This window comes from Quercus suber, unplaced genomic scaffold, assembly GCF_002906115.3.
Source record: "Quercus suber isolate HL8 unplaced genomic scaffold, Cork oak 2.0 scaffold_15, whole genome shotgun sequence".
Taxonomy (NCBI): Eukaryota; Viridiplantae; Streptophyta; class Magnoliopsida; order Fagales; family Fagaceae; genus Quercus; species Quercus suber.
In genome coordinates, this window is record NW_027069480.1 from 1,255,888 (window position 1) to 1,312,277 (window position 56,390).

Genomic DNA, 56,390 nt, shown 5'->3' on the forward strand with positions numbered 1-56,390 from the left:
ACCTAGTATTTACCCAGGACTACAAAAACCGAAGAAAAGCCAATGAGTGCTGGCTAAAATGGCCTTCTTATTGCACAAGAATGGGTGGAAGGCGAGGTATGGTTTCAAAACTACTTGTGCCCCATGTGCAAGTTCTAACATAGCAATAAAAAGAAATTCCATTTCGGTGCTCTAACACACGTGCCAAAATGTTAGACACAAATGCACCAGCATTTAGTTAATAGGTAATCTTAACAGCTGATGACAGTACAAAGTTGTGATTTGTTAGTGCAAGGCTGCTCCACTTTCAACATGCCTTACAAAGTTGTGATTTGTTAGTGCAAGTTCTTATCATTTTTTTTATTGGTAAGCTATGGATCCAATGGATGTTGAACCCCACAACCTACACTTCACCTAGCACTTGTAGTAGTAATATTGGGGTTTCTTCATATGAAATTCATCACTTTAATTCCAATTTCGATTGCAAGAATAATACACACAGATAATATTGATTACTCTCCAGAACTTCGACTTGGCATGGACCTCATTTGTAGCCCAAAGTTTCATCCGATAAATCTTTGGATGCTCATCGGTTTCAGGAGGCAGACCTCTCCCCACCACCTGGTACCGATGAAACTGTAACCAACCAAACCAATGTCATTCAAAACCCCACCACAAACTCACCATCATAAAACATCATACCTAAGATCCATATTCAAGACCAAAACACATAACACAAACCATCACTCAACTGACCGAAATACAATTATGTGGGCAAGCAAATAATTGACTTAAGATCTAGTCAGAACCAAACCCATGAAGCAAGCTAAAAAATTAACCATTTGGTAGATGCATGAAAACCCATTTGAGTTTTTTACTTTTTTTTTGTCTTTTATGGTGTCATTGTGTGTGCTGGAACAAGTAGAAGAGACTTATATAATGGTGAAGCCTGATGCGGTGCAAGTGGACCCGTAAGCTTTACTTTAATTTGTTTGTAATTCTTAACAAACCTATTTTTTCTGAGATAGCATAGGGGAAAATTCTAAGACTACATTGTTCGTGACCTTGAAAGACAAAAAACTCTAATAAATATGGGCATTGAACCCAATTGCTTGGTTGAACCCAATTTATATTTTCTTGAGAATCATTTGGCTTTCTGAGATTAGGTTTCAATGGATAAAAGTTGCAACAGAATGAATGGTACAAAAGACAATGAGCTATATGCTGAATTCAAAAACAGCAGCATGAAAATAGTAAATACGAAGAGAAAAAAAGCAAAAAAAAAAAAAAAAAAAATATTGGACAAACCTTTAAATGGATTTCTTGGAGTCACAAATGAGGAGTTTTTGTACAATCAATTAACTACAAATACTAATTAAATCTTTCAGCAGAGATCTCGGAGTCACAAATAAGAGAGTAAGTGAACAAAAGTCCATAATCAAAGAGTCTGTGAATTCAGAGCTATGTGTGATCATACAAGTACTACATGAGGTAACAATAGATTTAGGATTAAGTTAGTAGACATATTGCCTTGAGAACTATTTAGGTTAAATCCTACCTAAGTTTCTTTTACTATGAAACAGATAGTTTCATTGGTCTTCCCAGGACTCCATACTGTTGTGTTCTATTATTTCCACTAGATTTACTGTTTTATTTATTACTTTATTGGTGATATATTTTTAATTTGTAGCAATTAATCTAGAAATTCATCTAGATTCCTAATTGGTTAATTATTTGAAATTGATTAATTCCGCTGTAAAATCAACCAAGGGAAACCCTAACAATTTATATAATGAGAAAAATCAAGGCATAAATGTACTTTTAGTCCCTACATTTTGACGTTTTTTCATTTTAGTCCCTACATTTTATTTTTTCCACTTTTAGTCCCTAAAACTAATTAACGCGTTCCATTTTAGTCCTTTCCATCAGTCAACCGACGGAAATAGCTGAGGTGGCAGCCAGAGCAATTAAAATATTATAAAAATACCACATCACCCATGACACATCAGCATATAAATTTAAAAAATTAATTTATTAATTTTAACAAAATTTAAAAACATAAAAACAAAATTTAAAACATAAAAATAAGTCAGAAAATCAAACCAAGAACACAAACTCAAAATTAAACCCATTGAATCAAATTAAACCCAAAACATCTGTCAATCAACCCACAACCCAGAAAATCAATTACCTCTTCTCTCACTCTTCTTTCTTCTTTATTCTTTCTTGGACTCTCTCTCTCGATTTTTTGGTAGTGGATTGGAGGGGCTGTGGATCAGTGGTGGGTCTTGTGATTTGGGTGTAGTGGGTTAAGATTTTGGCCGGTCGTGGGTTTGCTCGCCGTGGGTCAGTCGTGGGTTTACTCGCCGTGGATCAGTGGTGCTCGTCGTTTGCTTGTCGTGGGTCAGTCGTGGGTTTGCTAGCCGTGGGTCAGTCGTGGGTTTGCTCGCCGTGGATCAGTGGTGCTCGTCGTTTGCTCGTCGTGGGTCAATCGTGGGTTTGCTAGCCGTGGGTTAGTCGTGGGTTTGCTCGCCGTGGATCAGTGGTGCTCGTCGTGGGTTTGCTCGCCGTGGATCAGTGGTGCTCATCGTTTGCTCGCCGTGGGTCAAGCGTGGGTTTGCTCGCCGTGGGTGTGTTGTGGGTTTGCTTGCCGTGGGTCTGGGTTTGCTCGCCGTGGGTCTGTCGTGGGTTTGCTCGTCATGGGTATGGGTTTTGTTTGCTGTGGGTTAGCTCGCCGTCGCCATTAGCCCCAACTCCACTTGCCTTGCTTCTTGTGTTGAGTATGAAGTTCATGGAATTTTGATGCTGGGATCTAAAAAAAAAAAATAGGAAAATTGGGTTTGATTTGTGTTTCAGCTTGGTGAGTTTTCTTTCTGGGTGTCATTTATTGATTCAGTTGTTAGATTCGCAGTGTAATTATTTTGTGCTCTATTGGGATTCTCTAAAGAATCAAGCATAATGTGCGAAATGTTTAATTTTTGTTGGAATGTTGGTATGCTCGTATAGATCTATGTTGTGGGCTGATGATGGATGTTCTTGTGTTTAATTTGATTCAATGTTCTTGGGTTTAATTTGATTCAATGGGTTTAATTTTGAATTTGTGTTCTTGGTTTGATTTTCTGACTTATTTTTATGTTTTAAATTTTGTTTTTATGTTTTTAAATTTTGTTAAAATTAATAAATTAATTTTTTAAATTTATATGCTGATGTGTCATGGGTGATGTGGCATTTTTATAATATTTTAATTGCTCCGGCTGCCACCTCAGCTATTTCCGTCGGTTGACTGACGGTATTTTTATGTTTTAAATTTTGTTTTTATGTTTTTAAATTTTGTTAAAATTAATAAATTAATTTTTTAAATTTATATGCTGATGTGTCATGGGTGATGTGGCATTTTTATAATATTTTAATTTCTCCGGCTGCCACCTCAGCTATTTCCGTCGGTTGACTGACGGAAAGGACTAAAATGGAACGCGTTAATTGGTTTTAGGGACTAAAAGTGGAAAAAATAAAATGTAGGGACTAAAATGGAAAAACGTCAAAATGTAGGGACTAAAAGTGCATTTACGCCAAAAAAAAAAAACAGAACGACTGGCTTTGGTGAAAAGAATGGAAGAAGAAGACGAAGAAGCAATGAAGAAGAAGAAGAAGAAAGGGGTTAAGGTCGGTGCGTTTTGCACTTTTTTTTTTTCTTTTTTTTTTTAAAATTTCGGCCTAAACCGACCATATCGGCGGTTTCGGCCCGAGTCGGCCCTATTTGAGCCGCGTCGGCGCGAGTCGGCTTCGCCACGTGGCAGGACGCTGCCCGACGCGGCACGGACTCGCGGTCAGCGGCGTCCCTGCCGCGTCCCCGTGTCCAGCCAAGTCCGACTTCGACATCGCGTCGATGCTTCACAGAGTACCTTCATCTTGTTCCATGGCATCAACGTCATCCTCACATCCCTCTAAAGGTGCAGAATGCTTTTGAGTCGAAACCACATTTAAAGCATTTCTTATAGCTTTAGCATATGCAGCATAACCAACACTTGCAACAGAATCCAGTATAGCGGATGGTGTATCTGCAAGAATCAACAGTTATAATTATATCATTAGCATTATCATGTTCAACATATTCTCAAAATAGAGCTTTAAGGGAAGAAGAAGAACAAAAATCACCCTAGTCCTTACCATCTTCCTCAATCATTCAGTGAAACAGTGATTTGGGTTCAAACATATTTTTCAATACAGGTTTATTTGCCTCATTTTCAACAAGATTAGCTTCATCCCATCTTCCACGTCCCCTAACCATAACAAAATTGATAAGCGTACGTAATTTGTTCTCATTAATAAAAAAATACAAAAGTGAAATCTAACACTAAAAGTTTATAAGTTTTTACATTGCACTCAAAGCCCAACTCTGTGTTGATATGCTCAACCAATAGAAGATCTAATTTACTTTCTTCTGAGTACCTATGTTTTGAAAGGTCTACAGGGTCAGCCACTAGTAACCGAGATCGCACCCTAGCACTTGCGAGATCGCGCCACCTGAAGCATCGATGAGATCGCACCGGTCTTTCTCCCTCTCTCTCTGAAGCACCGGTCTTCCTCCCTCTCTCTCTGTGTGACTGAATTTTTGAGTTTAATGAATGTTCTGGGCGAAAATGGGTAACTATTTTTTTTTTCTTAACTATTTAGTTAGTTGTTAAGGTTTTGAAACTATATTTTTTACTAGCATCTCGATTTTAAGAGACTCGATTTAAGGTCTATAAATCGAGTTTTTGAGACTCGATTTTCATGATATGTTCACGTCTGATGTGGCATACCAAACACTTGAAAATGTGGGAAACTTATAAGAAAATAACATTTTTAGAATGTAACCAAACACTTCAAAATATTTTCTAAAATAATTTTCATAATGCAACCAAACATTTGAAAATATTTTCTTTTCCTAAAAATATTTTACACTGAAAAAATATTTTACACTGAAACAAACGCAGCCTTAGTTCAACAACTTGGTATCACAGCTTCCTCTAACTCAACAAATGCGTCCAATAATAATGTCTCTCTCTTTATTGTATCATGTGTGTGTACAGAATGTGCAATGATGCTAGTACTGTGGTCCATTTCTACCCTTTTAATAAATGACAAATTCTAATCTAATGCTTCCATCTCCATATTTGAAAAGTTCATCCTAAGCATCAGTATGAATAAAGTAAAAAATTCATGTGCAACCATTAGATGAATATCGATTTAGCAGCCTCCAGAAATGAATTCAGCAACAGTCACAAATCGTAATCATTTAAAATACTATCATAATTGATGCATAAATGCATAATCACAGCTAGTCAAACTGCCAATACGGATTCTTCTACAATACAAAGACCATTAAAATAAAAAAGACAAATATATTATTAAAGTATTATATACATTGACATATTGATGGTATCTTAAAATGATGCTAACAAATTTTCATATTTCCCAGTTTCCACCATTAGTCCCACTTTCATTGGGATAACCAAATAAAAAATCATATTTGCTAAACAATAGTAGTTCTATTTTTTCTAAAATCATATCAGCCCCCTCCAAACCAGAATGTGTATATATATATTTAAAATAGAAATGTGAAACTACCTTTTGACCCAAAGGACACAGTCATAATTTGGTTATAACTAATACAAGAAACTACCTACATCATATCAACTGATGCACATGTTTTTGATACATTTAGGTTCATTTAAAAATTATTTATTATCTCACAGGTTTAACAGCATGAATCAACTAGAATCTAAGGGAAAAACAGAAGTATGACACCTTATAAGAAAAATTATTCTGCCTAAGGAGAATAAATGATTGAGGCCAAGATTTCTACTTATTATCACTTGTCTGACATGATGAACAGTAGCTTTCAGCTAATTGGCTTCCCTTACTCTTTCAATAGACTGAAATTCCCCTCCAAACATTCTTCATACATAACCAATGGAAGATTACCGCAAACCCTAAGATTCTACACCAAACAAAAATGACCATCACCAAAAATATCCATCCACAAAGAAGAATTCAAGTGAATGACATTAAAATTACAGAAACCTGACCAGTTGAGAAAAGCTTAACAACCATCAACTATGGTGATCTCCTAATATCAGGGCCAGCAAAAAAAGGGAAAAGATTGAGTGCTGCACCAACCTGACTAAGGTCTTAAAAAACATAGTTTCTTTACCATTTTATAAACACTATAACCAGACAGACATTTGAAGTCAAATTGAATAACATGAAAAAAAAAATCCTGAAAAATTATAAAAACATGATATACTAATTGGATGTACTGACAAAACTCTATCATCACATACAATTATGGACTCTGCCAATCCAAGGCTGAATAATTTAGACAGTGCATACCTCCTCAATGCTGCCATCCTCAACATTAAGAGACTTGAAAATAAAATCATCAAGTAGCTTCTAAATCATCAATATAAAGAGGCCCTGGTGGGGGGGAAAAACCAATTTTATCAGTAAAAGAACTGAAATAACAGTTCAATTTTGAAATCCATAACAATGGGGATTAAATGTTCCTCACCTACATCTTAAACGAAATAAACAGAAATTAAATTCAAAATAAAGTACAGGAGTTAAAAAAAAAAAAAAAAAATGAACGATAAAATTACTGAGATCGTAAAGCCCAATCAAATACCAAACCCCGCATCAATCTTAGATTTCTCGAGGAAGTTCACATCATAGAATCCTTATCAATCCCTACTTTTCTTTGCAAAATCAAGTACTCAACTGAATTGATTAAACAATAAAAAAGAATCCAAACTAGTGAACAAGACCCAATCAAACCTCAATTAATTCCTATACCGAAAAGCAAATTAACTATAAAAAATTATATAATAAAAAAATCCATTTTCACTACAAATCTTACTACATTATTTAGATTTAAAAAACCAATTAGTTAATAAACAAAATTAAACCTCTAATTTCCCATGCCAAAAAGAAAACCAATTTTGTTAATTTTGACCAAATTTCCCAATCATATCGTATTCTAATCACAAATTAGCTAATTCCAACCACAGAAAGCCAATCAATAAGTAAAAAACGACATTTTTTAACCCAAGAAAAAGGGGACCAGGAGACAATATCATAGCCGAGTTTATGTACCAAACTAATATGCAGAGTGAGAGATGCGAAAGATAATAGATATATGAATTCAATATACTAATAAATCACAAACCCAATAACTTTTCATATTGTTCTGGGTTGATAAGCAGGCAAAGCCAAGAAACCAAAACTATTTTCAGTAATCACTGATGCAACTTATGTTAATAATTTTACGGATCTTAAGCTTAATAAGATGTGTAGAAGTAACAAAAATTAGGAAACACTGAATTAAGAGGAAATTACCTGTGCAAGAATCCATGACCGTGGCAAAAAGCAAAACCTTTTTGCCCCATCACTCTTCGGATCTCCTCTCTCAAGTTGAGCGGCCTCTCCAGGTTTCCTCTTTCATTTCTCTGTCTTCCTCTCTTTTTTTCTTTTAACAAAATAACGCCTCCGTTGCTGATCTCTCTCTCTCTCTCTCTCTCTCTCTCTCTGTGATTTCCAAATCTAAGATTTAAAACAGAGTCTGGCTTATGTGAGGGATTCCAATTTATAACTATATGGGGAAATCAGGGCAGGGGCGTGGCCTGGAAAATTTGCCTGTTGCTCAACTCAACGGTAACATTGTTTCAAATTCGAAATGGGAGAGTTGGACTTGGATCTGCTCAACAGTATGGACCTATGCTCATTTTAATTGGGCCCATTATTATTAAAATTTTAAAACTAAAATAAATGATAATTTTTCTAGCTCACTAAAAAAAAATTATTAGTATATATATTTTAAAAAATCAATAGTGTTTGACATGAAATCAAAGTTCATTTTTGTTTCCCATAAAAAATAAATAAATAAGTTGAATTTTGTGATGTGTTTTTCTTTCCAGATTTTGATGATATTCATCGTGACAAAAAAAAAAGGTGATAATTTAGGAAGAGGAGGATATTATGAGTGTAAATTACATGTTTATTGTTTTTCATGTTGTTGACTTATTTAGCTAAAGAGAATTTTTTTCTTCAAAAAAAAGAAAAAGAAAAGAGAGTTAGCTTAAGCCTATTGTGGGCGTAAATACGTGTTTTTTATTTACTTTGTTATATTTGCTAATTAAGTAGCTTTTACATTATGTATGAAGTTTAGAGTTTAGATTCTCTACCCATTTATTTTGATATCATTGAGCTGAATTATTATATTTTAATTATTATCAATTTCATTTTCACATGCCTATATTGAATTGAATATTCTATTATATCATGATACGTGCTTTTTATAAAAAATTTAGAGTTAAAACTTATATAATCTGTCATTAAGGGTACGTTTGGTACACTGAATGTAAATTACATTAGGAATAGTCATCTTTATTACTAGGAATAGAAGACATTGTAATGGAATAATTATTACTATTCATAAGTTTGGTTGTTACATATGGAAAACTTGTAAAAGAATATGTATAAGGAAACTTTACATTTTTGGAAATATATTAATTTTAAAACATATTATATACACTAAGGAATAGCTATTACATCCATTTTAAAGAGGAATAACTATTCTTCAATTTAAAGAATAGTTATTCCAATGTAATAATTAATCCATGTAATAAAGATGCAACCAAATGACCGAATTGATATTACACATGAATAACTATTCAATTACAGGAGCTATTGCAATATACCAAACGTACCATTATAATTCCACATGCATAGAATGCATAACTTGTTTGTTATTACTTTAAACAAAGAAGAGTATAGAGCTTATCAAGTTAATCTTCCTATTTCAGTCTATGGTTTTTCAAGACCTACCGAGCTTGATAAGTTTTCGTTCAATGGTTTAACGACTGTTAGTTTCCTTATCTATATATCTAACGTAATAATGATGTTTTATTTTTTAAGTGATTTGACAACTTTCTTGTTATTAAAAAATCACGCATAAGTGCAAAATCTTTTGACTCCTTATCTATCTTAAAGAAGGTTGAAAATCTTTTGAACAACCTGCTTCAAATGAAAAATTAAATCCCAAACCATTTGACTCCTAATCTATCTGTAACATCACCTTCTTTTCTTTACCTTTATCTTTACAATATCATCACCATTGGCCACAATAAAATTGGATATTCGTATGAGTGAATAGCTTATTGTAAAAAAAAAAAAAAAAAAGAAAGAAAAAGACCATAATTCTCAATATCCTAAAAATAGGAGCATAAATCTTATGGAATGGATTACGTGTACAACCATCTAATCTATTATCATTAATCAATTACATATGAACAAATCAATATCCATGTACTAAATAACTAATCAACAAATCATGGAATTAATAAGAAAATTGAATAAAAATATATATTTTTTAGAAAACAAATATAATTTTATTTTAAAAAGAAATTCTTCCTCCTTTATTTTGTATTTGAAAATTGATAATTACGATAATTATTATAATAGATATCTATTTTGATTGTGCCTATATATGAAATATTAGGCATAAAATTTGATAATTATGTTAATTATTAAAAGTTATTTTTTATGATTGTGTTTTTTAAAAAATTATTATTATAATAATAATGTTAATTAATAAAAGATATTTATCATAATATTAGTAGATATTTATTATGAAAATTATTAATATATTATATTTATTATGATTGTGTATGTATTTGAAACTATAAAGAAAATATGAGAGTTATTTTCACGAAGAAGTTTCGTAAGCCTAGTACATGCCAAGCCCTATTTATTCTTCGGTCCAATTCATTTATTTTATTTTATTATTTTTTGCATGAGCCAAGCACATGTGTCTAATGGGAGATTTAAGGGAGTGTTGTTTGGATGGTGCAATTAGACTTTTTACATGAGCCCATAACATATATCATGCTATATAGGCTGGGGAAGCTTGCATGAACTAGTACTCATGGAGTATGTCACATGTACAAAGTTTTCGAAAGAGACTTGTAGCTCTCGTTGTATGTGACTAAAACCTTCAAACGAACCATTTTTAGTCCCTAAGAATAGCTAAATTCGTGGCTGACTTTGGGCTACATACTATCAATTAGGGTAGCTTCCCAAGGAGTTGAATTGGCAAGCGAAGAGCAACCAATCACATTTGGTCAAGCCTTTTCATCATTTATGCAAAAAGCAACCCATTATTTTACCCAAGCAAACAAAAATATGAAGTTTTCTACTTATTTAACATGGGCGTTAATAGCTTCACTTCTTATTTATAGACCAGTCATTAAGAGCTCTCAAAACTTGATATGAAGTCCTCCTATAAGATCTAAATGAACCAGCCATGTTTTATCAAGTACAAAAGCCTTCACTTTAGAGTGAAAGCCTATATAACAGCAACATAGGAGACAGATTATTAGGGGTGAAAATACACTAATTATGAATGAAAGTGGTATGTAATACATGCCTATTTGATTAAGTTATCCCAATTGTGACTAAGCAAGCCTGTTTTTTATTCAGCAAAAAAAAAAAAAAAAAAAGAAAAAAAAGAAAAAGAAAAAAGAAAATCAAGCATGTTTTCATGCGTTTAATGACTTATTAGGATTTGTAATAAGGGAAATACGCCTATACCTAGTTTATCTTTCGTCTTTGTTGTAAGAATTAGAAGAATTCTTGATGCTTTTGTGAGTTCAATATTTTTATTTTGGCATCCATATAAAAAAAAAAAAAAAAAAAGAAAAAAAAGAAAAAGAAAAAAGAAAATCAAGCATGTTTTCATGCGTTTAATGACTTATTAGGATTTGTAATAAGGGAAATACGCCTATACCTAGTTTATCTTTCGTCTTTGTTGTAAGAATTAGAAGAATTCTTGATGCTTTTGTGAGTTCAATATTTTTATTTTGGCATCCATAATCAAATATTTTTATTTTGGCATCCATACAATTTAATTTAATTTCAAAATAAATGTGGCATCCATTATTTGGCATGCGTAATGACCATCCATGGACTATAACAGTTTTACATTTTTAATAAAGTATACTTCTATATATATATATATATATTGAGAGAGTTTCAACCCATAGCATCCGCTTCTGATGATAACTCTTTGTTATCAGACCAAGACACCAGTCGGTTTTTTGTGTATACTTCTATACTTAAAAATTTTAAAGTATACACATTTATTAAAATTTCAATAACTTATCATTCCGAATAACTTTTCAATTAATGCTTTAACAAACCTTTTTGTAAAGAAATGGCAGCTATACAATTTGATGAAAAGCAATATGACCGCAATTGTATAACATATTTTAAAATCTGTTTGTCATATGTATGATTATGCTGTGCTTTGTGAGATGTTTAACAATCTTCGATCTCATAATTTTTTGTATTATATTTTCCATCTATTAGCATTAATAAATATAAACTTATATGCAATAATTAAAGATAACATAGAAGTCTTCAAAATCAAGCTCATCTACGAGGTGTTAACAGCCTTATTAACTATAAAGTCTTCGCAAAATTTAAGAAGAATGAAACTCAAAATTCCTATGAGGAAAGATTAAACATTTTTTTAATCTTTCAACCAAAAATTTTATATTGAACAACTAGGAAGAAAGAAAAATAGATTTAAAAGTTTTCACCATATTAAAAAGAAAATTCTTATTCCATCAGCTGCAACGCATAGGTTATATGCCTAGTTTGATTCAATAATTGCATTAATAGATATGTGGATTCGATCAGTTGATTATAAATTATAATTCATAACCTTTGTGGTTCTTCCTTGTCATTTTATTCCTTTCGGGGCAACAGGGGACAAGATCCTACAATTACAATAGATAATTTTTTAGGTTAGAACCCTTCTTATGCAACATTGCATGGTTGTAATTTTTGGGTCGTTCTACAGTATGCAGATTTTTTGAGATAGTTCCACTCTGATAGCTCTTGATGATAGTTTTTTATCATTAGAGTAAGATACTAATTAGTTTTTTATGTAGGCGGGGATTGAACTTGTTTGTCTGTTTAGACTACTTAATAACAGATTGTTTAACCTAATGAATTAGCCAAGTAGTTATTTAGGTTTAATTATGAGATCTAGGTTAAATAGTAATAAATCATGTTATGCAGTGCGGAAAACTAAATAAGACAACGATATGATTACCCAAGAAAACTAATGAAACCAATAGTTTCAAGGTAAAAACCTAGGGAGGATTTGGCTTAGCTATCCTTAAGATAAACAAATCCACTGGATAGAATTGAAGTTTACAAAAGATTTAACTCCTAAACCTAACGCTACCTCCAGTAGAACTTATTAACATGACCATGTGTAACTCCGACTCTATGGACTCTTCTCTCTTGAATTTGCAGAACATAAGCTCTCACTCAAAGGTTTCAGATCACCAGCCATTGTTGATCTTGTAATAGCAACTTGATTCCACCAGTTCTTGATTATAGATCTCTTGATTCGGCAAACGCTTATTGAGTTAAAAGGCACAAAACCTCTCAGATCTCACAGAGTAACTTACAAGACTTTCAAGAAATATTAAAACATAGTTAGGGCTATCCTTTTATACCAAGAAGATTTTCACTTAAAACCCTAAATGCTTTTGTAGTGTTTAGACTAAAATAGAATTTTGCCGAAAAGTCCTGACTGCAATTTTCTATCGGTTGAACCTTACTGAAATTAACTTCTCTTTTATATAGCTTGTAAGTTTTTGAATCCTAATTTCTACTGTCATAAACAATGTCTAATACATAATCTAGACATGTTTTGATCTCGATTTGCCAACATACATAAAAATAGAAATCTAAATATTCAATTCTAAACCATATAGAACCTAACAGATCCAGAGATCTCTTATACATCATCAGATACTTTACTAATTAAGTTAACTGGAATCGACAATATTTAGATTTTTTAAAGTACCGTAGTTGCAAAATTTTTGTCATCATATATAATAGGCACAAGCTGCACGACTGGTTACCTGTTTAATTAGTTATGCCTTTACTATTTGGATTAAAAATATATATATAAACCTTAGACTCAACAAGTCCACTTGACTCAACAACTCCACTTGACTAGCATATGAATTCATGAAAAACGAGGCCAACTCCTCCATGTATGAAACCAGAGCATATGACATATCAGCCTTATACAAATGTGTTGTTGGGTATGTTCAAAGCTTGAGCCCATAATATTTTGTTGTAAAGCCCAAGCCCATGCTCTAGAATTTTCCTTGGCTGGCATGGGAATTTTGGCAGCAAACAAAATCCTCAATCATTTCATATTTCCTTAGCAAACTAGTCAGCCGCACCTTCCCTTCTTTTGCAGGGAAAATACACAGCAACTTGCAGTATTAATGGGAAAGGAAAAATCCTTTGTTATTGTCTTTTCCCTTTTACTCTAATCATTTTTGGCTACTTCCTTTGAGATTAGTTGAAAACGATCAAAACAGATATTACTTTTATACTATTTCTCCTCTGTTTTTAACTAAAAATTTTCTCTTGGGCATTTGTGAAGAATTCGAAATTCTACTTGTGAGTGCACATTAACAAAGTTGCCGTTGTATCCTGGAGAGTGACTGCCCGAGCTATTTACACCAATGGCCTGAGCCATTTGCCCCGAGAGATTCATTATAGTAGGGGCGAAATTGGACAACAGTTTTAGTTTCGTGCCTCAGTGATAAGTTTTACTTAATTCTTAATTTTATATGCTTTTGCACTTGTCTATTTTGCTTGAAAGTTAATTTGAGCACTTCTTGTTTTACTAATATATTATTGATATTGCTTTATAATTTTGTTAATCAATTTGGGCAATTTTCCAAACTATATTTCCAACATGTGTGACCTGCGTTTTTAGAGGTCCGCTCACAGAAAGGACAAGGAGATATTTTTTCCGCCACAGTCAGCCTGACGCTCTCTCTCAAATAACACTTCAGTTGCCAGAATACAAAAGAAAAAAGGCCCCAATACAGATGTACTATTCTTGAATCCTAGCTCCATTCCTACATGATCGAAGACTTTTTTGATAATGGCGAGCAGAGCACGAAACCTTTTCCTTGTGTTTTCCTGTTTGCTACCTTTGTTGGGTCCATCTTATTCAAAGCTAGCTGATAAATTAGTCCATGGGAAAGAGCTCAAAGACGGGGATGAACTAGTTTCAGCTAATGAAAACTTTATAATACGGTTCTTCAAGCTTGCAGGAATAGCTTACCTAGGAATATGGTACAACAGAAACAATGAGAAGCCAGTTTGGGATGCTAATCGAAGCACTCCAATTGCTGACAAATGTAGTGTTCTTACTATAGATGATGATGGGAACTTGAGAATTTCATACATTGGGTATCAGTCTAAGATACTATGTTCAGTTCTAGGTGAAAGTAATACTAGTGCTATTCTAGTGGATGTTGGCAATTTTGTACTGTACGAAGGGAATTCAGAAGGGTCTGTGAAGCGAGATTTGCGGCCAAACACAACTGACACACATGTACCAGGACGTTCTTGGCCTACAACACCAAAGGGAAACCGTGATGTCCATGACTTAGGATCCTTTATCCTTAACAATAGAAATCAACTAGTCATCTTGTGGCGAGGTAACATCCATTGTAGTACTGGGCCTTGGTTCAATGGCCGTTCCAACTCATCATCATATGGTTTATCAAACCAAAATTATTTTAATTTTGGCTTCATTTCAAATGAGAATAAGACATACTTCAGTGACAACAATTGTTCCTGGGTTGACTTCGGTTATGCATTTGACACTCGCGCCAGCACAGGTGAGATTTGGCGCAGAGATACAAGTTCTAGAAGTAATCGTTTAGATGGTTTGCGAGAGTTATGCGTCCCTGAATCCAAAGGTAAGTCTACTTGTTAAAAAATGTATTTAACTGATGCATTACATGCTTATATGAAGATACAATGTTTATAACTGTATAAAATTTATTTGTCAATATTACAGCAAGCAGGTGGTGGATATGGCTAATCGTTGAGGAGGTTGGAAATATTATCACCCTGTTTTGCATCGTTATATTATGGAAAATATACAAAGCAAAAGGTAATCTCCTACTATATATTTTAAAGGTATTTTATTACTAAAGATCAATGAGTAACAATATTTCTCTAAATTTTACCCGAACAAATATAGTAACGGTATTTTCAAATTCTACTTTTCATGTATGTTAATTAGGGAAGAAAAAGATGAAACAAAATATGCTAGTACAAGAATTTGGACATGCAATGACTTCGACTGATTTGAAAATCTTTAGCTTTGAAAGCATCACAGCTGCTACAAACAATTTCTCAACTGAAAATAGGCTAGGAATGGGTGGTTTTGGACCAGTTTATAAGGTAAAATCATGAACCTCCTTTCTCTTTCTTTCCCTTTTTTTGGAACAAATTGAAATAAGATCTAGCCCTTGAGCTCAAGCCAAGGAATTGGTAAAATTTTGACAAGTAAATTGAGACCACATTAACATATAACTAATGGGAAATATTTTCAGGGAAAATTGGTCAATGAGCAAGAAATTTCCATAAAAAGACTTTCCAGAAATTCTCGACAAGGTTTGATGGAACTCAAAAATGAAGTTATACTCATCGCCAAACTCCAGCACACTAATCTCGTGACACTTTTAGGGTATTGTATTCAAGAGGAAGAAAAAATATTAATCTATGAATACATGGCCAACAAAAGTTTAGATTTCTTCCTTTTTGGTATGCTCAAGGTTTAGCATAATTGCATATGTAATTATTGCTATTATCATTTTTATAAGATCATCGCTTATCAATTACTTATTTACTTATTACACTATTCTTTGAAACAGACTCTACAAAAAGGAGGTATTTAAATTGGAAGAAACGCATCAACATCATTGAAGGCATTGCTCAAGGGCTTGTTTATCTTCATAAATATTCAAGGCTTAAAGTAATTCACTGGGACTTAAAAGCAAGCAACATTTTACTTGATGATGAGATGAATCCAAAAATATCTAATTTTGGCCTAGCTATAAAATTTGGTTTAAAGGAATCAGAACAAAGGACAAATAGACCTATTGGAACATTGTAAGAATACATTTTAACCTAACATAATTTAGTTTAATTATGGGTGAGTTTAAATCTCTTTTTAGAAACATTAATCTCTTTTTTCATTTCTCATTTCAGCGGCTATATGGCTCCAGAATATGCTATGAATGGTATTATCTCAACAAAAGTTGATGTATTCAGTTATGGAGTCCTACTATTAGAAATTTTGACTGGCAAGAAGAATAACAACCTCTATCATTCGGATCACCCACTCAATCTTATAGGGCATGTAAGTAATCCAAAAAATAAAACTTTGTAAATTGTATGAAATCTGGTCTTACATGATAGTAAGCATTTTGTCTAACTGAACTTCTATTAGGCATGGCAAATGTGGAAGGAAGGTAGAGGTATAGAGCTAATTGACACAACATTGAATGAATCATGCTCTTCAAATGAAGCATTGAGATGCATTCATATTGGTCTCTTGTGTGTACAAGAAAATGCAGCAGATAGACCCGCCATGCAAGATGTTATTTGCGTGCTTTTCAATGAAAACATCCAACTACCTACCCCTAAACAACCAGCATTTTTCATGAAGACAGTCGTAGAGGAGCCAATGGTAGCCAAATTGAAGAAGGAAAGTTTTTCCATCAATGACGTCACAATTTCAGGGATGGATCCTAGATAAATGCACTAATCATTTACAAATGTATGCTCTCATCTGCGGATAGACATGGTAGCATTTTTTTTTTTTTTCTATATATTTCAAATGTATTAGGATTTTTATTAGGGGCTATATGTAATTAGAGATTTCTATGTCGGGAACACAAACACCTGTTGTCGTCACGTGTGCTTGATCTCCCCCGACCAAAATTGGGTATCAACAATAAGGTTATATTGTTTACAACACTAATTTCACTAATTAATTTTATCAAGAGCTAATATCATTAAATATTGATACCAACTATGAACCATTCACAAAGGGATAAATTGATTGCTAAAGTATCTATTATCTATTGTAAGAGGTTAATTATGCAATATTCCGTTGTGCATTTCATTATGTAAGGGGAAAAAGTGATAGGTTAATTGGGAAGGGAATAAAAAAAAGGAGAGGATGATTTCATATAGTTAAAATAAAATAAAACAATATATGTGGCAGTTGATTTATTATTGATCTCGATTTGACTAAAATTAAAGTTTTTCTGAGTTAAGTTCTTACACTTTTACTTTTTTGAATTTAAAAGAAACACTTTTACTTGGATTTTGATGGTCCACTATGTGCTCCCTTGTTCTTTCCTGTTACTATTTCAAAAGCGTCTACTTCATATATCGTCAAGATGAATTGACTGAAGACCCCACTTATGGGTCCACACGCTTTGTTACATGGGTACGAAAAACACTTTTACTTTTTTGAATTTAAAAGAACACTTCTACTTGGTTCACACAAAACCGACCTTATGCCACCCGAAGAACTTGCATGAGAGCTTGGTCTTCCATATTTGCAGTTAAACATGAATTGATCCCTTCCTCTACAGCAGCTTCCAAAAAAGACTTTCCTGTGACATGCAAAACAAAACAAAAAACTGATATTAATTTTAGTATTTTTTATGTAATTTTAAATTTTGAAATTTAGGGTTATCATTTTCATGATTTTAAATGCATTTATTAATGTTTTTCTACTCAAATTAGAGTCATGTTATATATGATCCGGAATCAATTATGATGATATGATCTCTTTTAACATCTTCTTCTAGTCAATCAAGTTCAATAGATTTCAGTTTAATAAAAATTCATGGACGTCTTTTCTCCTTTATTTGTCTGGTAAATTCCTAGGAACTCTCCTTGTGAATTTAAGGAATTTTTTTCTTGAGACACGTATTTTGTTTCTAGTGACTTTCTACCAGAATAAAAAATCTATCCACTATTTTACATGTTTGATATTCTTGATAATTTGCAAAAGAAATAGAAAATAAAAGAAAATAAAAAAATAATTTCATTCAAAAATCCTTATACCACACAATTATGGATTCTAAATAGAACAAAAATGTCTACCACATAGTAGTTCAAATAGTTATATTTTATTTCTATCACCTTAGTTAACCCTAGAGAGAGATTGGATGTGGGATCCTTAGGGATCTCAATCCACAGTAGTAGGATTGGTTAATACCTTTATGAGGCTATTGACTTGACTTAAAAACTCTTTCTAATTTTGTTCCTCCTTTTTTTTTTTTTTTTTTCCTCAATTGTCGATGCCTCATAGTAGTAGACCACCCACCACACGATGCTCACACCTTAGCTTAGCTCGGGTGCTGTAAAAGAGGGTTAGAAAAAGGGTAATCTCTATTCTCTGGTGTGTGACTGAATTGAGTCAATTTTAATATATTATTACCAAGGGTAGTAAAATTGTCACCAATCATTGGGAATTTTCTAAGGTGTGACTGGTCACCCGACTCTATTTGATTTTACTATCAGTCCTAGGCTAAGAAAAATGGTCATTTTTCCTAATTTAATACGGATGGTAAAAAATCTTGATTCTTAAGTTCGGAAGTCTAGTTACATGTGGAGAAGGTGTTAGGCATCCCACAACACTTGTCCGGAAACAATCCTTTGTTTTGGTAAAATCTCAATAGCATTAATTCAATTGATTTGAATTATGTAAAGTGAAACAAAAAGATTTTTTTAATATAATATTTAAAACTAATAGAATAACTGTATCACAAATAATCATTCAAAGTTAAAGCATATCTAAATATCACAAATAATCAATCACAATATGTCAAACAAAATAACCACAAAAGCTAATGTCTAATCCCAACAATCAATTTAAGGAAAATAGATAAAGGTAAAGGAAGTAAAGGACAACGGTGATGATGTGATAATAACAAAGAGTTCAAAGATGAAAGTAAATGATGATGGTGACTAAGGTTAAGAGTGATAGAGAGAAGTGAAGAATGAGGGCGGCAATACCTTGGCACCATAGTTACAAAAGGACAATGGTGATAAAGAAAATAAGTAAGGTGAGATTGGGTTGAGAGCTAGTGAAAGACAACCATGAGACTTGGGAAAATGCAATTAAGAAAGAAAATAAGTTTATATATCTAAGATTTTAAAAGGTATATTGGTAAAATGACATGCAGATCACCCACTCAATCCTATGGGACATGTAAGTAATCCTTGAGAGCGTACATGTAAGTAATCCAAACAATAAACCTTTCCTAAATTGTATGAAATAACCTGATCTTGATAGTTACATTGTGTCTAATTGAAATCCTATAAGATATGGCAAATGTGGAATGAAGGTAGATAAATAGAGCTATTTGACACAACATTGAACTAATCAAGTCCTCCAAATGAAGAATTAAGATGGATTCATGCTAGTCACTTGTTCGTACAGAACCATGTAGCAAACAGACCCACCATGCAAAGATGTTATTAACATGTTTTTTAACAAACCCATCAAACTACTTGCCCTAAAACAATAAGCATTTTTCATGAAAACAGTTGGAGAAGAGCCAATGGTAACCAAAAGGAAGATTGTGCTGTCAATTACGTAACAAAAGGAATATTCTTTACAAATGAATATTCTTTTTAGGAATAAAACAAAAGGAATAAATGCATACGTTAATTATAACGTATATTGCATGTTGTGTGAGTTATAATTTAGTGGTTAAAAAAATTAATCAATATTATATACAAATGCAATGAAGCATTTTTGGAAAATATACTTTATTGACTAGGGCGTGAATATTTCACACACACACACACACAAAAAAAAAAATGAAGTAGAAGAAGAAAATCAAAATTTTTTATTGTAATCTTTTTAAATAGTTACATGCTTTGGGGACTGAAGACTTGATCATTCTTTGATAGAAGGCTGCATAAATCATTTGATTGACCATGGAGCATTAGAACTCCAATGATCCACTTTTTTCCCTTGTCATTTCCTATTATTTCAAAAGCGTCTATCTCATTCTTTCAATAATCACCCGAAGAAATTTGGATCAACTTCCGTAACATCTTCTGTAATGGGTCCACACGCTTTGTTACACGGGTACGAAAAATTCTTTTACTTGGCTCAAGGACCATAGTCAATAAGAATAATTGACAGGTCTTCAGCCCCTAGACCATGTAATTTTGACTACCCAATTGACTAATAAGAATAATTGGAGGGGAGGCCCACAATTACCATCTATAAGTGTACTGTAATCGTAGAATTAAGGAGAACAAGAAAAATATATTCTATATCAACTATTATTCTACAATATTTCTTTACATTTGTTTTTTTATTGTTCATTACTTAAATTGAATAATTATAATTAATATGTGTATGCAATTTATAATTATTGCTTCTTATAATGAACTCAATACTAACAAACTTATATAATAATTATGCTATAATATATGTAAACATTCTTCAAAACCATCTTAAATAAAACACTACAACATTATCCGTGCATCACACAGACAACTTACTAATTCTAATAAATTAAAAAAAAAAACATGGATACAAGTATGTGTAGTCACAATTAGGTATACTGAGGCCAATATAGCCCTTCTCAATTAGGCACGTGTATACGTACTTTATTTCTTTCCTTCTCTTTTTTCTTTTTTTTTGAGTAAGTGTGCATACGTACTTCATTCATACATACTAGTGGATTTTAGTATTTATCTGGCTTCATCACATAAAGTGTAACAATATTTGTGGAACAATTTTCAGGCTTAATTTCAAAAACATTTGACTACTCTTCTACAATAGTGTTTATAAAATATGCACGTTAAGGTTATTTTGAGGTGGAGAGTTGAAGAGTTTTATTTGAAAACATAAAATCAACATTTAGTAAGATAGGTCTATCTGTTACTTGGTCGTGTATGCATATAAGAGACCAACATGAATGCATCTCAATACTTTTGATGAAGGATATGGCTCCTTTCATTTGAAAACATAGAAAAAACATCTAGCATGATAGGTTTGTTTGTTGCATGGTTTTATACTCATAAGAGGCCAACGTATAATGTTAGTGGTTAACCAACGTATATGGAAATTTGAATGAAAAAAAAAAATTATATATATATATATATATTTTAATGTTTATGTTTGCTAAGTTGAAAGCCATAAGAAACAAAACACGCCTATATATATATATATATATATAATCCACAATGAGAGTTCCTAGAATCCACCAGAAAAATAAAGGAAAAAGTCTCTAAATCTTTATTAAACTAAAAATATGTTTTTAATTTTTGTTTACAAATTTGAATGAAAATTTAAGGGCTCCAAAAAACTTGATTGGCGAGAAAAAGTTATTAAAAGAGATCATAATTGATACCATACCATAACAAGACTCTAATTTGAGTCATTTGACTAGAAAAGCATAAATACTCTTAAAATCATAGAAATAATAATCCTAAACATAAAATTTTGGAAATCAAATAAAAATAATTAAATTATAAATTATAAAAATTAAATTAAAAATTTTTTCATACATGATCAATATTAATTTCTGTGCTTTGCTGGTCATAAAAAAGTCTTTTTAGGGTAAGTTGCTGTAGAGGAAGGGATCAATTCATGTTTTAAGTGAAAACTAGTATGTAACCCGTGCTACCGCACGGGATTGGATATATTATTTATCATAAGTTTATTCATGTTTAAAAGACTTAGTTAAGTATAAATTGATATTATTAAGCATAAAATTTGATTAACAAAACTTAGTAGTATGTTTTTATGATACTCCCAAAAATATTCAATAATTTTTCTTGTTTTATGGCACCAAAAAGAAAACAATCATTAAAGGTTTCTCATTAAATTAGAGCAATGTTAAATGATTCAAATTTTTTGGGATGAAAATGAGAGGGTAGATGAAATCTTAAAAAGGAATTTTTTTTATTTTTTATTTTTAATATTCAATGAGATGTAATGACAAATTTTTGATAATCACAAGGATAAGGTTTATCACACTTTGAATTTTCCACAATCGATAAGCATTCGTTTTTGCAAACCATGAAGGGAATCATAATTGTAAAACTTTTGCCAAGCTTAACAAACAATTAATTAGAAAACAGAAGATTGCATCTTATTATTTAAGTGATGCTACAATTGGGGAAAAAAAATAAAATAAAAGAGAATTAAAGTAGCCTATGCACCAACTTAAACATTTCAAGGTCAATTGAGCATCTTTTGCACGTAACAACAAATTCTTCATAACGGTAAGGATAAGGTTCATCGCGATTCCAATGTCCCATTCCAATTTTGTGACACGCTTGAAAGTTTGGAATTTTATATAGGGTGGTTCCCGCAGCAAGTAGTCGAAGCATCTTTCGGCATTTTAGAATCCAATGCTTCTCATGTTCATCATTTAAAATTTCTAAAAGGTTATTAACGCCTTCAGGATTTGACTCAGAAAGTAGCATGATTCCATGAATATAAGTTGGAATAAAATTTTCACATGGAATAGTTTTTTCAATTAATTTTTTTCCTTCAACAACTTCTTCATTTAGAAAGTATTTGTAGGTTCCCACTATCAGTAGCGCATCGAGATTTTCTGCTTCATAACATGAAAAAATTAGGATTTTTTCTTTGTCATGTAGTAGAGTTGGATGGGTGAAATATGGAGTCAGTTGAATTCGTTGGAGGACTAATTTGTTTTCCGTTAATTTGTTGAAGCGTTTGCAACTAATTAAGAAAAAAGGAAAAATTAAATTAATAGACTGCATAATTAAATAGAGTGAAATAAATAAGTAGATAAAAATTATAAAAAAAAAGTTTTTGATACCTTAACTTAATGTTTCCCAGGTGTGTTGCTGAATCTTTGCCCACTTTTGAAAAGATTTCAACCAATATGTCATTAGGAAGTTTTTTTAAATTATTCATTTTTTTTTTTTTGAAATAGTGTTATAACATTTGATATACTATTTATAAGAAAATGATTTTTTTAAGGTTCATAGTATCATATTTAATAACAATACATAATAATAACGTGTTTTAGAATTTTGAAATGATTATACATGAATTTGATAGTGAAGTGGTTAAATTCATATAGAATTTTGTGTTGTCATTGGTTCTTAATGAATTTAATTGTTTCTATCCGTTAATGAATGTAAGACAAAGCAGTTCAATGAATCAACCAAAACGAAAATAAATGTAAAACATTGAATCTTAATTGAAACTCATGTTGAAAAGCTATATGAGACATCATGGTTCTATTCATTTGGTCTTTTATTACCAGAAGAGTGGGAGGTACTAAATTCATTCACGTACTCCCAAAACTTTTAGGATTACTTAATTTTGTTCCCACGGAAAATTAAAAAAAGAAACATGGAAAAGACTCAAACGGTTAGTCACCTACATAAGTGCAAGTTGTCACCATAAGTTAGGTTGGAAGCATTAATTTGTGGGTTCAAATTATAAAAGTTTTAAGGTTGTGCTTAAGGCACAAATGCTTATTGTTAGCGGCTGGGTTATTTTTTATAGCAAGAAGTGACATTCAATCTAACAATGCCACAATGTTGTCGTCTTGTTGTAACTTCTTTTGTAGGAGGTTTCCTATTATCAATCATCTTTGTGCGTTGGGAAGTTTTGGATTTTGTTTTTCATTGTAGGTTTAGTTGTATAAAGTCAACAAAAACATAATTGTACTTAATAATTGTCACAAGTCCAAACCTAAGATATCGGACGTAGTTGTGATAAGAAAGTACCATATAATAAGACTATGATCATGCTCCACAGCTACCATTTACCACTATAGCTTCTTTAAAATGCCATCTAAATTTTTTAATAATAGTAGTGGTAATAACTAATAGAAGCAAAGTCAATCAGTTGGTATGGTAGAACTTAGAAGAAGCTGTAGAGAAAAAGTTCTTGCAGGTTATTGAGGCATAGTACGTAAGAGGAACATTCATTTTATTGTAATTAGCTCGTCTAATGGTAGGAGGATATTCGCTGTTTGTTTTTTATGGCCGGTTAGATTACCCTCTCTGAAGTGTGAACTAATTGCATGTACCCTTTCCTATGAATAATTAGCATTTTGTGTTCATATCAATTAGCTAAGTGTGTTCCATAAAACCAAAAAAGAAAAAAGAAGAAAAAGATCGCTGTGACAATTAATGACCAATGATTTGAATTATAAAGTACTTAAATGCAAATTAATCCAAAATCTACGAAAGAGACATAAATGGATGAGTCTAAAGTGTAAACCGTTGCACCTTGCAAAATGGTTTTTTTTTTTTCCTGAACAACAGGTTCAGATATTCTTTTACTGATGTGGGATTATGGTACTGAAGGACCTATATACCATTTTTATTATTGTCATAAAAATGATATGGATGCATCGTAACACCTCCGAAATTTTGCAGGTGTTGCATAAGCCTATGAAGGGTTTGGGGACTGATGACACCACCCTTATAAGGGTAATTGTGACAAGGACTGAGATTGATATGTAGTACATAAAAGCTGAATACCTAAAGAAATACAAGAAGACATTGAATGATGTACCTGCAATTACATATATGTACTTACATATTTGTATTGTAAGAATTCCATTTAAAACAAAGTAGAAATTAATTATAATAAAAAGTTTCTTCTATATGTGATATAAAATCAACTAAAATGTAAACAATCATAATGCATCATGAAATGGTACAGTTGAAATTCTGTGAAGTTCAAGCAACTTATAAGAAGCTGTCCAATACATAGGAAACACAATCACATTTAGTGCTAAACAACCAGTGCACAATTCCAAGTCTCTCCAAATCATAATCAAAACAAAATCCACCACCATTGTTAAGTTATAGTAACTTAGTTTATACAAATGCACAACTTAATGCACAAGTTTTATTTTTCCATGTCTATTACATAATAGAAGTAAAATTATTAGGACATATGATATGCAATCACTTCTTCTTCTTATTCTGGGAGCTGCCTGTTTTGTTGTTAGAAGTTTGCTTGGAGGTTCTTTTTTTTGCAAGATCTTTTTGCACAGTAAGGAGAGAATAGATTTTTCAGATTCATTGTTCGTTGTGCATAAATGATTAAATTTCTAATAAGGATAACAAAAAAACATTATTAGTAAGAAAGGTTATGATCAAGCAATTAATAATGAGTTTGTCTTCTTACCAATTGTGTTTTTTCAAAGACGTCATCTATTAGGTTGTCATCAGTTACATCCTTCAAGCTTGTAAGTAATTTAATATCTGAAGCAGCAATAGTATTGTTTGCAATAGTTTGGTGATTGCTGAATAGTGTTTCTGATGGTTTAATCTGAATGTTGTCAGCAACAATATTTTCTGAGTGTTTGTTAGACTCAGATTTAAAGACACTTGTGACAGTGTAAACTTCCCATCCCTTTTTGACATTGTAATCATCAACTTTTATTTGGAATGTATAAGATTTTCCAAGCAAGTTTTGAATTTCTTGAGGCACTTTATTTGGCTCTTGATTCTGCACAATATGATGTAAAGCCCATAAATTGTTAGCATAATAAAAAGATTAGGTTTAAGCATAAAATTGAAAGTGGTTAAGAATTTAGATTAGATACTTTTAAAGAAAGTTCCATAGCAGTTTTTTGAATTATTTTTTCTGCATCTTTATCAAAAAGAACAAAAGAAGCTGTCCCAGTATGATCCTTCACTTGGATTTGTAGTTTGTAACTATATATAATAATGAGAGAAGTTAGAAAGTGTAATAAGGTCATTTGTACATTTATAATTAAAGCAATTATCATTTTGTTTTCCTATGCAGTCATTTGAACAGTTATATGGTATAAACAATGAAGAATTTGGTCACCTAGGCATAGGGAACTGAGATTCAGAATTGCAACTGTTACACCAAAACATATTATTTTGTTGTTTTACTTTTCGCTTGCAAAGTTGACATGAGATATAATTCCACCCAAATTCTGTTTCTATGTTTACAATATCAGCATAATAGGTAAAAAATCTTTCCTACAAAATCAGTCATTCTAGTTAGTTTTAATTGAATAATAAAGATTTAGATTTGAAATAGTTCAAGATAAAGAAAACCTTGACTCCTTCCACCCATTCCAATGCTTTAATTTCTGCCAATGACATCGTAGTTTGCAATATCAATTCTGATTCAGATTTGGGTTTTTTGTCACGTGCTGGAATAGATCGAATAACATTATCGTATTCATTCTCAACAACTTTATATCTGAAGAAAGCAAGAGATCAAATTTTTTTTAAAAAAAAAAATTCATTCATAATCCATCATAGAGAATTAGTAAAGTAAATGTTTATGAACCTGTCAACGAGCTCAGAAACCTCTGTAATGTCCAAATTGACATAAACTTTACTTGCACTTGTGGTGTTAAGATTCAGTTTACCTTTAAAAAAAATCATAAAACACATTGAAGAATTTGTTATACACAAATTTTTTTTTATTATTATATAAAAAGTATTATATATACATATACTACCTATCTTTCGGTACCTTGGAATGCTTTTACAGTTGTTGAAGTAACAATAATTATATAAGGACCTTCATCTTCTTTGAAGTCATTTTCAGTAATTGTTTCAGCACTTTCATCCCACAATGATATTTTTAGCTCTTTGTCCCTAATGGTACATCACAGCATTCAAAAGACATTAAAAACTGAGATTTGCTACTATTCATAATTAAATACAGTAGTTAAAATAGAAAAAGGCTACAGCTAGTCTGACTTACGCCCAGAGTTCAGAGAAGTCATCAACCAGATCAACTACCAGCAAGCCTCAACAATCCTAGTGTTAGTAATTCAAAGGGTGGAAAACTTGAAAAAAACGAATAAGCAATTCACCTATATATTTACACAACCACATAAATAAGTGATCACATAAAGCAATTGGGAACATTGTTAAATAATTTTCACATTTTTAACACTTAATAGCATGGTTTCATGGCAGGCCTGCCAAAATCACATGCCATAACCAACACCTATTGTAGCATTGAGTCCAATATTACTTAAACCATCTCTATTAAATACTCATGGGTTTAGAGACATTGATATAATAGGTTGAGATGACAATTACTTCTTATTGATTTTATCAAACTCAGCCATAAATAGGAGGAAAATGAAATGTTCCTTACTCAGGTAGTAGAATTTAAAGATTTCTTATATTTGTAGAGCCGCTGTCAAAGTGAACTTGTTCAATGGGTCCAACAGCAGTAAGTTTGCCAATCAGATCTGCAAGTATGTACACGTAAAAAAATAATGTTTGAAGGATGAATTCAAAACATAATTTATCTGTTAGGTAAGAATTGTCATTCAAACGATTGTTGATACAATTATATTTTGCAAATTCAAAGGCATGCATAGGTATGAGTTCACTCTCTTCATTGCACTCCTTAACCGAAGTTGTTAAGAGGAAAATGATGTTCAGGTCATTTGAAACCGGTCTATACCCTTTATTTGTCACGATTACTTTAAAGTTTGAAATGATAAAGGTTCCTCCTTCACGTAGGATGGCACTAAATTTTTGAAACACATTCTTTCTTACAATTGCATGCATTAAGTTTTTCTGTAAAAAGAAAAATAGAATTCAAAAGTTAGTTTATATATTATATAACAAATTCAATGAATAGTTGAAAGATTGAAGCATTTTATTGTTGTCAAGTATGATAACCTTTTCATCGATAAAGATCATGTCAAGACTGATGAAGTTATTTCTGCTTCTCTTATTCACTGCTTTCCACATTCTGCATATTCTCACTCTAATTCTCCATGTCTCCTTAGCATCAGATATTTGATCAAGAAAGCTGTATCCTTTGGACATTGTTATACCAGACAGCTGCAATAAAATATAAATGTATTAGAGATACTATTAAAAATGATAATGGAAGTTTTACTTTAAAAATACTGTAAAATAAAACCACCATGTCTTTGTAGATCAATTAAAGTTTAGAAATAGGATATCATATACCTTTTGGTAAATTAGAAAATATTTCTTTGTACACTATGTTTTTGGCTAAGAACTGTGTTCGGTTCTTGTCATTTACTATCAAGATTTTAAGACCATTTCTATTAGTGACTCTGGATATTGCAACATATAGCTGGCCATGAGTGAAAACAGGCTGTGGTAAAAATAGCCTTACTCTATTTAAAGATTGGCCTTGGCTTTTGTTTATTGTCATTGCAAATGAAACAGAAATTGGTAATTGTCTTCGCTTCAAAATGAATGGCCACTTCAATTCTGTAGGAGACAAAATAATTCTTGGAATAAAGACTTTAGAGCCAATATTTGTCCCAGTTATAATCTTTTCCTCAATAACCCAATCAGCAAGCTGGGTGACAATCAACCATGTTCCATTACATAAACCTGAAGTTTGATTAAGGTTTCTCAATAACATTATAGGGATTCCAACTTTCAGCTTCAGTTTGTGTTTGGGAATTCCAGGAAACTCAAGTGAATTCAGAAACTCTACTGGATACAACATGTCTAAATCAGTGTTGCTATTAGAACTTTTGCATACTGTATCTGAGCTAAGATAGACACGTTCTTCTTCATCAACTAAAGAAAGAATCTGATCATTTATTCTGTTAACAATTTCATTTGTTGGTGCTAAAATTGCTCTCTCTTGCAGGTATTGTGAGTCTTTCATCTTATTATGCATATCAGGATATGTGACATTAATGATATCAGCTATTGGATCTCTGGTTGGTTTTATTAATAAATCCTCTGGAATCTCAATCCAGTTTTCTCCATCTACATTCTCAAATTCACCATTTCCAATCCTTAAAATCCAATTCCCAAAGTCTACAACATATTGAGCATCTTCCAAATTATTGAAATTTTGATTGAGCCTCATATTTTCTGTAAGCATAAATATTTCACAATGATTCCAAATGATAGATTTGTTTATGGTCGATGCAACAATATCTTGTCTTCTACCCTTTGGTATTACTAGCAAGATCTGTCTGAAATCTCCCCCAAGAATAATTATGATACCACCAAAAACTTTATTAGGATCAAAGTTACTGGAGAAGCGCAATATGTCTCTCAATGTTCTATCAAGAGCCTTAAAACAATGACGATGTGCCATAGGAGCTTCATCCCAAATTATCAATTTTGTAGCACAAAGCAATTCAGCCAACTGTGTTTTTTGTTTAATGTCACACACTGAATCTTCATTCACACATAATGGGATACGAAATCTTGAGTGAGCTGTACGTCCACCTGGCAGAAGGAGTGATGCAATTCCTGAAGATGCCACTGCTAGAACAATTTCACCACGGGATCGGAGGAAAGACATTATTGTTTTATACACAAAAGTTTTGCCAGTTCCACCATGGCCATACAAAAAGAACATCTTTCCTTCACCTTTCAGAACAGCTTGGACAACCCGATCAAATACATGTTTTTGTAGAATGTTCAATTTTGTATATGATGAGGCATACTCAGCAGCCAATGCTTCCTTGTCATAACTCAGTTCTTCTTCAAGGAGTCTATTATTCCTTTCCCTAATAAGAGACATATCAGGTAAAGGCATAGGTGGGTAGTCTTTCAATGATTTTCCAGCTTTAATCAAAAGCTTTTCAATTTCATATAAGGCATAATTTCTCAATTGATTTTCAGAAAGCTGAAGTTGATCAAACCGTAAGATTCGCCGTTGCCTAAATAAAATATCTTCTGAAAAATCTTTCCAATTCAATTCCCATATCTGTTCTGGTTGTGAAACCTCACGAAAAAGAAGTATAGTCACAAACAATTCTCGAACTTGTTGTCCAGTAGCCCAATTTGATGCTTCTTTTATAGCATCATTCCACTCTCTATCTCCATCCAGTAGCCCAAGAGCAAAACATGCAGCTTTAAAAGGACACAATTGGCCATTAACAGTTTTGATTTCATCAAAACTTGTAGCACCTTTTACAACATTTAATAGCATTCTAAGATAGAACCGTTCTCCACTTGAAGGGTGTGCATAATAGATTCTACCAATGGACCGACCTGACTTTCTTCTCCTCCATTCTTTGTTTTTCTTGTCCCAAACCCATTTTGTTGGAAAGTCTTGGAAGGTTAGCTGTCTAGCATCTTCATACAGTCGATTTGCTGTCATCCACTCTGTAAATACAGTTTTGTCAATTCCTAGTCTATTTACCACATTATCCAAATATTCATAATCAGAAAAAGTGACCTGATTTTCATTTTTCATATGAAAGTTCAATCTTTGAACAGCTGGTTCAGGGTAATGAATCTCAAACTGGAAAATTCTCCATGATGCTTCTGATGCTGATACATATCTACAGTCAAGATATGTTTTTATTTCATCATTTTCTAATATAGATTCTATTCCATTATCTGAATTGTAGACTACATTTTCTTCCAAAACAGCAGTAACACGATCTATGCCTTTATTAATATATTTAAAAAGATACTTGATGGCCTTTGACCGATTACACCATTCAACATTTAAGTGCGACTGATACTTCACCAGCAAATCAATATTGTATGGGACTACATATCGATTATCTAATTCAACACTATTTTTCACCACAAAACGGCCATCTTCACGTCTTCTATAAGTTGGAAAACCTTGGTCATCAATGATGGTTTCATGGACAAAATGTTTAGGGAAATGCTTGGTACAATTGTTATCAACCATGCAAGGAGAATTTGGCCTAGCTGCACCACATGGCCCATGCATCATGAATTGCTTTACAGCTTCATGTCCAATCAAATCTTCCAAAGAATCTGGAATTTCAGCACTGATTATGCTATCAATATCTTTAGGAACTGGATATTTATCATCAGGATGCAAAAATATCAATATATGTGCATGTGGAAGACCTCTTTTTTGGAACTCAATCGTGTATACAACTACATAAAATATAAATGAGGAAAGAAATTAAAATAAATAATGCGCAAGCTTGGATGTTTCAAAAAATGATGATAATTATTAAGGGGAAAAATGTATCTTCAGTTTGAATTACCTGCAAGTACTTTACCAAAGTGCTGTCCTTTCTTTATGTCTTGCAAAAGTGCATCCAATTTTATTTTAAAAGCTCTTGCAACAATGTCTGGTCGGTCTTCCGGCTTTTGACCAGGAATCAATTCTAGGAAAGAAATGATCTCTAGCCATTTAGGATTGCATGTAAAAGTAAGGAAGAGGTCTGGATAGCCTGCCCACCGACATATTGCCATGGCATCTTGATAGTTCTGAATCATGTATCTTGGGCCACCAGTGAAAGAAGATGGTAAAACTATCCATTTACCAATAGATGCTCAAGTTGTGTCTCCTCGTAGTACTGTATCTTTAAGGCCACTGTATATCTCAGCTCTTAGGTAGTCTTGTTTTTTTTTGTATCCACCTCAAACGAATTCCTTCAATACAACAGTAAGCATCAACAACAAATTGCAGGAAAAGTCTACCACCAGAAATTAAAGTATTGCCTTCACTAAGTCGTTGTTGAATACGGAATGCGTAATATTCTCTCATCGTGACAGTGGAATTTTTGCTTTCTTCCATTGAGCCTCTTAATCTTTTTGGTATACCAAGAGAGAAGCCATCCTCACCATAAGGGAAAAGCAGAGGATATTGCATAGCCATAAAAGCTGGATGGATTTCACTTATACACCGGAGCCCATGATCACGATCCTCAACAATAATATCACGATACCCATTATTAGGGTCAAAATCATTCACAATAAGACCAGCAACTTCTGAGGCAGTAGGAAGATTATACTGTGAGGATCGATTGGTACGACAATTAATGAGACGCAATCTGATATCTGCAGTATTACATTCAATGTAGCGATCTCTTGCCATTCTGAAAACCTTAACCAAAGCATTATTTTCATCAAGCATATGTATTAGAGAGTTAACAATTTCGGGATCAATGCCATCATTTTCTTCATCAGATGAAATCGACCTTATCCTATGCTGCACTTCATTCTCTGTATCAAATATGTAAAGTTGAGCAAACTTTGGTTCCAATCCTTCAACTGGTAACAAAGAGCCAATCAGATGATGATTCTGTCCATTTAGCCTGAACACATAGGGACCATTTCCATCATTTACAGTTCTGTCAACTTTTCCACCCATTGATGTTATTGCAAACATTGAATTATATCGCCGACGGTTGTCATGGAAATGCACAAATGAAGGGCCATCGTAATTCAGTAATTCTTCAAGAACTAGAGGTGCGTGTTTTAACAAAGGCAAATAAATTAGTCCTTCTGAACAGCACAACGAAAACTTTGGTTGTGATGGTCTTCTTGATTTCACATTCCTCTCTTCATACCACACAATAGCCCCACAGCTCTCACAAGTTTGTGTTGGCTTGCCAAAATTCCATGGTTCAGTGAATTTACCTATTACAGTCAGCAATATCGAATGGGAGTTAAATAGCATGAACAACAATGTCAAATATAAATTTCAAAGGAATTGGAAATAATCAATAAAAGGGAACTTACGCTTCAAGGGGACATTCGAAGTAGTAACTTCAGTTTGTGTATCTTGCTAAGTCAATAAATCTATCAATCAAGAGATGTGGCATGAGAAGGAGGCCAGTTAAAAGAAAAGGGTACAAAACCAACAATGAGCACAACTAAACTAATTACCAAATAATTAGAGAAAGTAATTTTTAAAAAGAGCATAAATAATTTCTTTAGCTGGCTTTCTTTAAATTTGAAGAACCTAGAACAAAATCAAGTTTTAGTTAGAATGTCAAATATATAATTGGTAGCTATTGGAACCAACATAGGTAGTGTAAACATGAGTATATGGGATGACCCTGTAGGACAGATACTTGATTTTGTGTCATTTGAAATGAACGTCTCCCATTATTATTTAGAATTAAAAATACAGTTGTGCAGTTAGTTAAGGGAGAGGAAATTGAGTGCCATTACTTTGGACTTTGGTGATGGAGCCAATGGGCATTTTAAGAGAACAAAGTTGAGCCGTTGAGGTGAACATTATATTCACAGGCTTCCTTGACGTGGGTAAATTAGTCATTTTTTTGGTATAAAACTCAGAATTTCATGGCTTGCAATGGAAGCTCGAGTGGGAAATTGGAACACCCAGAATCTTAAGCACCAAATTCTGGACAATATAACACATCTGCACATGCTATGTCCTCCAAGCTCAATAGTTATATGAATATCTAAAATTTCAGAAGCATATCTAGCCTAAAAAGTATTTCTTAAACCAAATTCAAACTTCCTATGCCACCTGCAATTTTAGCAGCATCAGAGATAAGAATTTAACCCCTTTCCCCTCCTTTGCCTACTGTGCCTGATTTTGTTTTTTATTTGTATCATTACTATGTCAGCTATTACAGATACAAAGAATTAATTTAGTAGCTCTTTTGAAACGTTAAAAGATTATTTTCCTTTTTTGCATTATTCTAGCGTGATTGTCACTTTGGTGATATTGGTAGTGATTCCTTCTTCTTCTGTCTTCTTCTTTTTTTTTCTTTTTTCTTTTTTTCATGATGTACATGTGATTATTTGCCTTTTTAACATTGTTTTAAGTGTATGGAAAACCTTGAGTAGTTCTCTTTAGATATTGCTGCAAGTGCACCACACTAATTTGCATAAATAATTTCTTTAGCTGGCTTTCTTTAAATTTGAAGAATCTAGAACAAAATCAAGTTTTAGTTAGAATGTCAAATATATAATTGGTAGCTATTGGAACCAAATTGTTTAGCTTTACAATTAAATAGATAAATCTGAACAATTGCTAGCGGGGTTAATTGAGAGAGTCTTATTGTTGATTTTAATGCTAGCGGGCAAGAGGAAAACAACAGCCAGCTATTTATTTATTTCAACTACTTAGGTAGTTGGGTTTACTGATGGAATAATGGAAACAAACTGGATATCAACTGGTTTTTCAAAGATTCATATGCATGTATTTTTATTTCGATGTCCATACTTATAGTTTTAAAAGGCATGTGAACAATAAAAACTTTAAAGGGAAAAATTAAGTTCTATTCCATTCATTACCTGTAGGGGGAACATCGGCAAGGGCTTATCACGTGGATGAAGTGCTCATTACGAACATCATCTGCTAAATTTAGCATTATTAGTAGTGCAAAGATAGATTCCAAACAGCCATTGCACATTATTAGTACAACAAAAGTCTAACCTGATATAGTATTGGATTCATGTGAAGTGCTCCCAAACATAGGACTCGCATTATTTGGAATAAAATCAGTTGCTACCTCTTCTACCATCACATCCATAGGAACATCTAATAAGTTGTCATCTATAACTTCTTTGTCACATCTTTGGAGGATTTCGTCATTCAATTGAGAGAGCACCAGTGTATTTTCCACATTACCAGAACCATACAAAATAGGTACCTCAAATAGATTTCCATTGCTGGTTTTACGTTGAAGGGTAGAGGTACCAGGACCATACGAAATAGGAACATCAAATAGGTTGCCATGATCCACTTCACTTCTACAACACATCTCTACTTGAGTTCGGATAGCTCTGTTTTTATTTAAAATCAAACGCCTTTTTAACCTTCTACCTCGTGCTTCATCCATAACTATCTCAAATAATATACTTGTATTATCGGACCACTAATACAATATTACCAACCATGAACTAATAAACTAATAATATCACAATCCAACCATAAAGTTCAAACTAATAATATACTTGTATTATCGGACCACTAATACAATATTACCTTTAAGTACTCACCATATTTGTTAATTACTTGAAAATTTATTAGCTGGGAAAATACAAAGTTTTGGTAATTTGTGAATACCATAAAAACAAAAATGTTAAAAGCTCTAATGAAAAAGCATATTAACAATAAGTCATATAATTTACCAGTAATAACAACAACACTATCAGTAAAAAAGTAGCTGACCTTTTTCAACAGAATGAGCAATTATTAATACATTATGAGGGCTAAATACTAACCATATTTTTGTAATCACAACATAAACAGGGGAAAAAACCTGACCTTTGTTAACAAAATAAGCAGGTACTATGGAAAATCACAGCTAACCTCTAATAAATAGAACATGAACAGCCTATCAAATAATTGACCAATAATAATAACATAAACAATAAAAAAAAAGCCAATAAAAAAAAGCTGACCTTTGGTAAGAAAAATAAGCAGTTAAAAATTCTCAGTTCGTTGGCAACAGAGTTTCCCAATTTTATAAGAATCTCCTATGGAGGGAAAAAGCACACCAAATGAGGGCATAAATTGTAAAAACATAGATGACAGTAAGCTGTTTAAAGACCCTTTATCATATAAGTTACGAACAAATTTTTATAGTAAATCAGAATATACTATTACGCAATCAGGTATATAGACTAACCATAGTATACAAACATTATGAATTGGCCACATACCTCATAGTTTTTTCAAGAACATTAATCAAATACGCAAAATTAACCAAAGCCCAATTAGCAAATTGCAAAAAGATGGTATTTAGCATTATGTGTTCACCCATCATATCAAAAACCTACCATAAAACCAAGAATGGCTAAAACAAAAATTAACACTTGCTCATAGCTTCTTCAACATTTGCTCATGGTTTTCTCCCCAAAAGCATTAATCAAATGCGTAAAATCAACTGAGTGTGTTCACCCATCATATCAAAAACCTACCATAAAACCAAGAATGGCTAAAATAAAAATTCACTTGCTCATAGCTTCTTCAACATTTGCTCATAGTTTTCTCCCCAAAAGCACTAATCAAATGCGTAAAATCAACTGAGACCCATTGGCAAATTGCACGATAAACTAATACAGCATTATGTGTTCACCATCAATTTACAAACTAACCATAGTATACAAACATTATGAATTGGCCACATAGCTCATAGTTTTTTCAAGAACATTAATCAAATACGCAAAATCAACCAAAACCCAATTACCAAATTGTAGTAAGAATGTATTGAGCATTATGTGTTCAGCCATCATATCAAAAAACTACCATAAAACCAAGAATCGCTAAAATAAAAATTAACACTTGCTCATAGTTTCTTCACTAAAATCAACCAAGACCCAGATAGGGAAATTGCACAATAAACTAATAATGTCACAATCCAACCATAAAGTTCAAACATTTATGAGGTAGGTATTAAAAAAATTTGATTTTTTTTTTTCTTTTTAACACAAAACCCACAAAAAAAGCATCCATTCCCAATATACCATTTTTAAAACACCACAAGTACCAGCGGATTTTGGTGAATAAGAAGAAGGGAATAAAAGTAAAATTCACTGCTTAGCTAAAATCGAAAACCCCCGAAAAGAAAATTGTGAAAGCATGATTGGGAAAAAGGGTTTTTTGCGTTGTGTACAGACGAATAAGAAGAAGGGAATCAAAAATACAAGAAAAGAGAGTAATTTTTTTGCTTTTAAATGGGTTTGTTTGGAATGATCTGTGTGTGCGTTGCTAGTTGGGCTTTGAGAGAGAGCGGCAATGATGAAGGTGGAAGTTTTTTTGTGCGACAAAAGGAGAAACTAATGAANTGAAAATAAAAACATGCAACATCAATCATAGGAAACAAAAAACTTATCTAATGAAAGGAAGGAAAGCATAGGCAGATGAAAGAAAGGAGTAATCATACCTTAGGAAGAATTCGTTTTGCAAAGCATAAACCAGGACCATTAAAATTGTGAAGAAAATCGAAATAGAGGTAGGACCTCTTCCTATATAAGATAGAGAAAATACCCAAAGGCATGCATCATTGATACCGAGATATTCTTCTGAAATTCCATAGCATTCATTGAAGAAGAGGGGAGATGTATATTGAAGGAGACGAAGGATTTTGAGTTTTGAGAAGGGGAGCTGAACCTGAAAGAAGCGGGTGTAAAGAGAAGAATGTTAATTGGGTTTGTAAAGAGCTGAATGTAAAGAGCTGAACCTGAAATTGGAGTGTACACGTGTGTTGCAATTAGAGATCTAATTGGTTTGTACACGTGGCACACAATTAGAGTTCTAATTGGAGTTCAATTTCACACTCTCTCTGTTTCATCTATTATTATATATATATAGATATGGAGGACCAAGCTCCTATGCAAGTGCCATAGGGTCAGAAGGTTTTGTGCGAACAAAGTAAAAGTGTTATTCATACCCCTGTAACTAAGCGTGTGGACCCATTAGTGGGACAAGGTTTTCTTTGAAGATAAATTTTCAAACCTTTCCTATAACTTTTTATTAGATGTAAAATTTGAAAATCAAATTATTGGATTATATATTCTTTATATTTTTAACACGTATATCAAATTTCATTCAAATCAAATATCATTTATTATTCAATCAATAAACTTATATTTTATGCATAATTTTATATCACAAAACTTGAAATTTAAACACTTGATTAAAACATAGTTATTAATTTTTTATTTTCTTGAAATTTTGCAAACATGAAGGATATACTAAGAACATACAATCCAACGGTTAAATTTTCAAAAGTCACACCCAATAAAAAAAATATATGAGAAATTTAAATGTTTATATCTAAATTAGTTTGGAGAGAAATTTTTTACCACTAGTGTGGACTTCAGTCAACTCATCTTGCCAAATATGTCCATGGTTCCAAATTTCTTTGAGAGACTGGAATAAAGTGGAGTGGATGCTTTTGAAATAATAGGAAAGAGCAAGGGAACAAAGTGGACCATTGGAAGTTTATTTATGTCCATACTCTAGAGCAAAAATAGCCAAATACTACTATTTTTCAAAATTATTAATGTTTCATCACTGTTTGAGAAATATCTAACAATGTACTACTTTTTTAAAACTCGATTTGACATGAAACTCGAGTTTAAGAAAACCAAGTTCTATAAAAAATGCCACACGAAACTCAATTAGGTAGAACTTGAGTATGTTGCAATGTGTTACTTGAGCTCACATAGCCACAATTGTTGACTTATGTTGCAATGTGTTACTCGAGCTCACATAGCCACAATTGTTGACTCATCTAATTTTTTTTTTTTTTTTTTTTCTCATTGCCATCCAGTTTTGTTTCTTTTTCCTCCAGGCGTGAGTTTCTCTTTTTTCTTTCTTTTGTCAGGGTCACGTGGGATGGAAGACCACAATTGTTGACTTACCTAATTTTTTTTTTTTCTCATTGTTTAAACACAGGCAAATAGTTTTCTCATTAGCTTTTAGTTTTGTTTCTTATTCTTCCAAGAGTGGGTTTCTCTTTTTTCTTTCTTTTGTCAGGCTCACGTAGGATGGGAGGCCACAATTGTTGACTTATCTCTTTTTTTTGTTTTTTTTTTTCATTGTTTAAACACAGGCAAATAGTTTTCTCACAGGTTTCTCTTCCTTCCGCCTCTCTTAACAATAAATAAATAAAAAACTCTGTTATGGCAAGCAAAGTGAGAAATGTTATCCTCTGTTTGTCATGTTTGCTACTCTTCGTGGGACCATCTTCTTCCCTGCTAGAGACATTAGTGCAGATAAGGATAGGTTCGCAGGGAGAACTTACGACTGAAGGTTACGTCCTGGCAGATGATTGTAAGTCTAATCCAGAAAAGCCATGTGTGGCGCAAGAGATTCCTGAGTGCAGGAATTCTACATTTCCATCGGAATATTTCCGTCAATATTATTTCGACCCGACCCTTACTCTCTGAGGGCGACGATATGTACAAAGTAATCCACTTACTCGAAGTCCAAGGTAAGACTAATTAATTCATGCCTCGATTTATCAAATTTATGCATATAATTGGTCGTATACATGTACATATATAAAGTATGAACTTACGAAATGCATGAATTTGATGTGTTAAGATTGATTTACTGATTGCTTGATGTATATGTTAAAGTCTAAGGGTGAGTTTTGGTTTAGCTCTTTGATATTTTACCTTTTGAAAAAGTGAAGCGTGGTATGAAATTAATTAAAAAAAAATTTAAGAAAAAACAGAGCTTAAAAAAAAAAATGCTTTTTGAAAGAATAGATCTTTGTTTGACCACCGTTGTGAAAATTGTAGTCAGACTTAGAGGTGTAAATTACTAAAAATGACATTATNAATATTATTTCGACCCGACCCTTACAAAGGATGGATTCAAGTTCAATGAAGGTGAGAACCTGACCATTATGGATTGTGAGGCCAAGTGCTACAACAACTGTTCTTGTGTTGCCTATGCATTATTATTATTATTATTATTGTTATTATTAATGATTTCTTTTTATTTATTTATTTTTGACTTCTTGTGAATAAGAAATGATTCATTTAATTTTCCTTGAATTGGAAGATGCAATAACTATTTTAAAATTTGATAATTTTGATTATATGAGTCTCTAAAAATTATAATTTTATTAAGACTTACCTTTCCTTTTGTAATTATCATACTCATCAACAGTAACTATTCTTTTTTATTTTGTACTTAAATATAATGAGAAATGCTAGATCCACAACATATTTACAATAATTTTATAACAAATCTTAAGTGAGAAGTTGTTATTTAAAAAAAAAATACAAGTTCAATTAAAATTTTACTACCAATGGTTTAAATCATTTATATGATATTTCATTATTTTTATTTTTATTTTAGTAATCTACTGTAGTTGTTTGTTTTAATATTAAAATTTGAGTCGCACTCATACCAATATGGTCGACACTACACTGTACCGGCCGGTATCGCCAGTATGTCTCGTACTGGTACGTTCACCGGGACTGAAACGTCATCGTTTCGTACTGTTTCAAATACCAGACATACCAGCTGGTATAGAAATAAGCATTTTTTTTTTTCCAGTTTTGTATTTTTTGAATTTTTATAAGAACTTATTTGCATTAACTTATTACTATTATTTGTTTTTTTAGGGACAAAATGGGCTTTTGCCCTTTTTAAAAAAAACTATCCAGCATTTTGCCATTTTTCTCAAACTAATTAGGGAAATGCCCCTCTTTTGAAACTCGATTTATGATCAATCGAGTTATAAAAAAAAAAATTCTGCAGCCTTATAGCGGCATTTTTAAAGACTTATAGTGATGTTTTCAGAACCTATAGTGGCGTTTTGTAACTCGACCTATATGAAATCGAGTTATAGGCAATTTTTATTTTTATTTTTTTGACCTATAACATGATTTCATATAGGTCGAGTTACAAAATGCTACTATAGGTCCTGAAAACGTCACTATAAGTCCTAAAAAACGCCGCTATAGGACCTAACTCAATTTATCATTAATTGAGTTTCAAAAGAGGGGCATTTCCCTGATTAATTTGGGAAAGAGGGCAAAATGTTGGATTGTTTTTTTAAAAAGGGAAAAAGCCAATTTTTTCTCTTTTTTTACTATGCTAAAGTTTAAAGTCTAAAGCCATGATTTTTTTTTTTTTTTTTTGAATTGAGGTAATATTTTATAGTAACCTTTTATTTTTATTCTAATACACACACATATTTATAAATATATGTAAAAAGATAGTCATAAATCCAAAACGGTATACCGGTATTGATCGGTATCGAATTATATCGTTTCACTGGTCAAATTAGTACAACCTCTGGTATGAGATTGACTCCCTTGAGTCGTACTCCTCATGCTTACACTATATGGCTCAAAATAAGTATTACAAATTATATAACAAATTTCTCTATGTAACTCATTATAAATAAGTTAAAATGATTTCCATATTATCTTTAGTTCATATATGATTTTTTATTAGGCCGTATATTGCATGGATATCATATTAATGAGACTATATTTTGTAACATCGCATGATGGAATAGACGGCCAACGACGACTTACTTCTGACGGGAGTGACAACCAAGTCATGAGGACTACATGGGCAAATAGGTGGTGGATATGGCTCATCATGGCAACAGTGGGAATTATTATCACCTCGTCTTGCTGTTTATTCTTTAATGAAAGATTGATGAAGAAAGGTAATTCTAATTCATGCTCCTACTATAAATATTTTTGGGTATACTACTGATGATAAAAGTACCAGCAAATTTTCTAAGTTAAAATTAATTTGCATATATGTTAATTAGAGGAGCGAATAAGGAAGGCACAAAAGATGCTCCTCCTAGAACTTGGAGGTAATGCAATACATTCAACTGTACATGACAAAGTGAAGAAACTAAATAATGATAGGCAAGGTAGTCATGATTTGCAAATCTTCAGCTTCGAAAGCATTTCCGCGTGCTACAAGTAATTTTTCAGCTGAATACTAGGACGGGTGGTTTTGGACCAGTTTATAAGGTGTCTNTGGAGGTAATGCAATACATTCAACTGTACATGACAAAGTGAAGAAACTAAATAATGATAGGCAAGGTAGTCATGATTTGCAAATCTTCAGCTTCGAAAGCATTTCCGCTGCTACAAGTAATTTTTCAGCTGAAAATAAACTAGGACAGGGTGGTTTTGGACCAGGTTATAAGGTGTCTCTCTCTCTCTCTCTCTATCATAAAATTGAATGAGTTGAAATAAAAGTTAAATATTTATGGTCGATAGTGGAAATCTTATTCAGAAATGGTGAATTTAACATTTGACTATTATTCTAATCAGATCTACCACCTTAACCAATGCTCTCTCTTCATCTATTTAGTTTCTGGTACAAAATTTAAACCAAACCTAGCTTGCTAGGCTAAGCCAATTTATCAACTCAATAAATTAGCACTTGAGCTTAGCCGAAGGTAATCTTCACAGAAAATTAAATAATGAATGTGGAGACCAATTTAAGATGATGTGAGTAAAATTTGACTAGTTTAATATAATTTCAGGGCAAATTATTTGATGGGCAAGAAATAGCAATAAAGAGACTCTCGAGAAGTTCTGGACAGGGATTGGTAGAGTTCAAGAATGAAAGCTATTCTTATTGCTAAACTCCAACATACTAATCTTGTCAGACTTTTAGGGTTTTGCATTCAACAAGAAGAAAAAATACTAATCTATGAGTACATGCCCAACAAAAGCTTAGACTTCTTCCTCTTTGGTAGGGACATATCTTCATTACTAAGAAAATTCTCTTATGTGGTGATATTCTTTTTTTTCTTTTTTATAAAGCCAATCAATACTTACCATTTGCTTGCAATTATTTCCTATGAATTAGATTCTAGTAAAAAGTCTCTATTAAATTGGGAAAAGCGCTTCAACATCATAGAAGGCATTGCTCAAGGACTAGTTTATCTTCACAAATATTCAAGACTAAGAGTAATTCATCGAGACTTAAAAGCAAGCAACATTTTGCTTGATCAAGAGATGAATCCAAAAATTTCTGATTTTGGCATGGCTAGAATATTTGGGTTGAAAGGATCAGAAGAAAATACAAATAGAATTGTTGGAACATAGTAAGTATCCATTGCATTTCAAGTCAACATAATTTAATTTTATTCTATTTGTGAGTGTAAGTATATGTGCTTGTTCATATGCTAAAACTTATTGGTCAATTATTTTTTTTTAGTGGTTATATGTCTCCGGAGTATGCCATGAATGGAGTTGTTTCAGTAAAAACCGACGTATTCAGCTATGGAATCCTACTATTAGAAATAATGAGCGGCAAGAAAAATAATAGTCGGCATCACTTTGATCCTTCACTAAACCTTATAGGATATGTAAGTTTATCTCTTTAATTGTTATTAATTTGCAGATGGGATTTTTAACTTAATAGTTAACATTTTGTGTACAATTGGACTTGTATCAGGCATGGCAGTTATGGAATGAAGGTAAGGGTTTAGAACTAATAGACCCAATAATTCTAGACGAGTCATGCCCTCCAACTGAAGTATTGAGATGCATTCATATTGGTCTTTTATGTGTACAAGACCAAGCAAAAATAGACCTTCCATGCTAGAAGTTGTTTCTATGCTTTCAAATGAAGCTCTTCAACTTTGTCCTCCAAAACAACCGGCATTTTTTATCAACTCTGTTCAAGAAGAATCGTCAGAAGATTCTGAAATTAAGCCAGAAATCTGTTCCATAAATAATGTCACAATTTCAGATATGGAAGCCAGATAAATACTAAAATACACTACTTTTGTGAATGTAATATAAAATATACATGCCTGTTTGATAAAGCTATACCCTGTCGTGACTATACGTGCATGTCGAGTGTGTTATGGTTTAATGGCTTATTAGGAATTTTAATAAGGGGCATGTGCCTAAACCTAATTAGTTTTATCTTTGTTCTTGCTATAAGCAAGCGAGAAGAATTATTGATTCGCGTGAGAAGTAGTAATTTTACAGGATTAGATTGCTTATGATGTGTGTCTATAATATGTCTTATTATGTATCTATTAGTAGTGTACATTGTGATGAGTGATCACTCCATAATAAAATATGCACCTCACATACAATATTATTATTATTATTATTATTATTATTATTATTATTTTGAGAATCCACTTTTATAACCACTTTGTGGGATGATGTTGCTTCACTAAGGGCACTAACTTCTGAGGATGCATACGAGTCTCTATTTTACACCTTAAAAACATATTTTATTTATTTTACCATCTCATTTTACAACTGATTCAATATCCCAATTTCTATTTTTACATACAACTTATTAAAATAATATAAATAAGACAAAAACACCATTTTGGTCCTACATTTTGGTAGCGGTCAATTTGGTCTCTGCTATTAATTCACTAACGGAAAATGCATATGTGACAAACGTTTTGCATTGTTGACGCACTCGTAGCTAAAATAATAATATAAAATCAAAGAATTAAATATTAAAAATCCACATATGCATTTTAATAAAAAAAAAAAAAATTCCACATCAAACAAAAATTTTGTAAAAATTAATTGAAAGAAACAAATATAGAAAATGATTTTTTTTTTAAATCCACAATTTCTTTTATTTTCTTTTTCTATTATTCTTGCGCATTCTTACCTCCCAAACACAAAGAAATTTGAAAATCCCAACATTATGAAACCCTTTACCAAATTAAACACACAAATAGAACCTAGCAAACACCAATCACGAACAAACACTGAAAAGATCTCAACCTGCCCAAACCGTGTCAATCCTTTCACCTCTCTAACGATTCCACTTCTAGTACGTACATGATATTATTATCCTTACCTATGGCTATGGTGGCTAGCAAGTGAATGAGAACAAAAGAAACACAAAAATAAGCAATGGATGAGTGTGAATTTGATTAAGGAAATCCTAAACTCTGTGGACAAATTTGAGATAATTTTCTGATGATTTTATTTAAGAGTGCTCTACTGGTTTTTATACCAGAATTTACAATATAATCTTCAGAAGAATAAGGACTCAAATAAAAATAAAGGACTCACAACAACTACTACTACTTAGCAAAAGACACTAAACCGCTTGATAATGTTAACATTGAAATAACAATTGGAGTTGAACTCAAACTCTAAACTAGCACTCCATTTGTTTCGATGTAAAATATTTTATAGGTAAAAAAATTTATTGTAAAATATTTTCAAGTCTTTGAAATGACAAAATACGTGAAAATGCAAGCCACCACTAGCCACCCCAAATGAGCAAAAACCACCAACAGCCACCCCAGCATAAACCATTTAACCACCACCAACCACCCAAAAACTAGATTTGGAAGAGAGAAAAAAAACACCATCACTTAAAAATCTGATCGTTAACCAAAATCTGAGCACAAACCAAAACAATCCACACCATATGAGCATTAAACCACAAATCCAACCAAACCACTCCATAACCACCCAAAAGAAAGCCAAAAAAAAAAAAAAAAACCCATATTGAAAACCCAAAAACCCACTGAGCCAAAACTCAGATCGGAGGGGCTCAGTCACCACTCATCGTAGAAACAACCTGCAAAGACAAAACGGAACCGCGATCTACATCAACGTCACCCATGTCTCCATCCCAACCATCTATCGCCACCCTTCAACCCAGACACCCATGACCCATAAATCATCCAAAACCCAAATCTGTAAACCACACAGCAGTAAAAAAAAAAAAAAAAAAAAAAAAAAAAAAAACACCTATGGATTAGTCAATGACGGTGGAGGTGGCCAAGAATCGGTGGAGCCGATGAACGTTTAAGAATAACAAGAACTTAGGTGGAGCTAGTGATGGGTGGTGCTAGCAAAGGGTTGAGCTAGTGTTGGGTGCCACCGGTGAAAGGTAGAGTTGATTATAGGTGGTGTTCAAGAAGGAGCTAGTGGGACAGAAGGATCGATGGTGGACCGGGTTATGGGTACAAAATTGAGAGAGCAAGAAAGGGAGAGAGTGGCAGATGTATCACGTGGACTGAGAGAGTGCAAATGTAAAATATTTTACTAATATTTCAAGTGTAAAACATTTTACAAATTTTTTCCTCGGTTATTTTAGTTGATTGAAAATATTTTACTGTTGACCAAATGTTTTACCCTAAAACAAACACCATAAAATATGAAAATATTTTCTTGAAAATATTTTACATTGGAACAAACGGAGCGTAATTGAAGATGATATGATGATATCCCATAAGACCCATATCTGGGTCCTAATCCTTTGCCATTTCGATACCCACCCGCGTTGCTCAATTGATCTGAGCAGACCCACCACCATCAAGCCCAACACCACTGCCTTGACCCATTGAGATTAAGATTCCCCATCAAGCCCAAGCTCCACCATGACCACTCTGATCTAAAAGAGGGAGAGAGAGAAAGAGAAAGAGAGCTAGTCTGTGAGAGAAGTGTCTAAGTGTGTTTGCTGGCAAAGAAAAAGAATAGAAAAGAAAATTTGAGTGTTGATAATTGTGTGATTAGTGTTTGGTTTCAGATTTCTGTGTTTGTTGGGTATTGTGTTTGGTAACTGAGAAAATGCAAGAATACAAGAGTAAATAAAAGAAATTGAAGATTTTTTTTTTCAATTCACTTACTTTATTTTTTTTCTTTCAATTAATTTTTTCAAAATTTTTTGGGTTGATGTGGTTTTTTATTTTTCATTAGAATGCTTATGTGTCTTTTTTAATGTTTGGTTATTTGATTTTATATTATTATTTTAGCCATGTATGTGCTAACAATGCAAATTGTTTGTCATGTATGCATTTTCCATTAGTAAGTTAATGGTAGGGACCAAATTAAAGGCAAGTTGAAAATAACAGGGACCAAATTGACTGTAACACCAAAATGTAGGGACCAAAATAGTGTTTTCACCTATAACCAATTTGATTCTCTCTCTCTCTCTCTCTCTCTCTCTCTCTCTCTCTCCAGTAAACCCATACAATCACCTTCCAACAAAACTCAACCACAAACACCAATTCTTCGCCACTCAAATTACCCAATTTTTTTTCCCACCACCAACCATTAGCACCACAGTCAATTCCTATCCCAAAAATCAAACTGAAAGCTCGAAAATGTGTTAAAAACATAAGAGCTGTTCAAACCCCCAAATCAAAGTTAAACGGCTCGATTGATTTTACTCTAACTTATACTAAGTGCAGAATAGAGTAAATGCGAGTGGATAAACAATGCGAGTTGTAAAATGAAAGCTAAAAGAGTAGGGAAGAAGAATGTAAACACAAGATAGCACGTCGATGTGTTATTGAAGAAGAAACCAAAGTACTCGGCGTAAAACCTCTCTGCCACCTTCCAAGCGGTAAATCAATCCACTAGACAATCAGTTGGGATACATGAATAGTAGGAGACCCTCTAAGCCTAATCTACCCAATGCACCTAAGCTCTCCAAGCTCCTACTCTAACAAGGCTTCTCGGAACCATGTCTTGTCTAACTCTCTAGATCCCACAATATGCCTGATTGCATCTGCCAAAGCTTGGCTTCTTCCAATACTTCCCAGCAGCACCAAAACCTCACTTGACACTCTGAAAGAGTGTGGTAAGTGTTTGGGTTATCAACCTCTCAAGGATATGGAAATGGAGAGGTAGGAGTTGAGGAAAATCTACAATGAATTGTGTAGAGAATTGTGGGTATAACAATCTCTAACTCTCAAGGATAGTGGCTAGGGTTTTCTCTCAGAAGCTCTCCTTAACATCTGTGGGTAATGTAGGTATATATAGTGTGGGTATAGAAAGTGTGTATTAGAAATGACAGTTCAGCAAAATAGAATGTTTCGCAGGTATCTCGCGGGAAGGCCTTACCTGCGAGATACTCGTGAAAACCAACTGTCTCCATCCTGTCCTGACTCTTTGCATTCCAGTTATGTGCAGGGCACATGCTTCACTTCGTGGGAAGCTTACTCACGAGCTACCAGCGAAAACAACTTTAGTCTTCAATTGTCTTGAGTCTTCACACTTTCTCTCTCACACACAACCCTTACAAATAAATCCCACATAAAATACAGGGTACATAAGATTGAATATAATTACAATCAAATTTGGCATGGAATTAAAGCCAACATAAACTACTTGTAAATTACAACTTTACCATCTCCCCCTTTCGTTATTCCGTGACAAAACCCCTAAAATAGACTCTAGACTTAAACGTGATAAAACCCCTAAAACAGACTCATCAAATGACTCATCCTCCTCCATCTTAATCTCTTCAAAGCTCATGGTAAGCCTCTAAAGTTTTGAATCCTTGATAGCCTTGGTTCCTTCATAGGTTGTCTAGAGGATAGTCCATGCTTCCTTTGCAGTTTTAGTGGAGGACGTCTTCTTGAGCTCCTCATGACCGCACTGAATAAAGCATTCAATGCTCTGCTATTGAAGTTAGCCGCCTTGATCTTAGTATCATCGCAATCGGCCGGCACTTCTGTAGGCTTGGTCCAGCCTATCTCCACAGCATGCCACACCTTTTCATCTAATGACTGCAAGAAAGTTCTCATATGTACTTTCCATTATGCATAGTTGGTGCCATCAAATAAAAGAGATATAATAAGAGACTATCCTCTATCCATGACAAACAGGAGTCAATGGATCTCACAGCAAAGATTAACCCTAATCAGAGTGTGCTTGCTCTGATACCACTTGATAGGCCAAGAATGTATTGACCCCTTGTGATGAATTAACAAATTAATTAGCCAAGTTAATTAATTAATTCAATTAGAATGCAATACGCGTGGTAGCATAAACAAATCACCAAATAACTAAATGCAGCAGAAATTAAATTGATACAGTGATTTGTTTACAAATGGAGAAAACCAATACGGTAAAAACCTCACCGGGTGATTTTAAGGCCACCACTCTTAAGAATCCACTATTATCAAAACAAGTGATTACAAGTAAAGGAATCCTAGTACCTTATACCATCCTATAGTTGAACCCTTACCCCCGATACCTAATTAGACTTGTTTTGTAGTGACAATCTCTCCTTTTAATGCACGGCTCTTAATACGTGACTAACTAATTCGATGTGCGGATCCCAGTATGCGGCTTACTCACCAACTTGAGAAAGATGTTGGCTACAAAATTCTTCAGTTCATCACACGATGAAGATCGCGACGCTCGTTGGTTACAAAACCCTACGGTGTACAAATACAGTAGCTTCTTGAATAGGAAGATGAACTAGGACATATGTCTCAGTTCACAGTATGCTTGTGAAAAACTTTTGCATTGAGTTGCATTAGCTGCGACGGCCCTTAAAATAATCTTTATATATGTTTAGGGTTGTGAGAAAAGAAAGCCCAAACATGTATTCATGGATTGGATGAGAATCAGAACTGAAAATCTGTTTTTCATAAATCTCAACAAATAGCCTATCTATCGAGCAGCTGTCGAGCATCGGGCTTAAACAGCTTCTTAAATCTCGATAGATACTAGCTGTCAAGCTTTAAAATCCAGCACTTCTTCACTTGATTCTTGGACAAACTTGCATGGTTTTAACACTTGAACTTGAAACCTTGTTCCTTAAAGTATTAAACACATCCTAGATCTACCAAATTACAAGTAAAGTGCATTTTGTCAAAGGATTAGCCAATTCTAAATGACATATATTCCTAACATAATTCACATATGTCCTAACAATTACTACTTCTCACGCAAATCAATAATTCTTCTCGTTGCTTATAGCAAGAAGAAAGATAAAACTAATTAGGTTTAGGCACATGCCCCTTATTAAAATTCCTAATAAACTATTAAACACACATCTACATGCATGTATAGTCACAACAGGGTATAGCCTTATCAAACAGGCATGTACATTTTATATTACATTCACAAAACTAGTGTGTTTTAGTATTTATCTGGCTTCCATATCTGAAATTGTGACATTATTTATGGAATAGATTTCTAGCTTAATTTTAGAATCTTCTGATGATTCTTCTTTAACAGAGTTGATAAAAAATGCCGGTTGTTTTGGAGGACAAATTTGAAGAGCTTCATTTGAAAGCATAGAAACAACTTCTAGCATGGAAGGTCTATCTTTTGCTTGGTCTTGTACACATAAAAGACCAATATGAATGCATCTCAATACTTCAGTTGGAGGGCGTGACTCGTCTAGAATTATTGGGTCTATTAGTTCTAAACCCTTACCTTCATTCCATAACTGCCATGCCTGATACAAGTCCAATTGTACACAAAATGTTAACTATTAAGTTAAAAATCCCATCTACAAATTAATAACAGTTAAAGAGATAAACTTACATATCCTATAAGGTTTAGTGAAGGATCAAAGTGATACCGACTATTATTTTTCTTGCCGCTCATTATTTCTAATAGTAGGATTCCATAGCTGAATACGTCGGTTTTTACTGAAACAACTCCATTCATGGCATACTCTGGAGACATATAACCACTAAAAAAAAATAATTGACCAATAAGTTTTAGCATATGAACAAGCACATATACTTACACTCACAAATAGAATAAAATTAAATTATGTTGACTTGAAATGCAATGGATACTTACTATGTTCCAACAATTCTATTCGTATTTTCTTCTGATCCATATCCATTCATCCCAAATATTCTAGCCATGCCAAAGTCAGAAATTTTTGGATTCATCTCCTGATCAAGCAAAATGTTGCTTGCTTTTAAGTCTCGATGAATTACTCTTAGTCTTGAATATTTGTGAAGATAAACTAGTCCTTGAGCAATGCCTTCTATGATGTTGAAGTGTTTTCCCAATTTAATAAAGACTTTTTAGTAATATCTGACTCAGAGTAAAAATAATTGCAAGCGAATGATAAGTATTGATTGACTTCATAGAAAAGAAAAAAAAAAGAATATCACCACATAAGAAAATTTTCTTAGTAATGAAGATATGTCCCTACCAAAGAGGAAGAAGTCTAAGCTTTTGTTGGGCATGTACTCATAGATTAGTATTTTTTCTTCTTGTTGAATGCAAAACCCTAAAAGTCTGACAAGATTAGTATGTTGGAGTTTAGCAATAAGAATAGCTTCATTCTTGAACTCTACCAATCCCTGTCCAGAACTTCTCGAGAGTCTCTTTATTGCTATTTCTTGCCCATCAGATAATTTGCCCTGAAATTATATTAAACTAGTCAATTTTTGCTCACATCATCTTAAATTGGTCTCCACATTCATTATTTAATTTTCTATGAAGATTACCTTCGGCTGAGCTCAAGTGCTAATTTATTGAGTTGATAAATTGGCTTAGCCTAGCAAGCCAGGTTTGGTTTAAATTTTGTACTAGAAAACTAAATAGATGAAGAGAGAGCATTGGTTAAGGTGGTAGATTTGATTAGAATAATAGTCAAATGTTAAATTCACCATTTCTGAATAAGATTTCCACTATCGACCATAAATATTTAACTTTTATTTCAACTCATTCAATTTTGATATGAGAGAGAGAGAGAGAGACACCTTATAAACTGGTCCAAAACCACCCTGTCCTAGTTTATTTTCAGCTGAAAAATTACTTGTAGCAGCGGAAATGCTTTCGAAGCTGAAGATTTGCAAATCATGACTACCTTGCCTATCATTATTTAGTTTCTTCACTTTGTCATGTACAGTTGAATGTATTGCATTACCTCCAAGTTCTAGGAGGAGCATCTTTTGTGCCTTCCTTATTCGCTCCTGACCTAATTAACATATATGCAAATTAATTATAACTTAGAAAATTTGCTGGTACTTTTATCATCAGTAGTATACCCAAAAATATTTATAGTAGGAGCATGAATTAGAATTACCTTTCTTCATCAATCTTTCATTAAAGAATAAACAGCAAGACAAGGTGATAATGATTCCCACTATTGCCACGATGAGCCATGTCCACTAACTGTCTGCCCATATCGTCCACATGGCTTGGTTGTCACTCCCGTCAGAAGTAAGTCGTCGTTGGCCGTCTATTCCATCATGCGATGTTACAAAATATAGTCTCATCAATATGATATCCATGCAACATACGGCCTAATAAAAAATCATATATGAACTAAAGATATTATGGAAATCATTTTAACTTATTTATAATGAGTTACGTAGAGAAATTTGTTATATAATTTGTAATACTTATTTTGAGCCATATAGTGTAAGCATGAGGAGTACGACTCAAGGGAGTCAATTTCATACCAGAGGTTGTACTAATTTGACCAATGGAACGATATAATTCGGTACCGATCAATACCGGTATACCGTTTCGGATTTACGACTATCTTTTTATATATATATTTATAAATACGTGTGTGTGTGTGTGTATTAGAATAAAAATAAAAGGTTACTGAAAGTTCAAAATGTGTCTAAAACACCCTTGAACGTAAAGACTCCCAATTACAAAAATACCAATTCAAGCTTTATATCAAACAATGTATATGCGGAAAATGATAACAAGCTTATAATAGAATTGATAAACAATCTAAACCATAAATAATCACAATCACGCAGTAATTAAATGGTAAAGGTAAAGGGAAGAAAGATGCAAACACAAGGACAACACGCAATGTGTTATCGAAGAGGAAACCGAAGCTCTCGGCGTAAAACCTCTCCGCCACCCTCCAAGCGGTCAATAATCTACTAGAAAATATAGTTGGGATACATGAACAGCAATAGACCCTCCAAGCTTAATCTACCTAGGTACCTAAGCCCTCCAAGCTTCCTGCTCCAACGAGGTTGCGCTGAACCTTTTTCTTTTCTAGCTTACCGGATTCCGCTACTAAACTGTAGCATTAACCAATGAATATTTGTTCCTTCCAAACTGCTTCCCTTAGCACCAAATAAACCTTCTCACATACATGGATGTGGTGAGAAAAGGATTTGGTCAATGACCTCTCAAGGATGTATCAATGGAGAGGAAGAGAGTAGAGGAATTTGTAGAGTCTCTTAGATGAAGATTGGGGATGAGGCAATCCTGTTTTGCTCTAGGATTTCTCTCACAAAATTCTCTCTGGAAGCTCTCTACATTTCATGGGTATAAGGGTCTATATATAGTGGTGTGTGTTTGGAATAGGAAGAGACATTTTTTGCCAAACAGGGCTGGTTGGCGGCTTGGCCTCACGGCTTGTCCAAGTCGCGAGTTCAAGTCGCGAAGTAACAGCCTGGCCAGCCTGGGACTTTTGTCCTGTAGTGCGACAGCTGACGCGACCCTTCAGCTCCCCTGTGTGCTTCTCACGTGCCTGCAGTTGGCGGCTTGCCAGTCGCGAGTTAGCCGCGAGTCCTAGCTACGAAACTCTGCTTCTTTGCACAAACTTGAGCTTTTCTTCACACTCTCTTCACACACTACCCTTACATGAATCCCACCTAAATACAGGGTTACTAAGTGCTAAATTACAAGCAAATTGGCATGGAATAAAGCCAACAAGATGGTTGATAAATTTCAACCTTACAATCTCCACCTTTGGCTATTCCGTGATAAAACCCTAAAACAAACTCTAGATTTAACACGTGAGTTGGGAATAGTTGGAAAACTCAATCACACCTAACTCTAGAATTTGTGAAGTTTTAGAACCATAAGAACAAGAAACTCCTAAAACACAACAACACAATAAGTTTATTGTATGCAGAAAACTTGTAATGCAAATGGAGCAAGCACAATGGAGTAAAGCAATAAACCATGGCAAGACCAAAAATAGGTAATCACTACATACAAGTGATCACAATGTTCATTCACATTTGGAATGAACATCCGGACATTCAAGTTGACAAACACAAGGCAAATCACTTGAATGGCCAACACTCAACCAATGCACAGTACATGAAGTATGTGCATCTAGGAAAAATCCTACACGGGCACAAGAGTGACAATACTTAAAAAGAAATGCATAACATTAAGTTAGAAGTACTGATTTAGCAAAGCACAAAGGCTGCATGAAGCGAGGTACAAACCACAAAGCCTACAGAGTGCATAGAAACAAACCCTAAAAGCTTACAAAAGCAATATGGGTACAAAACAAAAACAGAAACCTTAAAAACCTACAAAGGTACCAGGTACAAATCAAAAGCATAAAGTAGAAATGCTGAATAACATCATATTATATACTTAATAACTACAAAAAAAATAACTGTACCAGAGAGCCACAAGTTTTCCAAAATTATAAAACCATATTAACAAGGATAAAAGCTCTAAAACAACAAAGTATGTATAACAACTATAAAAACACTCCCCCTTTCAGTATGCACACTCCTTTTCATGTTTAAGCTTCACTCCCCCTTACTGTGCTGCTCTCCCCTTTTTTGACACGAATAGCTAAAGGCTATCTTTCAGCTTCTGTTGGATGTTATCTAATTGTAACTCAATGGTTCCGAGACGCATTTTAGTTTGACTGTGAAAGGAGTTAAGAAGCCGTTCCAAATCAAAAATCCGTTGAAGCACATTTTCAATGAAGTAACTTTGCTTGGGAATTTGGAATCCAGGAGGAACAGATGGGGTGCCGGTTGATTGTATAGGAGTAGTTGTAGCATGAGTAGATGGAGATGCCTGTGTGGATGGCTCAGTTTTAGGTTTCTTGGAGGAGTGACTCTTGCTTGCTTGGAGAGTGTGTATTGATATTGGTCGAGAGCGAGGCAGGACTTTCTCATTTGATGAAGGATTAACACCTTCACGAAGTACAATCTTCATGATTAAACTGCAGAATGGAAGAATTGTTCGTGTTGCTAAACGAGCCGCTGTTTTCCCAATGATATGTGAGCACAGATGTCAATCAGAGCACCGGTAATGAGGTCGCATAAAAATTTAGCCCTTCCAAGACTGATGAATGCAGTGTTTGACAGTGGGTAGAGATTGGAGAACATGATCAGCTTCAGAGTTGTCAGTTCAGGCGAGAACAATGTAGTGTTTATAGACGATCCTGTGTTTCCCACTTCATGTTCACTCCCAAGAACATGAAGGATGTCTTGTGCCTAAAGTTCTTTGTCATCGTATGGAGTTCGATCCAGGTCTAGTGATGCGAAGAACCTTAGCAATGTAGTCAGCATTCACGGAAAATTCTATTCCTCATACCCAGCATTTCAACTCGACCCCTGTGTATCTGGCATTTGAGAAGAATTCCTTGACTAATTCTTCAGTTGGATCCTCAAAATTTCCAAATAGGTCAGCCCAATCTCTGTCTTCAAAAATCTTCAGGATAAATGTTGTCCTTAGGGTGTCAAACTTGACAACTCTTTCCACAATGGCAGAAGCCTCTTTGAAAGTGTCTGTGTACGTCTTTGAGTCTATAGGTGTTCTGAACCTCTCAATGGAAGAGTCCATAGATGACCTAGATGACCGTCGAGTTCGTTTAGCAACCGAGGTTGACGGGTCGTTGGTTACAATATTTTTGCCCTTGGAGGAACAACGGGTCAACTGAAAAGCATCAAACACATAACAGAGAACCAAAATAATGCCACAGGATACACACATTAGTATGATTAGATTCAGATATAAGAGTGTAGCACCAAATATCACAAAATCACAGAGACATGAACAAGTCATACACTTATGACAACATAAGCAACACAGACAGGAGAAATAGGCTAACAAATATGATGAAAAACAGTAACAACACAGAGTCAAATGACAATGTGCAACACAAATGCACAAATGACAAAAAAACCCAGAACATGATATGTCATGAGCTACACATTCAAGAATCACAACATAGAGCAGAAACACTCAATAGACATAAACATGATAGCACACATTGGGATAGGAAACAAAGTAAAGCAAAAACAAGAGCAACAAAACTCAATACTCACAAACCCCCAAACCAAGTTCGAACCCATAAAAAGCAAACTCAACAACACAAAAACATCTCACAAAAAAATGCTCGAATCAAGTACAATGAAGTGAGATAAAGGTAACCCATACCTTTTTCTTGGTGTTTGATGAAGACATGATGCCAAAAATGGAAGCTTTTTCAGAAAAACACGGAGTGTTTGTGAGAGAGAAATGGGGAAGACAATGAATAGTCATTGAAATTCGAGGGAAAACTGAAAAAAAAAAAAATTTAAAACTATCTTTAAAACGCAAAACACGTGTTTTTCGCGACTGGATTAAGTCGCCAGTCATTCGCCAGGTTAAGCCGCGAAACACTGTAAAACCAAGGTTTTCAAAAAAATCTTCTAAGTGTTTTTCGCGAATAGAAGGTCTACCCGCGAGATAGTCGCGATATGAGCCGCGAAAATCTCTGAGTACTCCTCGCGACTGGACATTCTACCCACGTACAAGTCGCCACACTAAGCCACAAAAATCATAAAAACTCAAATTTTTGAAAAATTTTCTAAGTATTTTTCGCGACTGAGACCTTGACTCGCCAGTGACCCGCGAAAATCTCGGAGTGAGCTTTGCGACTGGAGCATGCGACTAGACCTACCCGCGACTGAGTCGCCAAAACAGGGCAACACTATTTTTGACATTTTTGTAAAAACAAAAACACTTTCCAAAAACAGACTAAAACACTCAAAAATCTTTTTGTGTTTGATCAACAAAGATTGAGCTTGTGAAAACACATTTAAATAAGTACAATCACACAAATGAGTATGGCATTTCTTGAACATAGACTTGTGTGTTGTGTGTGGATATCAAAAATGAGATAGTCCTTAGTCTAATGTGAAACTTCAATGATCAATTCAATCAAGGCATACACAACTAGCACTAGATAATTTGATCCATCTCAATTATAGAAGTATGCATATATGACATCCCACATAAACTTGAGTACAATTCAATGAAGCTTTTCATTTGGCTCCAATTTTAACATAACATTTGATCTTTTTGAATTAAAAAAACTCATTGTGAGATTGATGCCTGAAATTTTTAATATTTCAATTTGATGGTTAGCCTTTGGCTTTTTGAGCATCATATGATTTATTTTGGTCACTTTGCTCAATATCTCTTTTCATTTGGAGATTTACATTTGGTGAGCTCATTGAGTAAAGCAATAAAAATAAAATTGGGAAGATATATAGGCACAAGTCTATGCATGTCTCAAGATCAACAAAACCATTCACTAATCATTCTTGACAAGGTTGAAGATCTATTTACAACAGTCACATAGATTTCAGAATTTCTTCCACAATGATATGAGTGCATAAGAGACAAGCTAAGCTCGTTAAATGCACAAAGCCATTAGTACATATGTACAAGGCAAAACTTGCTTTGAGACAAGACTCAACAAAGCCGATCAAACTTTTTGGATTTTCTACTTTTTATGTGGTTTTAGGATTTTTGACACAAAAGCAGTAAAAGATTGATCAAAAACAACAAAAATAACAATGTAAACACAT

At 33.4% G+C, this 56,390-nt stretch overlaps 3 protein-coding genes, 2 long non-coding RNA genes and 1 pseudogene across 21 annotated transcripts; 2 read left to right on the forward strand and 4 right to left on the reverse strand.

Moving 5' to 3' along the window:
• Positions 1-5,349: 5,349 nt before the first annotated feature.
• Positions 5,350-7,568, reverse strand: LOC136071003 (uncharacterized). Of its 2 annotated transcripts, XR_010632285.1 has the most exons (3): positions 7,357-7,568; positions 6,355-6,438; positions 5,350-5,962 (listed from the first exon to the last, which is right to left on the reverse strand). It is a non-coding gene; the product is annotated as an uncharacterized LOC136071003 (long non-coding RNA). The 2 variants fall into 2 exon arrangements; XR_010632284.1 differs by having other exon boundaries at positions 5,350-6,438.
• Positions 7,569-13,728: 6,160 nt separating this feature from the next.
• Positions 13,729-16,919, forward strand: LOC112002130 (G-type lectin S-receptor-like serine/threonine-protein kinase CES101). Its single transcript, XM_024034294.2, has 7 exons — positions 13,729-14,831; positions 14,933-15,028; positions 15,161-15,321; positions 15,474-15,684; positions 15,795-16,032; positions 16,132-16,282; positions 16,373-16,919. Exons 1-7 carry the CDS (start codon positions 14,006-14,008, stop codon positions 16,679-16,681), a joined length of 1,992 nt encoding a protein of 663 aa, XP_023890062.1. The 5' UTR covers positions 13,729-14,005; the 3' UTR covers positions 16,682-16,919.
• A 7,689-nt stretch (positions 16,920-24,608) lies between these two features.
• Positions 24,609-33,938, reverse strand: LOC136061111 (uncharacterized). 15 transcript variants are annotated; one of them, XM_065781698.1, is made up of 14 exons: positions 33,925-33,938; positions 32,395-32,454; positions 30,912-32,292; positions 28,076-30,798; positions 27,607-27,771; positions 27,386-27,501; positions 27,071-27,167; positions 26,669-26,724; positions 26,435-26,559; positions 26,246-26,327; positions 26,008-26,155; positions 25,772-25,929; positions 25,524-25,635; positions 24,609-25,426 (listed from the first exon to the last, which is right to left on the reverse strand). In XM_065781698.1, exons 3-7 carry the CDS (start codon positions 31,144-31,146, stop codon positions 27,131-27,133), a joined length of 3,276 nt encoding a protein of 1,091 aa, XP_065637770.1. In that variant the 5' UTR covers positions 31,147-32,292; positions 32,395-32,454; positions 33,925-33,938; the 3' UTR covers positions 24,609-25,426; positions 25,524-25,635; positions 25,772-25,929; positions 26,008-26,155; positions 26,246-26,327; positions 26,435-26,559; positions 26,669-26,724; positions 27,071-27,130. The 15 variants fall into 15 exon arrangements, with proteins under 15 accessions (XP_065637770.1, XP_065637757.1, XP_065637760.1 ...); XM_065781685.1 differs by having other exon boundaries at positions 26,669-26,780; XM_065781688.1 differs by having other exon boundaries at positions 24,609-24,956; positions 25,103-25,426; positions 26,669-27,167.
• Positions 33,930-36,897, reverse strand: LOC112031817 (uncharacterized). 2 transcript variants are annotated; one of them, XR_010632277.1, is made up of 4 exons: positions 36,522-36,897; positions 35,038-35,112; positions 34,067-34,947; positions 33,930-33,985 (listed from the first exon to the last, which is right to left on the reverse strand). It is a non-coding gene; the product is annotated as an uncharacterized LOC112031817 (long non-coding RNA). The 2 variants fall into 2 exon arrangements; XR_010632278.1 differs by having other exon boundaries at positions 34,067-34,474; positions 36,522-36,887.
• Positions 36,898-38,530: 1,633 nt separating this feature from the next.
• Positions 38,531-42,914, forward strand: LOC112032008 (receptor-like serine/threonine-protein kinase SD1-6). Its single transcript, XM_065781733.1, is given in 6 exon segments — positions 38,531-38,576; positions 40,626-40,781; positions 41,951-42,188; positions 42,302-42,452; positions 42,542-42,668; positions 42,671-42,914. Coding segments are annotated over 6 exon segments (891 nt in total). The 5' UTR covers positions 38,531-38,542; the 3' UTR covers positions 42,856-42,914.
• Positions 42,915-48,776: 5,862 nt separating this feature from the next.
• Positions 48,777-49,938, reverse strand: LOC112031963 (receptor-like serine/threonine-protein kinase SD1-8; annotated as a pseudogene).
• Between the last annotated feature and the right edge of the window lie 6,452 nt (positions 49,939-56,390).

What these genes read in the sequence shown, in the direction of transcription:
- LOC112002130 (XM_024034294.2), top strand. Translation starts at nt 14,006, where the DNA reads ATGGCGAGCAGAGCACGAAACCTTTTCCTTGTGTTTTCCTGTTTGCTA. An exon ending in GTTTTGGACCAGTTTATAAG is followed by an intron (nt 15,322 to 15,473) that starts GTAAAATCATGA and finishes AAATATTTTCAG; the next exon opens with GGAAAATTGGTCAATGAGCA. An exon ending in AATAGACCTATTGGAACATT is followed by an intron (nt 16,033 to 16,131) that starts GTAAGAATACAT and finishes TTCTCATTTCAG; the next exon opens with CGGCTATATGGCTCCAGAAT.
- LOC136061111 (XM_065781713.1), bottom strand. Translation starts at nt 31,146, where the DNA reads ATGATTCAGAACTATCAAGATGCCATGGCAATATGTCGGTGGGCAGGC. An exon ending in CTTTGGTAAAGTACTTGCAG is followed by an intron (nt 30,799 to 30,911) that starts GTAATTCAAACT and finishes TATTTTATGTAG; the next exon opens with TTGTATACACGATTGAGTTC. An exon ending in TGATCTTTATCGATGAAAAG is followed by an intron (nt 27,502 to 27,606) that starts GTTATCATACTT and finishes TTCTTTTTACAG; the next exon opens with AAAAACTTAATGCATGCAAT.